This window comes from Rhincodon typus, chromosome 14, assembly GCF_021869965.1.
Source record: "Rhincodon typus isolate 14 chromosome 14, sRhiTyp1.1, whole genome shotgun sequence".
Taxonomy (NCBI): Eukaryota; Metazoa; Chordata; class Chondrichthyes; order Orectolobiformes; family Rhincodontidae; genus Rhincodon; species Rhincodon typus.
The window spans coordinates 15,827,075-15,888,377 of record NC_063345.1 but is presented as its reverse complement, the minus strand read 5'-3'; the positions used below and the strand labels follow the sequence as shown (position 1 = coordinate 15,888,377).

General features: G+C 42.3%; 1 protein-coding gene across 1 annotated transcript; it reads right to left on the bottom strand.

Moving 5' to 3' along the window:
• Nucleotides 1-2,107: 2,107 nt before the first annotated feature.
• Nucleotides 2,108-29,983, bottom strand: LOC109920938 (tumor necrosis factor receptor superfamily member 19-like). The gene is made up of 9 exons (XM_048605279.1): nucleotides 29,873-29,983; nucleotides 24,806-24,892; nucleotides 22,701-22,811; nucleotides 20,486-20,664; nucleotides 19,702-19,787; nucleotides 17,801-17,965; nucleotides 17,134-17,274; nucleotides 15,543-15,642; nucleotides 2,108-2,630 (listed from the first exon to the last, which is right to left on the bottom strand). The coding sequence occupies exons 2-9, from the start codon at nucleotides 24,842-24,844 to the stop codon at nucleotides 2,108-2,110; spliced, it is 1,344 nt and encodes a 447-aa protein (XP_048461236.1). The 5' UTR covers nucleotides 24,845-24,892; nucleotides 29,873-29,983.
• Between the last annotated feature and the right edge of the window lie 31,320 nt (nucleotides 29,984-61,303).

The following is a 61,303-nucleotide window of genomic DNA, read 5'->3' as shown; positions in this document are numbered from 1 at the left end:
AAACCAATCTGAAGCCCATCTAACCTAAACTATTCCATTATCCTCCAAATGTTTATCCAATGACCATTTAAATGCCCTCAAAGTTGGCGAGTCTACTACTGTTGCAGACAGGGCATTCCACGCCCTTACTACTCTCTGAGTAAAGAACCTACCTCTGACATCTGTCTTATATCTATCACTCCTCAATTTAAAGCTATGTCCCCTCGTGCTAGCCATCACCATCCGAGGAAAAAGGCCCTCACTGTCCACCCTATCTAATCCTCTGATCATCTTGTATGTCTCTATTAAGTCACCTCTTAACCTTCTTCTCTCTAAACGTGCAATCTGCTCTGTGCGCTCTTAAACTCACACCCGTCCACTTGGCAACATATTCCATGCCTGGATGATCCAGACCTGTAAGGTGAGCTAAAACATGAAATTTGGAGGTGAAAATATATTGAAGCTGGCTTCTAATGCAAGAATGGCATATCTTAGCAGGAAAGTGGAATGGGGGATGGCAGTTTCAAAGCCGACCGTAAGCTTAAATACGCATTTTTGGCACAGAGGTAATGGAATTGTCTTAAAATTCCACATCAACTTATACACAATGATTTAATTCCATATACAGGGAAGATAAAGAAAACCTTATCATAGCAGTGGCCAGAGGTCCTGCCCTTCATGCATAAGACAGAAAATTGGACCTCAGTCACTTTAGAGTTGGAGAGGTCAAGAGAAGCCTTAATCTAACCCTCTGGCCACAGAATTTGGAAATTTCAACAGGTGGAGCCAAGAAGGAAGAAAGAGAAAGCAGAGAAAAATATGATGGTAGCGTCATCAATAAAACTGAGATAATACAAAGAATAAAACTGAGATAATTAGGCTACAGCTAGAAAAGGAAAGAGACTGCTGGCCAGAGACGAGAAAACACAGTTGACAAGATTTTAATTGTCTTTTTTATCATTGGGCAAAATTTTAAGAAGTCTAGACGTTTGGCGCCCATTACAGCATGCCCCAAACAAATATGCCAAGGGCCCATCACAAAGAGATTTTGTCTTATTTTTGCTTTAAAAACATAGCTCACTGTTAATAACAACTGCAGCTCCATACACTTAGAAGTGGGTTTGCAATGGGTGTCACTCTTACTGATCATAAATTTCAGTGCCAACAGTTCTCTAATGTAACAAGTTCAGGCAGTTGACCAAGTTCCATTGATAGCATGAGTCAGAGAGTTACAATGTCAAATAGTGTGTGAAAATGGATACATCACACTGGTGCAATTATAAGAACAAAGAAAATAAGGAACAAGAAAGAACATTTTTAGTTTATTGAGCCACCCTTCCCAGTGAATAAGAAGGAACCTACATGGTCGTGGACGCTGCACAATTCAGAAAGACAGCTAAAGCCTGGTAATGTTTCCAAAACAAAATTCTGAAAGCTATCCCTGATCTCAAAACCTATAAAGAATAACACTCCAGGATATCAATGTAACATTATTCAATCCTGTTCTGTTGAACTCTACAGATGACATTTGTATGTTCCAAACAGCTTGTGAATGCTTAGAGTTCTATACAGCCTTTTTTTTTCTTATTTTCAAGGTCACTGATTTGCAGTGTTCATAGAAAAATAGATGGATATGCAGAACATAACCTTTAAGCCAGCACTGAAATCCAGGAAAATACTGTAATCTTAAACAGAATCTGATTTACACAGTCACTATTAACCATTGTCCTTAATGGGAAAATTGATGAAATCAGGGAATTTGAATCCCTGAATCCTGGAATCACATACTAGGTAATCACAATTTGCCTTAGGTCACCATAAAATAGTGGCCAATCATAGTTGTCTGTCTAGTCTCATCAGGACAGAGTACAATTTTCTTTTATAGGTAGATATTTGCGGAGTTTACTTTGTGGCTTTTACAGAGATAGAAGAAGGATGTGTAGAAAGAAAAGGCTTCACTGCATCTGTACACACATAGATTATTAATACGTCATTCCTCAGCTGGAGAATAGTGCCTGGTACAAAAAGGGAAGATGAAAAGGCAAACACTACATTAAGAGAAAAACACGAAACAACTCAGCAATTGTTTCCAAATGTGCCTCAAACTTCAAATAAAAAAAAACACATTTTAATTGAAACAATAACTTACCCGGTTATTTCCAGTGGGCAGATTGCAGTGTTGTGAGTTACCACATCTACTGCTAGAGCATTTTTCTGGTCTGCTCTCATCATGATCCCACATGGATGATTCTTTTATACCAGGACAAGATCCAAAGCTACAGGATGCTGTAGTTTGCCCTTTATGTAGGCTTGAGGCCCGGGAGCGTGCTGTAGTTTTCTGTGTGACAGCATTGGTCAGATACTCTTGAAGGTCTAGCTCTGTACATTCCACTGGAGCATGCTCCTGTCTGTAGTGGGAGACTGAAGCACAGTGGGATAAGGGCATCTCACAGCCTGCTTGTCGTGATGAAACACCAGCATCATCAATGTGTCCTAGTAGGAGCTCACCATTCATTTCACAGCTTGAGGTCAATGCAGGTTGACAGACAGCGGAGCAATCAGATGTGTGGACCAGCTGTTGTAATTCAGGTGCGTCAACCTGACAGTAATTTTGTGGAGGCGAACTGGAGAATGCAGGACAAGTAACTGTACTATGAAAAAAGATTTCAAGAGTAATTAATAAATAGTTTCAAACACCAGACATAGCTGCAGAAACTCAGCAGGTCTGGCAACATCTGCAGAGACAGAAACAGAGTTAACATTTCAAGTCCGGTATAATCCTGCTTCATTTTGAGGAACTGCCAGACTGGGAATGTCAACTCTGTTTCTCTCTCCGTAGACGGTGCTGAGTTTCTCCAGCCCTTTCTATGTTTGTTTCAGATTTCCATCATCCACATTACCATAGAATGTACAGTGTATAAGTTGACCTTTGAAGACATCAAAAACGTGAACTGATGGTATGGGTGCATGTGATGCCATTTTGAAATGTCAAAAAACACAACACTGGCAATTCATGTGACAAAGCTTATTGAAGGAATGAGGTGTATAGCGATATGTTTAACTATAATCGAGGAGATTTAAAACAATTAAATTATCTTCAGCATCCAAAATAAAAAGTTCATCAAATTCATTCTGTGACACTTTGGCAATGACCCCATCATAAGGAATCAGATGTGACATTCTCAGATTCATCCTTCCACAACATGTCATCTTAGTCTTCAGCCTTTGCACCAGACACTCTTCATTGTTTGAATGATCTGATGACACTTTGTGTGCAAATAGCAGCCTACATTAACAAAACCGTGCAAAGCATCAAGCGGGCCAGCACACATATTTCCACAATCTGTGAAGGCTTTACTTCTACTAATCATCCAATATTGCATTTGGTGGATCATGATCCTTAAAGGACTCATAAAGGCACACATTTGAGCTTGAACTACAAGCATTAGACTCTCAACCCCATCTGTAATGAGGGTATATTTTCAGCTCAGACATTCATTAGTTATATAGGAGGGGAACATTTCCCACGCTAATAAGTTGCATCCAGTACTTGGCCATTGGGATGCCTACTCAACCCATTGAGAACTGACAATTTCTTGACCATTTACCTTCAGATGGCTTCTACACAGGGACTCATGGACAGACGCCTCTTGCTTTGACACTCTTATCTGGCAACAGATCATCGAAATAACCAAGCTTTGAGTGCAGCAGTCAGAAGTTTTAAGTACCAGCAGGCACTTTGAAAGCTATGGTGAAAGAGTAAGCACATAAGGTGAAAGGGAGGGGTGTCAGATGAGTGGGGACAGGAATGTGTGCATAAAGTGTCAAGTAAGGTGGGAGTGTGCTAAGGGGCCAGGTGGAGAAGATGGAGGATAAGGGAAGGGTGGGGTACCAGGTAAGCAACGCTGCGAGTATATGAGTGTGTGTGTGTGTGTGTGTTGGGGGGTTGTGGGGAAAGAAGGGTCAAAGTACTGGGTAAGCAAGGTGGGAGGTAGTAGGAGAAGGAAAGGGTGGATGGTTATGGTGCTAGATGAGGAGTATGGTGCAAGGTGAGGGACTAAGCTATCAGACGACTGAGATGGAGGTCGATAGAGTGACAGGTACTGAGAAGGTAATGCATTTGATTGGGTCTACATGGACTTCAACAAGACTTTTGAAAAAATCCTGCATGGCTCATTGGTCAAAAAACGAACAGCCCATGGGATCCAAATAGAAGTGGCATGTTGGATCCAAAATTGGATGAGAGGCAGGAAGCAGAGGATGATGGTAGAAAGTTGTTTCTGTCAATGGAAATCTGGGCTTGGCGTTGGAGCCCTTGCTGTTTGGTATACTTCAATGGTATACAAATAAGATTAAGATGTTTGTGGATGACAAAAAGAATGTAGGGTGGTAAATAATGAGGAGAATAGTTGTAATTTGCAATGGGATATCAATGCAACAAACACAGAAAATGCTGGAGAAACTCAGCAGGTCTGGCAGCATCTGCAGGGGAGGAAAACAGTTAACAGTATTAATATTTTGAGTCTAATATGACTCTTCCTAGAACCAGTTCTGAAAAGTGTGAGGAATTGGACTTTGGGAAGGATAACAAGGCATGGGATTACATTATGAATGAAGCATAAAAAAGACCAGAGGAGCCTCGGTATGCTTCAAGGTAGCTGGGCAGGTACATAAACTGGTTTGGAAGACATATGGGATACTTGATTATTAGTCAAGGCATAGAATACAGCAGCAAGCACAAGGGCAGCATGGTGGTTCGGTAGTTAGCACTGCTGCCTCACAGTGCCAGAGACCTGGGTTCAATTCCACTCTCAGGCGGCTATCTGTATGGAAGTTGACATTCTCCCCATGTTTGCATGGGTTTCCTCCAGGTGCTCCTAATGTCCAAAGATGTGCAGGTCAGCTGGATTGGCCATAGGAAATGCAGGGTTATAGGGATAGGGTAGAAGGGTGAGTCTGGGTGGGCTGCTCTTCACAGGGTCGGTGTAGATTCAATGGGCCAAATGGCCTGCTTCCACACTATATGCTGATTAGGGCAAAGCTGAAGTACTATGTACAGTTCTAGTCACCACATTATAGGAAGAATGTGTTTACACTTGAGGGGGTGCAGAGGAGGTTTACCAGGATGCTGCCCAGTTGGAATGCCTAAGTTATGAAAAAAGATTGGACAGGCTGGGCTTTTTTCATTGGAGCAGTAAAGATTGAGAGGGAACCTGACAGTGATGTATGAGGCTGAAGATCATGGATAGGAAGGCACTTTTCCCTTTAGTAGAGGAGTCAATAACCAAGATGAATAAGATTTAAGGTAGAGATAGAATGCTTAGAGGAGAGTTGAGAAGTCTTTTTTCAGTCAAAGGGTGGTAGGAATCTGGAACTCACTGTGTGAAAGAGTAAGCATCTTTATTTTATTTTATTCACTCATGGGACATTGAGTCAGAAACTCTTGTAACATTTCCTGGGTAGCTATTAAACTTCAGTGAGTCAAAGCTCTCTGAATTCTCCAAATTTAAGGGTTTTATTTTTCCAAAGGTTCCAGAAGCAGAGGAATTGACCATCAGAATTATCAATTTCCCAGGCAATTCTTTGGGACTCGGCTGCTCCAGGATTTCCACATGGTCCCAAAGTCCAACAGCACTTTACACGGTTACAACAACTACACAGCCATCGGAATGTCTAAGACAGTACAGATCCAAAACTATATGCATCTAACCATTGTCATGGAGCTGCACAAGAAAGCTCTTGTAGGGAACAAGATTTTTGCCTTTGGTTCTGGGTTGGGAAAATCCCATTGGTTTTAATTTTGCTCCATTAGCCCTGTGGGCTAGTCCTGCCATGAAGAGGGTCTTCCCATATATTCATGTTTTCAGCTAAACTGTTTTCAAACATTTGCACTCCAGTTTGGTTGCTGGTCATAGTCAAAATGTTGCTGATTTGAAGTAATGGTCCTTGTGTTTCAGCTGATGTCTCATCAGAAATCTCTGAGAAGCAGTCGGGTTGTAGCCTCTGATCAATCTAGACCTTCAATACCAGACTCTTTCATTCCATAAAATAGCTACAATAACCAGTTGATGCCATGAATTCTTTGTTGGACTCGGTGTTTGATTTAGTCCACAAAGCCTACAAACACATTGCATTACTGGAGACAAATAACCATTCTGATGATTTTCAAGCACTCATTCCAATATATGCTTCTCAAGATCAGGCCAACAATCAGTCCCTGTCTTGATGGTGCATTTGTTTTTTTTGGCATTCCCTTAAGGGCACATTCCTTCTTCTTCTATACCCACTCCAGTTCTACACACACACCAAATTCCCTCTCTGCAGCATAGCTGTTTGATGAGTTAGCAAATGTTACAATTATTAGCTGTAACACAGCTTTGTACTTCACCAAGTTCTCTGAATTCTGAAGAAAGGTCACCGGACCCGAAACGTTAACTCTGATTTCTCTTCACAGATGCTGCCAGACCTGCTGAGCTATTCCAGCAACTTCTGTTTTTGTTTTGTATTTCAATCATTTTGCTGGAGAGTCCATTTCTATTCTTCTTGCCATGCCTTGCAAAGTCTGTTTGTGGGTATACCTTCAACTCCTGCACATCCTCTTGTTTTGCCTGCTAGGTTCCCTGCACTTGTACCATAAGGTAAGTAAAACATACATTTCCGTACTGAAAAATTTACTGATAGAAGTACAGCAATTTGTAGTTGAGAAAGGAGGGTACAGGAGAAAAGGTCAGCTTATATAGTGAATGTAGTCAAAACATGATTTTAAGCTGCAAATAAAATATAAGTCACCTTATATGCTGGATCAATTCTGACACAGTGATCCATGGTAATACCAACTACATTTGACATCCAACAGTACTTTACTCAAAAACGTACATTAATAAAGAATAATTGTGTCTTCAAATCAGAAATAGGGATGTCTTTATGCAGCTATGCAGGGTCATGGTTGAACAGTTTTGGTCTCCCTACCCAAGATATACTTGAGATAGAGGGAGTACAACCAAGGTTCACTAAGCTGATACTGGGAGGTGGCAGAACAATTGTATGAGGAGAGATTTGTACAAGTCAGCCTGTATTCATCATGATTTCGAAGAATGAGAGGGGATCTTTGAAATGTATAACATTCTAATAGCGGCTGGAAAGACTAAATGCAGGGAGAATGTTCCCTTTGGAGAGGGAGTCTAGAACCAGGGGACACAGTCTCGGGATTCGCGGTAGGCCATTTTGGACAGAGAGGAGGAACATATTCACTCAGAGGGTAGTGAATCTGATGAATTCACTGCCACAAAAGAGGCTGGGTCACTGACTATATTCAAGAAAGAGATTGATCACTTCTTAGATTTTAAGGGCATGAAGGGGTATGGGAAGAAAGTGGCAGTGTCATAGCGAGATTGAGAATCAGCCACGATCAAATGGAATGGCAGAATAGTCTTGAAGGGCCTACTCTAGCTCCTATTTCCTATGATTCTATGTTTCAATAGGGAGTGCTTCATTGTCACAAGTGTGCCTTTTGCATACGGTAGCAAATTGTGACCCTGTTCAATCTCTGAGGTGGAAGTTAAAATCTCATGGCATTACTCGTAATGAGAGCTGGAGAGTTTTCTTAAGTCTCCTGATCAATAACAATCCCTCAACCAGAGCTAAAAATCTGAAGATCGAGTCATTATCATTTGGTTGTTTATAGGAACCTGCCCTTTCACATTTCCTACACTGTGTTGAGCATTACAGTGTAAAAATAAGTAATGATCTGCAGAGCACTTTACAGATAATGAACATCACTACATCAAATCCAAGTTGTCTCCTTCAAAAACATTCAGATATTAGCACCGGTAAGGAGTCCAAGAGATATGAAGGAGCAGGGGAATGAGAGATATGCAATGAGCCTTTCTGAAATAGCAGAGTATTTAATTTGAACAATAAAAAGAACAAGGTAAATTTCAAGAGGTCTCTACATGGAATAGAAAGAGGAATCATTGTTTCTGCTAAGACTAACCACTATCTTTGTCCCAACTAACCTTAAACCAGGGAACAGATGAAACTCTTTATTTCACTGCTAACAGATTCCAAGCAACAGGACTAGTGGCCAAGATGCTGGATGTTCTGACAGCCCTATGAAAGACTTCACATGGAATCTGTATAGAGTATCTTAAAGGTTGTCCAGGAAATCAGCATTCTAGTAACCATAAGCTTAGATCAGTTGATCTGATACTGAGTGGAATTTAAAAGCGGGGCAACTGAAGGCCGGTAACTAAATTCATTCTTTCTGATGAAGTAACTTGAATAATTACTTCCACTTTTTGTTTCATTGAAGTCATTCAAATGAAAAGTAAAAAAAACACCCACTTATTCATGGATTGTAGGAACTGCAGATGCTGGAGAATCTGAGATGACAAGGTATAGAGCTGGATGAACACAGCAGGCCAAGCAGCATCAGAGGAGCAGCTCGCAGTGGGGTTAAAATTGTTTCAGAGATAGTAGGAATTGCAGATGCTGGAGAATCTGAGATAACAAGGTGTAGAGCTGGATGAACACAGCAGGCCAAGCAGCATCAGAGGAGCTGACGAAGGGTCTAGGCCCGAAACGTCAGCCTTCGTGCTCCTCTGATGCTGCTCTACACCTTGTTAACCCACTTATTCATTATGGCTTTTGTGAGTTTGTTAAAAACAATTCCAAAAAGTGTGTCAATTTCATTTCTTTCCCCAAAGAAAATGGGAAAAGCTATTTTTACTGCCTGGTGCGGTATGGAGGTATAACACAGAGAGACCTCTCGGCACTCCTCTCTGCTGAGGTGATTCATCTCAGTTGTACAATAGGCTGTCATTACTCTGTATGGCCTTTACCCACTGAGGAGAAAATGCGAATGATACAAACTCGCGACCAGTTTTATCAGTTTCCTGCTGAAAAATACTTGTGCGGGTATCAGCTGAGGGCAGCGTCATACTCAGCTGGGCCACCCCTTATCTCATGAAGCCCAGATTCACGGCTGATATTTGAGGTATGGAGCTTACTAACGCCTACAGAACCCAAGCCTGAGGCAGCGTCTTCAGGAAAATTCCACATCGAAATCAGAAATTGGTAGTGAAGCTTGAATGACAGGCACCTGAGCCAGAATTGGTTGCAACATTATAATAATTATTCTTCAGGGATCCTGCACTCTGGTGCGCACCAGTGAAAATCACATCAAAAATGTGGAGTCAGCAGGAGGTCATCAAATGTGCACAAGGCAGGCCTGTCCTGCAGGCACTATTCAGATGCTTATGTAAAAAGACCCTGTAAAAAGTATTTCCTGTGTCAATAGGGAAAAGAGTGTTTCTTAGGACTTCCCCAGCCCATCTTTCTCAGCCGAAGTGAAGCACTGACCTGCAATTCGTTAAAAAGATATTGGATTATTTCAGGGACTCCCAGTTCGTTCCTTGGCAAGAACACTACTGATGGATCAAGATGGATCTATTTGGGAATCAGTGCATGTCACCTCACTGCAAGTAAAGGCCGCCAAAGTTATACATGAGTCTGACCAACTTCAGAAGTGCTGTCTCTGTCCTTGGCTACAGCCCCCTTAAGGTGCAGGTGGCAGTGTTGGACTGGAGTGGACAAAGTCAGACGTCACACGACACCAGGTTGTACTCCAACAGGTTTATTTGGAATCACACAAGCTTTTGGAGCGCAGCCCTTTTGTCAGGTGCAGTGAGAGAGCAGAACAGTCGTCATCATCCAATACTTCCCCAGAGCGAAGAAATTATGCCATGTACTTTGCAACCTTCAACATGTCATCGGTGTCAATGAGCACCTTACCAAGACCTTCCCCACGCCTCCACTTCTTGCCTTCAAACAACTGCCAAATCTTAAACAGACCATTGTTCGTAGCAAACTACCCAGCCTTCAGGACAACATTGACCACAACACCACACAACTCTGCCATGGGAACCTCTGCAAGACATGTCAGACCATTGACATGGACACTACCATCACACTCCCACCCACCACATATACAGCAGATATTCATGTGGCTCAGCCAACGTTGTCTATCTCATATGCTGCAGGTAAGGATGCCCTGAGGCATGGTATATTGGCGAGACCATGCAGATGCTACCACAACAGATGAATGGACACTGCACAACAATCGCCAGACAGGAATATTCCCTCCCAGTGAGGGAAGACTTCAGCGGTCAAGGGCATTCAGCCTCTGATCTTCAGGTAAGCGTCCTCCAAGGTGGACTTTGAGATACACAACAATGCAGAATCGCCAAGCAGAGACTGATAACCAAGTTCCGTATCCATGAAGACAGCCTCAACTGTGATCTCGGCTTCATGTCGCACTATAGATGACGCCATCATATGTTGTGTATCTGTAAATTCTTCCTTACTGTCCTGTTTTGACAGCATCACCTTGATAACTTGTTACAATCTCTCCACGTTAGTTAGTTGGTACAGTTTTGAATTTGGCATGCGATTCCAGTCATTTAGTTTGTCTCCAGCACCAACTTATTTTTATTTCTTTGGAATTATCTCTCTGCCTCTCTTAATCGGATTATAGGTCATCCTTTCACTGGCTGTTCAGCTGTTGACACTTCACACACCATCTAACACTCTTGGTCACTTGCAGAGACTTATCATCTAACACTTCACTCACAACAGTTGTATGATCTTTTGATCTCTCTGCCTTTGATCTCTCTGCCTGTAAACTCTGGGTCTGCGTGTTCTCCTCCCTCACTGATCCTAAAGGAGCTGCACTCTGAAAGCTTGTCTGATTTCAAATAAACCTGTTGGACTATAACCTGATGTTGTGTGACTTCTGATCTTGTCCACCCCAATCCAACACCAGCACCTCCACATCATGGCTACCATCAACACCACAAACTGCCGGCTCAAAGTGGAGAGGATTTCCAAGAAGACCGCACGTATCGACACATATCAAGTTTCTGCAGAAATGCAAGAAACCAGGGAAGATCCCAAAAGGACTACAGAGCATGAATGCACTCAAGCTGACCTACAACACACACTATGCTGAGAGTCTCTGCTATTGCACCTCTCGCACACTTAATCATCTTGACAGCCAACTCAACAGTAGACGCCGCAACTTTGAAATTGAGATAGAGTCCATATTCCCAGCTTGTGCTCAAGATACAGCAGAACAGTCACGACTCACTGCCAAGCAGACAAGGCAACAGAACTACATCACCTACATGCACACCAAAAACAACAAACTGGAGAAACTTGGCATCACCGCCAGTAGCCAAGCCTCCCCTGGTACCACAGTTGAAAGCGGTATCACCACAGGGAAAATCCATCATCGTGTTTGACCACATCCTTCAACCAGACGGAATCAAAGTTCTCAGCCAAGGGCTCAATTTCTGCCCCACCACCAAACTGGACCCCATTGGTCTTGCAGCAGACAGAGAGGAATTCATCAAGCGAATGAGGCTCCAGGAATTCTTCCACAAACCCCAAGGTGTCAGCAGTGAGCTCAATGAGACAACCAATGAACCAGAACAGTCCATTGAGAGATCGTGGTGCAGCGACCAAAGAAGAAATGTCGAATTGTACCCCTCCAGAAAGCTGCTACCCCAGGCTCGACATGTATGCTCAGGCCATCAGGAGATGCGTTAACAGCAGATTCATCAGCCACATTCACAAGGTAGTGCAGATCGTCATGCAAGCACAACGCAACGCCATCCATGCTCTCAAGACCAATCGCAACATTATCATCAAACCAGTAGACAAAGGAGCAGCGATTGTCATACAGAATAGAACCGACTATTGCAAAGAAATGTACAGACAACTGAACAATCAGAAACACTACAGACAACTACCTGTCAATCCAACCAAAGGACACACCCATCAACTCAACAGACTGATCAAGAATTTTGATCCAGACTATCCTATGCTCTCTCATCCAGTGTACTTCTCACGTAGGGGACCTCTACTGCCTTCCAAAGATACAAAAAGCCAACATGCCTGGGCATCCCATCATATCAGGCAATGGGACCCTGTGCGAGAATCTTTCTGGCTATGTCGAGGGCATCTTGAAACCCATTGTACAAGAACCCCCAGCTTCTGTCACGAAACTACAGATTTCTCACAAAAACTTAGTACCCACAGACCAGTCGAACCAGAAACTCTCCACGTCAGAATGGACTGTACACAAGCATACCCCATGGCAAAGGCATTGCTGCAACAGCCTCAACACTCAATATCAACAACTGCCAATTTCCAGACGCCATCCTCCGACTCATCTGCTTCATCCTCAAGCACAGTGTCTTCACCTTCAAGAAGAACCAGTTCTTCATCCAGACATATGGATCAGCTATGGGGATGAAATGTGCACCCCAATATGCCAACATTTTCATGTGCAAGTTCGAGCAAGATTTCTTTGCAGCACAGAACCTCCAAGCAACGCTATACACCAGATACATTGACGACATTTTCTTCCTTTGGTCTCATGGGGAGGAATCACTGAAACAACTACATAGCGATATCAACAAGTTTCATCCCACTAGCAGACTTACCATGGACTACACTTTAGAATCAATCTCATTCTTGGACACATGCATCTCCATGAAGGACAGACACCTCAGTACCTCACTCTACCACAAGCCCAAGGATAACCTCACAATGCCGCACTTCTCTTGCTTCCACCCTAAACATATTAAAGAAGATATCCCCTACAGGCAAGTCCGGCGCATACACAGGGCCTGCTCAGATGAGGAGGAATGTGACGGACACTGATGGTTTTGGAGGACGCCCTCATAAGAACAGGATACAATATTCAACTCATCGATCGCCAGTTCTGACATGCCTCAGCAATAAACTGCAATGACCTCCTCGGAACACAGACACAGGATATGACCAATAGAGTACTCTTCGTCACCCAGTACTTCCCCAGAGCGAAGCAACTATGCCATTCTTCACAACATTCAACGTGTCATCAATGATGAAAAGCATCTCGCCAAGATCTTCCCTACACCTCCACTTCTTGCCTTCAAACAACCGCCAAATCTTAAACAGACCATTGTTCACAACAAACTACCCAGCCATCAGAACAACATTGACCGCAACACCACACAACCCTGTCATGACAGCCTCTGTAAGACATGTCAGATCATCGACATGGATACCACCATCACACGTGGGAACACCACCCACCACGTGCACGGCAGATACTCATGTGACTCGGTCAATGTTGTCTATTTCATACGCTGCAGGTAAGGATGCCCTGAGGCATGGTATATTGGCGAGACCATGCAGATGCTACCACAACAGATGAATGGACACTGCACAACAATCGCCAGACAGGAATATTCCCTCCCAGTGGGGGAAGACTTCAGCGGTCAAGGGCATTCAGCCTCTGATCTTCAGGTAAGCGTCCTCCAAGGTGGACTTTGAGATACACAACAATGCAGAATCGCCGAGCAGAGACTGATAGCCAAGTTCCGTATCCATGAAGACAGCCTCAACTGTGATCTCGGCTTCATGTCGCACTATAGATGACGCCATCATACTGTTGTGTATCTGTAAAATCTTCCTTACTGTCCTGTTTTGACAGCATCACCTTGATAACTTGTTACAATCTCTCCACGTTAGTTAGTTGGTACAGTTTTGAATTTGGCATGTGATTCCAGTCATTTAGTTTGTCTCTAGCACCACCTTATTTTTATTTCTTTTTGTAATTATCTCTCTGCCTCTCTTAATAAGATTATAGGTCATCCCTTCGCTGGTTATTCAGGTGTTGACACTACTCACCGTCTAACACTCTTGGTCACCTGCAGAGACTTATCATCTGACACTCCACTCACACCAGTTCTTTTGATCTCTCTGCCTATGAACTCTGAGTCTGTGTGCTGTGCTCTCTCCTTGAACCTGACCAAGGGGCTGAACTCCAAAAGCCTGTGTGATTTCAAATAAACCTGTGAGATGATAACCTGGTACAGGTCTCCTTAAAACATGAGGGATCTGCCATAGTTCTGTTGTTATTAAGGCAAATCGGAAACTTCCCGAAATGATAGAGGCCTGATACCAAGTCATTAGGCTCCTGGACTGGTGGCCTGTTTCCCTTGCTCCATCCCATCACCTTAGGCCACCTCCCTGGAGGCAGATGAAGCCAGGGGGAGGTGGGAGCAAGACTACCCATCTTTCCATCGGATGGTAGACAAGTCAGCCATAAATTCCATCAAATACCCATTATTTTAGACTAATTAGGATTTTGCAGTTCTAAGTTCTTGTAAGTGTTGGAAAACACTGCGGTTGCACGGTAATGGGCCTCCCAGTAGCCGTGTGTGTGTGTGTGTGTGTGTGTGTGGGTGTATGTGTGTGTGTGGTGTGTGTATGTGCGTGTGTGTTTGTGTGTGGTATGTGTATGTGTGTGTGGTGTGTGTTGTGTGTGTGTGTATGTGTGTGTGTTTGTGTGTGGTGTGTGTTGTGTGTGTGTGGTGTGTGTTGTGTGTGTGTGTTTATGTGCGTGTGGTGTGTGTGTGTATGTGTGTGTTGTGTGTGTGTGTATGTGTGTTTGTGTGTGTTGTATGTGTTCATGTGTGTGTGTGTTGTGTGTGTATGTGTGTGTGTATGTATGTGTTTGCAGTGTGTGTGGTGTGTGTTGTGTGTGTATGTATGTGTGTGTGCGTGGTGTGTGTATGTATGTGTGTGTGTATGTGTGTGTGTGGTGTGTGTGTGTGTATTTATGTGTGTCTGTGTCTGTGTTTATGTGTGTGTGTGTTTATGTGTGTGTGGTGCTGGGGGGGTGGTAGAAGTGGAACTACAGGCAAGTCCATATCTGTCAGGCTTGAACGGCAGCTATGCTAAAGGATTTTTCTTTTATTTTGTGCTTTTATAAATGTTGGAGAGAGGGCACCTTCATTCTGGAGCTCCATCTCATTTTCTTACCATGAAAAGCCAACTTCAATGCCAATGTTGGAAGGCCCACTATTGGCCTTCCAGCTTCGAGAGTCCACCCATCATGATTCACTGGACAGTGAGTCTGTCCTCTGGCCAGTAATGGATCTATCTAGGGAGCATCACTGTGAATGACTGTTTCCCACACACAGTGCAGGATTCTGATCCCCAATTCAACCTCATAGTGGGGCCCTGAACTCTGCAGACAAACGTCTGCCCCAGATCTTTTCAACTGGGACTTGGTGGTCTTTCACACACATTCTGCTGGATGGCCAATAGGAACCTGAAGGAATGTCAGTCCCATGTGCTACATAGTCATTTTCTCAGTTACATCATCTGCAGTTGTGCCTTTTTGCAATGAGATGCATTTGTACTTCAATCAGGTTATTACTATAACAGGTACATATTAATAGGCTTTATTACAGCATAACACACTGGGAGTTCAGCATTCCAGTAACATTAAGACCTTTAAGAATTTTGATGGAAAATTAATTCTACTCTTGGCGCAATTCTATGCAAACTAGCTTTTTAAAGACCCATTTGAACATTGCCTACACCCCCTCAGTGGATACAAGTAAAATAAATAACCAGTGCTCTGGTTCACAGATTTAATTCACCCCAACCAGGTGATGTCATCCTACAGTAATCTCTGACAGAATAGGAATTTTGCAATTTACCTCCGGCCTTTGTCTTGAGATCCTGATGGAGAGAAATAGGCCACAATACATGATCTTAAGGTCGATGGTGCATCTTCAGACTGAACCACATCTGCTGGTCCTGAGTATAAAAGTAGAACACAAGGAATTACGATACTTGAATGACATTCTGCAGTTACACTAGCTTCTCTTGGTCAGAAATGCTAATTCAGTTAGACTTCAACTGCACCTTGGGGTGTCAGGACACCCACAGTGACGTTACGACGGAAGTTTCAGGAATTTGAGCCAGCTACAATGAAGGAACTGTGATATAGTTCCAAGTCAGGAAGGTCTTCCCATGTATTGGCCTTTGTCTTACCAAGTAGTAGAGGTGGAAGGTTTGGAAGCGTCTGTCAGAGGAGACTGTGAGTTACTGCAGTACGTCTTGCAATTGTTACACTGCCACCAGTGCTCTGGTGGTGAAGACAGTGAACATTAGAGGCAGTGGAAAAGGTACTAATTACTCTTGTTGGAGGTGGCTATTGCCTGGAACACATGTGGCACGAATGTTACTTGCCACTTGTTAGCTGAACCTGGATGTTGTCCAGGTCTTCTGCATTTAGATACAGACTGCTTCAGCATCTGAGGAGCTGGGAATGGTGCTGAATATTACACAGTCATCAGCAAACATCTGACCTTATGCTGGAGGTTATTGATAAAGCAGCTGAAGATGAATCTCCAGTTGCCACAACCATCTTCTTTGTGCCATGTTTAACTCCAACCAATGGACAACTCTCTTGCCCAATTCCCACTGACTCCAGTTTTGCTAAGGCTCCATGATGCTAAACTCAATGAAATGCCACCTTCATGTCAAGGGCAATCACTCTGAGCTCAAGATCAGTTCTTTTGTCCATGGTTGGACGAAAGCTTTAATGTGGTTAGGAGCCAGGTGATCTAACAGTAACTAAACTGAGCGTCAGTGTTCAGGTTATTCCCTTGAAATTTGATAACATTGTCGATGACTCCCTTTCCATCACTTTGTTGACAATGACATTACCATTTGTGAAATTCATTCACATATTATGTTAAATACATGAACACCTTCACTAAACTGGCAGAGTCAGAAGTTCCACATAAACATGCCCAGTGCCCATATATTGGCATCCACAACATAAAGTGGGAATCTGTTATATAGAAACATTACTTAACGCATAACCGAGTATGATTTTCTACATAATATTCCACAATAAGACAACACAATTAACACTTTTGATATATTACTGAACGGTCTCATTGAAACATATACAATTCTGAGCTGGTTTCTGGAAGGAAATCTACCCTGCTTCAAAATAAAGGTCTCGTCCATTTATGATTGAGATGATAAGAAATTTCTTTACTCAAAGTACTGTGAATCTTTCAAATCCTTTTCTCCAGAGACAGTGGGGATGCTCAGTCCTTTGTTGTATGCAAGGCTGAGATCTTTAAGTTTCTGAACATTACAATGAAGAAGCAGCGGATGTGGCATAAAAGTGGGCCTGAAGTCAATCAGCCATGATCTTGTTAAATGGCAGACCCAGCTCAAATTAGTGTATGGCTAACCGCTGCTTCTGATGCTCAAGTGGACTTCTCTTACCTGCAGGATGTGCTATATTGTGGCCAGAAGTGATCTTCTGACAGCGTATGATCAAACTCTCAGTGCTCGCGTCATCCACTTGTCCCTCAGAACATGAAGATTCTATTCTGGCTCTCTCAGTCACGGGGGGTCTTGGGTGTCCTGAAAAGTGAAGCATTTACAGAATCAGCCAACATACCATGATGCAGCAGTGTGTTACATTCAATATGTTGGACCCAGATGGGAAGTTCTTTCAGCATTAACAAGAGAAGTTTGGGTAACGGAAAGTGACTCAGTGCAGAAAGAAAAAAATAGGATTCGCAAATGCCTTTTATAATCCCTGCACACCCCAATGTTTTACAAGCAAATAAATAGTTTTGAAGTGTAGTCATTGCTGTGCACTAAGGAACAGAAGAGAAATCGAGATGAAACAAGAAATATCATGAGGAGGCAAAGCCAAGCTTGAGGTTTAATACACAAAAGATTGTAAAGAATGGTTCCCGGGAACAAATGCAGAAGAAAATAAGAGAATATATCATTAAATATTGACTTTAACAGAATGAAAATCTAAGGATAAGGGAAAGCATTGAAGACAGGCAATTCCTCACGAGCTCCAAATGCACTCAGTGGTGAGAGAGTTACAGCTCATACCAGTTCAAACCAACGCAGAGTGACGAACCTCCATTACCATTGTTCTGCTTTTCTGCAATCAGCTTTCTGCAGTAGAAGAGACAGAGCAGCAGGGTGGTCAGCAGCACCGTTGTCAGGACGCTACAGATCACAGCTACAAGGGCAGTGTTGTATGGACCAGTGTCAGAGCTCAAGACCCTCGCCACATCTAATCTGGAGACGCCTGTGAAGCAGATAGAGGGGAAATTGTGGGAAATCCAAATGCAGAGTTCTTACCTCTTCAATCGTCTTAATGTCTCTACTGAGCCGGTGATGCAAATTACCATAGTTAATTCACCCTTTTACGGTTGTCCACATCCAATAACTTTCTTGCTACATTTTATAAGGGATTTCTTTTGCCTTTTGGAACATAAAATGGAAGTTGGATGGCTATATACCAAAGTACTAGCAGAGTTTTGCAACTTTAAGATCAAGTGGAATTGTGTGGTGTGCATTTTAGCTGCACAAGATGCTATTACGTTTTGGAGCAATGAGGTGAACACTTTATGATACAGAGTGCCACCAGGAGCCTTTGAGTTAAAGAAAAACTGCCTAATGAGTTTTAAAATCAGCATGAGCAAACTACACAGTGAAGTTGGTAAACAGTCATAAATTCAGTGGGACTGGAGCTTGCTCAATTGGTTTATGGATCAGGGCTGACCCAGTGGCACATGCCCCCATTGACTGAAGCTAAATGTGTCATAACCCGTGATTACTTGGAAACATACTGGGAGGAGGGGTTAACCCAATTCCAAATATATCTCTACAATAACCTTACTTGTAGGGTTTTTGCAATGCTTTAAAGATGGGTTATTTAAGATGTATAACAGAGACTGCAGTCAATGCACAGCAGACCTCTCACCTTGCAAACTATTTCATACTGGAATAATCATGTTCACACATTAAATGCCCTGTGAATATTACTTCCTGCATTTTCAGCCACAAACCTCAGTATCTGTGTGCTGCTGTGAGCAGCAGAAAGGAGAAACATGATGCCTGACTGTGAAATAAACTACCCTTTAATCTCATTTGATCATTATTTGTGGATTGGAACGACAGAAAGATTGGGAAAGATCCTGGTTAACTGCTAATAGACAGTAGTGGTCTCATTCATCACTGGCACTGTTTTCTATGCTTAAAGAACACTTGAGAAGTATTGTAATGTTAAATTCTCATTTCAGCCAAAAAATTGTTTCAGTGAGAATACTGTACTAGAAATTTTTTCAGTCTTTATTAATGTTATCTGTTTAACACAGATTTTTTTAAAAAAAATTCTCTGTCCCACATATTATTCCTGCAGTCAGAATGGATGTACAACCTGTTCCAAGGTCTCTGCCAGTACCTCTCTATTAATAGTATTGCAAAACATATGGTTGGGGTTTTCACTTGCTCCTATGACCTGACCTTTGTATGACACTGTCCTTTATTTGGAAGGAGAAATCAGAAGACTATTAAATGGAGGAATTGTAGACATGGATCTTGTGCTCCAGTGTTCTACAGCACTCCAATTTCAACAGCCCACACTCAGGTTGTCAAACCATGAAGAATAAGCTGGAGGTCCCAGGATTTGAAAATTTATCTCTAGGACACTGGTTCAAGTGACCCAGGATAAGAAAAATCAGAAGGAGATCGAAAGTTATTTGAATGTTTAACAGCTTATGAAAAATATCGCAGATGAGATGTAAAGTTATCTATTTTCCAAGTGGGAATTAAAGGCTTTTTGCTGTCATGGAAAAGTAACATGTCACGAGAACTCAGAATGAGAGATGGGAGTTGGAAGCACAAACCTCCAGAGTGGGTAACTCAACTCCCAAACATCCCATCAGACAACTGTCCCTTGTACAACTTCCCATGAAAATGAGGACTATGAATGTCCTCAAGCCACAGGAAAAGACAGCACAAGGTGAAGTGATCACTTACACTGAGGTTCACTGGGAGGAGCTGAATCCGTGCAGGGAATGCACTCTGTATCTGGCAATCCTCCAAGCCGGGTCTTCCTATAGAATCTACAAGGAAGCAAAAGACTTAGTGAGAAACCCCAGTAGATGTGCACCATCTATATCATGCAGAATCAAAACGAGACGGTAATGAATATAAGAAAATATTAATGGAGAACTAGCAATTAGGCAACACTGGTCTAGACCTTTACAGGGCTGGAGACTGGATGACATTTTGAGCAATTTCAGGAAAAAAACTACATTTGCGATTCAACTGAAGATAACAAACAGAGAATGTTTTCATGGACACATTTATGTAACAACCTGAACACTCCTCCACTCCTTGCACTATTACTAAGACAGTGCACAGGAACCTTACACTGCAGCTGGCTATGTGAAATCTGACCTGGGTGTCCTTGAAACTGAGATTGTGTACCCTAATTGGAAGGGAGTTCTGTTCTGCAGAATTGGCACCCCTCATTTCATTAACTACAATTCAAATATTAACAATATGCATTCTCTCAATCCTATAAAATAATTGCCCTCCATGTTGCATGAGAAAAACCAGCCCATTTGATTCACAATTTACTTACCACTTACTAGTACAGGCTTGTCACGAGGTCACAAAATGTAGTTTTCCGTGTTTCGTGTCAGCCAAGACATTGACAAGTATAAAATGGAATATGCCAACCCTTTTGTTAAAATTACTGAATATAGGGAAAATGAATCTCGAAGAACAGAAGGAGAATCACTGCGTTTCCACTCACCCTGGCAAGCATTTCCCACACACAGCATTACGAGACACTGTGCAGTTCCTGACTTGAATCCGATTCACGAGCGCACAAGAAAGGCACAGCTTGCATTTCTGCCGGCCCCAGCTGTCTTTGTACCTGTTGGATCCACAGATCACACACTCTGTACCGAACCCAACTCCAAACCCACAGTCCTGTAAGAATGATGTTAACAGTCATCAACTCAGTAAGCTTCCAAATAAGGACCACTGCAACATTAATGATGATTTTATGCTTCCAAGGCCAGCACTGTCAAAGGGAATGCACGTCAGGAGAGTCCTCTGGTAGGTACGGACCTTGTGTTCCAATGTTCTCAGCATTCCAGTATTGCCATCCTACAAATAAGGACCACTGCAACATTAATGATGATACCTAATGCAGACATCAGGCTAGGTGGGAAAGTATGCTGTGAAGAAGACAAAAGGATGTTACAGACAGGTTGAGTGAATGGGCAAACATCTGGTGATGGAGTTTAATGTGGAAAACTGCGAAGTTGTTCACTTTAGTAGGAAAATTAAAAAAAAAGAAAAGCATTACATAAATGGAGAATGACTGCACAACTCTGAAAAGCAGAGGGATTTGCCTATGGGTCACAAAACATCGATGTACCAGTACAGCACATGATCAAGAAGGCTAACAGGATACTTTCCTTTATTATGAAAGGAATTGAACATAAAAAGTAAGGATGGTATGCGTCAGTTATACACGGCACTGGTAAGAACACATTTTGGATACTGTGTATTGTTTTGGTCTCCTTGTTTATAGATTGTAAACGCATTGGAGACATTTCAGAGGAGGGTTACTAGTTTGATACCTGGAATGAGTGGGTTGTCTTGTGAGAATAGGGCATATTTCCACTTGAGACTGGAAGACTGAGGGATGGCTTGATTCAACTGTGTAATATTCTGATCGATCTTGGTAAGTAGAAAGTAGAAAGAATGCTATTTCTTGTGGGTCAGTCCAGAACTAGAGAGCACTGTTTTAAAGTTAGGAGCCACTCTTTCAGGGCAGAGGTAAGGAGAATATCTCTCTCTCAGAAGATTGTTCGACTTTGGAACTTGCTGCCTCAGGACGCAGTGGACATGGCATGATTGACTATTTCTAAGACAGAAGTGAATAGATTCTTGTTAGACAAGGGAATCAGGGGTTATAGGTGGAGAAAGATGTCAATGTGGAATTTTAAACATAAACACATTAACCATGTTCTTAATGAGTGACAGAGTAGGCTTTAGGGGCTGAATAGTCTACTTCTGCTCCTATTTCACATGTTTACATGCCTGTATGTTCATATTGCCACCTATTTTCTGTTTTTCACCACCTACAGACAAAAACACACAGCAACAGCTTTCACAGAAGATGGCCATGATGTGTGTGGTCCTCTGTCAGAAGGGAGGTGCCTTAAAACAATAGTTCTATCCTGTCCTCCTTCCATTCATAATTCCTATTTGCAAGTGTTTTTACATTGTCCAGGAGGTTAAAAAGCTGAAGGGGAAGCTCATTAAATACATGAAGGAGAAAGGAATAGAGAATACATTGACAGATGAGATGAAGTAGGGTGGGAGCTAGAGCATAATTGGCTGAATATCATTTCTCTGATTTAAATTCCATGCCATTCTGTGCAGTTTCACTGTTAGCACAGCTCTAGATATTGAGTATGTGACAGAAGCAAGATATGAAAGGTGGAAGTTTTCTCATGTTAATGACTTGCCACCAGTCACCAGGGTTATGTTTGTATTCCTTCAGCATATTTCGGCAACCTATACATTATGCAATAAACACAATGATTAGGAACATGACCTTTAATAAATTATTTTATTTCCCTTTTTAAATGCTTTAGGATTGATTACTTCAAGCACCATAACAAAGGTCCACAGCACACTCTCTGATGTGATCTCTCACCACCCTTTCTATTCTAGCAGGCAAATCAAATCAGCAAAGGTTGAAATCTGAGATTGCATTAATCATATTAAAATTGATATTGAGCTTAATCAAGAGTGAATCTACATTGTTAACAGTTGAAGAGGAAGATGATTGTAGTGAATCTGCTCTTCATTTGAGGCAACTCTCTTAAAGCAAACTCACTAAGCTATCATGTCTGCCCCTGTGCGAAGTCATCAGATATTCTCTTAGTAACTAAGAAGTATCTCTGTATTGATTGGACTTATTGCTGGCTCACTGTGCAATTTCATACCTTTGACAGTTCCATTCCAGGTCCACATTCTTTACAAACTTTGCAGGTTCCATCAACATCCCAAAACTCGTTCTCCTGGCAATCCCTCACGCTGGTTAAAACACCGAGAGGCTAAAGAAGGAGTCAGAAAGGATAAATAATTGATGTTATGCTGCTCTGCAGGTATGTCTTCATCTCAAAGCCAGCATCCAGTTGAATGAGATGTCTGATCACTGCTTTTTTTTTTGTAAATGTTGTTTTAAGATTTTACTCTTATTTGCTTTGTCTCCGTGTAAAGCAATTCTTTGACAGCGATGACAGCTCCAACTACAAAAACATCTCACAGTGGCATCTGACATGAGATGTGAAATATGAGCACTATTCATAAGATCCCATGGATTAATAGATGTTCAACAGAGCACTGCACAAATAGACTGGACGGACCAACACATACCAGCTGCTCCTGGGATCAAAATAGAAAGTCTCACAAGTCAGAGCAGCAAAAGACATTACTTGTGTTTTATTCACAGCCACAGTGGTACATTTTGGAAAAGATTCAAAGTTTCCTAATCAATGAAACCTTTGCCACAATTTTAATCCTGCCAGTGAGGATTTCCATTATGTAACACCCAGCATTCCACCACCAGGGTCTTCACGGTCACTGGTCCTACACACCACTGACAGGCCTTCTAAACATTTAAATATCATTGTCTAATTTGGACTTTAGTGCTGCACGTTGCATGAACTGTGCGAGTCGATGAAGCTGGTGGACAGGTGGTAGCTTCTGGATCACATGCAGGTGCAACTCCAGGACATTCTTAGAATCATAGAATCATAGAATCCGTACCATGTGGAAACAAGCCCTTCGGCCCAACAAGTCCACACTGACCCTCAGAGCATCCCATCCAGACCCATCCCCCTATAACCCACCTAATCTACACATCCCTCAGCACCATGGGCAATTTAGCACGGCCAATCCACCCTACCCTGCACATCTTTGGTCTGTGGGAGGAAACCGGAGTACCCGGAGGAAACCCACACAGACACGGGGAGAATGTGCAAACTCCACATAGACAGTCACCTGAGGGTGGAATTGAACCCGGGTCCCTATCACTGTGAGGCAGCAGTGCTAGTGACTGTGCCACCGTGCTGCCCCTCTTTTGAGCAGAAATGTAATTTCATTAAAATTAGGGCTCATGCTTTTAAGAGGGAGGTGAGAATCCCTTGGAACATAAGTGGAGTGTGTCGCGATTGATACAGGTGGCAATCCACACCCTTATTCCCCACCCATGGTGTGAACTCCATGCTATTTCATCTCCCCTGCTCCAGAAGCCACCACTGACTTCCACCTGGGGATCAAGGATCGATGATTTAGTTCAATTTCAAGCATTTGAAAATCGATAAGACCCTTCCCCCACCCCTGCCTGCAGGCAGTAGGTGGTCTGGTCAAATCCAAAAACCCAACAGGATGGCTCGGAAGCGGTTTTTGACACAGCAGTAGGGTGTGCACCTAGCTGGCTGTTTAATCACCACTGCCCTACAAATAGAACTGAAGCACGTTAAATCAGGGGCAATAGTCTCTGGAAGGTGACAAGGAGGTTCTGAGATCTCTCATCACAGAATAGATAAGGTAACATTGCTGGTACAAATCCTTCTATACAAATATGGAATTTCTGATCTGAAACTGATCAATTGAAGCAACCATCAACAATACTTTGTAAAACACTGGTCTTGGAAATGAAATAAAACAAAGAACTGCTGATGCTGGAGATCCGAAACAAACAAAAACAGAAATTGCTAGAGAAACTCAGCAGGCCTGGCAGTATCAGTAGACAGAAAACAGTATTTACATTGAGTCCAGTGATGCTTCTTGTTCTAAAGAAGGGTCACAAATGTTGCCCAGACCTGCTGAGTTTCTCCAATCTTGGAAATGATTTTGCCTGTTATTGTGGCTAGCAAGGGATGAGAAAAATTAAACGCCAGAGGCTTCCTGCCCACTAAGCTTTTTGCTGGCATACTACCTGGAAAAGTACCTGGTCTTTGCACTTGTTAAGCAACTGAGTGCCTGAGCTGAAAGCTATTATAACCATTCAATCTTTAATATGAACAAGGAGAGTAATACTTACCAGAGAAAAGAAAATGAGAAGCTCCAGTTGTGGTCTCATGTCCAACACTCTCTCTTAATATTTCAAGAACTGATCAGGATTTACAGCCTGCAATTTGAACACAGATTTTCATATACATCTTGTTGAATTAAGACTTTTCATTGCGGCGTCACTGTAGCAGTTCAGATTCCGCCCCTCCATCAATAAGCTTCTGATCTCACTTTTATTGCTAATCAGTCAATGAGTGCCTCCACCAGCTTATCTTGCCTTATCTGGTGACAATAACCAAAGTGAAATTAGGTAAGAAGCAACAACCCAGTTACTACTCTTGTGTGACCTTTAACTTGGCCAATCATTTCCTTCACCGATTCCTGTCTGTTTTTAAACAATAAAAAGGGTATTCATCATTGTGGGATTTGCTTTTGTTTAAAAATTACAAGGAAAAAATATTTTGTAAAGCTCTCAAAGGTGAAAACTCTTTCCATAAAGGCAAAGGGAGAGCTCACACAAATATTCTATGTTGATAGAATACAGGAAAATGTCCAACTCCATTAAACTCAGCAGCAAATAAAAACAGCCATGTCCAGCACAGTCCACAAACAACTGCTAGCTAACTGCTCAATTAAAATTAACCATGTTTCCTCAAACTGCCTATTTGGTTACTCAGTTATTCACGGGTTGCCCCTCAATTTGGTTGTGTTTAAAATATGGTTTCTTCAAAAATAATTTACTTACAGCCAAGTTTCCTAAATTGTGCAGTTTGTGGTTATTAGCTTTAGGATGTCACCGAATTTCAGAAGGCCAGTTACTTCATCGAGTCCAGGCCAGTTCTTTAATCCAAACTAATCTTACATCCTGCTCTCTTCTAAATTTTCTTCATGTTACTCTGTCTCAAATATTTATCTAATTTTGCCTTAGGATTCAGTGGTCTCTGCCTCAGCCACTCACTGTATCGAAGGAGTCACTGTCTCAATAATCTGCTGCTTAAAAAAATTCTGCATAATCCCAACACATGATAACAACACTGAATTTATGATCTCTCATCACTTGACAGTCCATCTTTATTTATCCTAATAAAACATACAGTCATACACCAAGGAAACAGACCCTTTGGTCTGTTTTATATATATATTTCTCATGATCATCTCTCAAGGAAGTTGTCCTAAGATTTCAAGTGCTTGCGATTTAGTTTCGCATTACTGATGTTATTATGGTTACATTTCAAAATTAAGCCAAAATAAAGTCTAAGATAAAAGATATAAGATCTGCACATCTTGTTGGAAGACAATTTGAACTGACATCAAATGATTGGTTTTATTGTACGACTCTTACAGCAAGGTGTAATATTTATTTAATGCATCATGTTTTTCTTGGCTTTGTCCACTTCACGAACATGGTCAGATTGTCATTTCAGAACAGTCATGATCCTCCTCTGTTTAAGTTGTTTTTCGTTGCTGTGCAGTGCAGTCACATTTGCTCAATTTCATTCCTACCTACTGGGTCAGGAAGAGTGTCAGGCTAGGGGTGACATGCACAGACATGATGGGCTGAAAGGTCGCCTTCTGTGCCATAAACTATGATACTATGTTATACCAACAGCAACAGGCCTTGTTCTAGTAATGCTCCTGTCTTTGGAGATTAAACCACGTATTTTCAGAGGCAGGTGAGGGAACTGGCACAGGCAGGGATGCAAATTCAATTTATATATTTACATCAGGTTCCAAATTTACAATTCTGACTTTGGCAATATTCTTTATTAAAAATCACACCTTGTGTTTAATCATTTGGTGAGCTGATCTGGAGGCAAGAAAGACAGAGAAAATAAATACATTTTCAATGTTTAATCCATGACTGTTGAACAGATCACCATTTAAAATAGTAACAGCTCTCCCTCTCTCTCAGATGCAGTCAGGTCTGTTTAGAATTTGCGCATTTTCTACTTTGGATTTGGTTCAAAGTGCTCGTGTTTTCTCCAAGAAGCAGGGAGACATCACCCATGGCTCTGTTGATTGCACCCTCAGCAGAGACATAAGATTATAATCACACCAGCAAATGACCACAGCGTGGATGAACACCCCAACTGTGATACGGAGGGAGTTATGCTCTTTTGTTTTGGATGAGACATAAAATGAAGGCCCTATCCACTTTCTCAGATAGGTATAATGTATCCTATGACATAAATTCAAAGAGCAAGGGCATTGTCTCTGGCATCCTTGCCCTTTCCCCAATCAGCATCACTCAAACAGATTAACTCAGTCATTTTAACTTCATTATTTGTGAGACCTTACAATAGTGACTACACTTCGAAAGTTCATCATTATTCCAAAGTGTTTTGTGGACATTCAGTGGCCTTGAACTCAATTTCAATAAAAATCTTTTTTTCCACTTAACCTTCAGGTGCCCCTTCCCCTTCACCAACTGCAATGCCCTCATAACTCTTGCCTGATAAACTTTTACAAGTATCAGAGACCATTATTTTTCATTATCATTAAACCCCTACAGTGTGGAAACAGGCCCTTTGGCCCAACAAGTCCACACTGACCTTCACAGCATCCCACCCAGTCCCATCCCGCATAACCCATCTAATCTACACACCCCTGAACACTACAGGCAATTTAGCACGGCCAATCCACTAGCCTGCACATCTTTGGACTGTGGGAGGAAACCAGAACACCCGGAGGAAACCCACACGGACACGGGGAGAATGTGCAAACTCCACACAGACAGTCGTCCGAGGCTGGAATCGAACCCAGGTCCCTGGCGCTGTGAGGCAGCAGTGCTAACCACTGTGATGGTGAGTGCTGTAACCCAGAAAATCTGCTCCCAACTACCAGCCAGCACTTCCCATGGGATTGTGACAGGTTACGAATTTAACAGATATGTCTGGGCATGTACATTGGTCTTGATGTGATGGAGGCTAATATCCATCCACCTGATTTGCACTGAAAATTAATAATCAGGACACTGACAATTTATATTTATATTGCACTTTTAATGTGAAAGCTGGCCATCTAGAAACTGGAAATGTCCAATAACCAACCATTATCATAAGCTGAAATAAACACAGAATGGCAGAGAAACTCAGCAGGTTCACCAGCAGCTGTGGAGACACAGTTAACAGTCAGAGTCTGGAACGACTCTTCTTTAGAACATATTTTTGTTATTATAAACTGACTGGCATGGATTTTAGGTCTTACCAACTTATTCAGTTAACTGCTGCATTGGCAAGGATCAGTTAGCAGCTTGGTCTTTTCCCAACTCCAAGCAACACTGGACTCTGCTTGATCCGATTCTGCGCAATCCACCTGACCCAAAGTCCAGCTTTACAAGACAGGACATCGAGGATATTCCAGAGTTTAGGGTCTAGGCAACCACCAGGCACAGTCCTGACTGATGAAGTCATTAAATTTGGTAATGCTCAAAAAGAGCGTGAGCACAGGTAGCAGGGGTACAGAGGATTAGCCGGATTCAGGTCAGTCTGAAGCAGGAACATGGCAGTGCACTGATCTTGTGTGTTCAATATCTGAGTAAGTACAGTGGGGACACAGTTAACCATCGCAAACATCAGGCCTAAATTTGCCATCTCACCAAGACAAATGGAAATGAATGAGGCAAAAGAGTATAAGGGCGATAATTTAAATGGTTGGGGTGCACTCTAGCCATTGTCTGCTGGCAGAATTGTTAATAACTTCTGAATACAGCACTCACAAGTCTGTCCTGGCTTTTAGATACAGAAGGTGAATGACTCAGGGGACTGGGAGAGAAATGGCAAAAGGGCAAGTCCTCATCACATTCTTCAGTCCCCTGAGAACTACACCAGTTCAGGCCTCCCATCACATCACCCCTGAAGGATGTAAACCCGAAACGTCAACTTTCCTGCTCCTCTGATGCTGCCTGACCTGCTGTGTTCGTCCAGCTCCACACTGTATTGACTCGGACTCCAGCGTCTGCAGTTTTTGCTATCTGTTAGTTGCTTCATTAGCGGCTGTAACTTCGGTTGCTTAGACTCTTTAGCTTCGGACATTTACAGCCCCAAAACCTAAACCTTTCCAAATCTCTCTCCTCGTTTAACAATATATCTTCAAACCTAACTCTGTGACCAAGCTCCTAGTCTCCTCTCCTAATATTTGATTAGATGGTTGAGAATTTTGTCTGATAACACTGCTCTGTAGCTCCTGAGGGAATACGGAAAGTGCTAAATGCAAGTTAAATACAGAAAACCACCCATCATTTTCAATACCACGCTCCACAGGTGGTCTATTGATTCTAAAAAGCAGGGATATGCCATTAAATGCATGTGCAGTATACACTATTAAACGACATAAAGTCTTCCTATAACTTGTCAAGTGTAATGGTGTTCAATCTCATTCATCTATAATCAATCAGCTGCTAGACCTTTATAAACTTTCGAAAGAATTAAAAGCCCCTCCCTCAGTATATTCTTGAATCCTTGACCTCCCTTCAGATTAGTAAAGGGGAGAATTGTGAAAATATTGAGCAGTGAGGTTTTCTCTGCCCCTCTGTCCCAGGCTTCTGTACATGCCCCAACATGTCCATGTGCACATTGCCTTGCACTGCCGAAAAACTAACAGAAGTGAATTAACCAACGCACTCCGTATTTTAAACAGCTATGTGAATGCACAGCGTGGCTTCAGGCAGTAACTTAGATAAATAATGGTGAAATGTTTCCTTAAAATAAATCGGACTGTTTCAGAGGTTAATTACTGCACATTAAGAATATATCACGTCAGTCTGATGTCGCCTTAGCTGTCACGGATTCCAACAGATCGTAGTTTAAAATTCCAGTTTGTTAATCTAGAAACGATTTAAAAACCCAAATATGAAAACTATTTCACAGAATATGTGCACTTATTTGCATGAGCGTTTGTCTACTGGATATCAATGTTTGATTTCTTTACATCCCTCTGCCAGAGAACAAGCGAGGCATTCAACAACAATATATTTATATTGAATCTGAAATCGCTAATCTCTCGAATGATTTTCTACTGCTCAGTAACTGTACGGATGCAAATATTCTTTTATCCAAGACAACGCTGTCAACTGTAACTCCCTTCTCTGTCTCATTACCTTTCTCCAGTTTCCTCACGGACTGTGCTGACATCAAATTTTAAACCTGTATTTCATTCAATCCTGTGCAATATCTGGAGCCAGAAATTCATGTGGATTTTTGTCCATTGCTTTCCAGTTTGTAGCACAGCTCCGCCCCTGCTCCCGGGTAATTGGTGCAAAGCCTTTTTAACCCTTTGCCTGCTGCTCCAGCTTTTTGGACCCTTTCGTTTTCGGGAGGTTTCTTTCTTGGGCTGGAATTCATTCAGGAACTGCAGATTGTGAAAGGGCATTCTCTCCCCGGTCCAGTTCGATTCTAGAACCGAACCAGGGACCTTATAACTGATCTGAGTTGCTTCTGACTGACATTTTAAAAAATAGTTTGCAATCCACACAATGCTTTAATGCGGGTCATTGAGTCTTATGAGGTCTACAGCACAAAAAAAGGCCATTTTCATTTGATTTATTGTTGTCACATGTGCCGAGATACAGTGGAAAATGTTGATTTGTGTGGTCCATCATTTCTGTGATGTAGGAAAATGCATCTCACAAGTTCGCACTGTCCCACAGCACTGTAATAATGACCTTATAATCTCTTCTTGGTGACATTCAGCCAGTGTGCCTATCACCCCACTGAATAATGGGAAAGGTTTAACGACAGAAAGAGCACCCAGCTATAAACACACCCAACAACTCCCATACCAATGGTTCATCTAAATAAAGAATGATGAAGAAAAGTGATCAACTGACATTGTGAGGGCCATGTGTAACATGGAGAACACAGAGAGAGAAAGAATGAAGATACTGAGGGATTAAAATTGCCCAGGTTATTGAGGGGAAACTGCCCATATTATTTTTTAAAAAAGAACCAGTCAAATTTTGTATTTACCTGAGAGAAGCTTCATCCATGTTAGAATGTAATTGGACAAACTTTTAAAATGTCAGTTGAGAAACCCATTCCAGGATTCCCACCCCATTCTTGGTTCTGGCAAATTTTGCTGGAATGGGATGAGGGTGCAGATAAAAAGCACAGACACAGCACATTTTTGGCTCCATTGTGGGGTGAGCATTTCACAAATGCATCATAATTATGAGGTAGAATAGGCCATTCAACCCCTCAAACCTGTCCCACTATTCTGTACAACCATAGCTGGTCTGCACCAAGCCTCAACTCACCGTTCATGCCAGCTCCACATAGCTCTCAATACCTTGTTATTTCAACAATCTATCTGCATCCTCATTAAATACTTACAGTGGTCAAGCCTCCACAGTTCTTTGGGGTAGACAATTCCAGGCAATCACTCCCTTTGAGATATTAAACACCTCCACCTTTCAGTTTTAAATGAGTTTTCCCTTATTCTGTAACTATGTTTCATAGTACAAGATCCCTCCCTTCTCGAGTAACGGTGACACTTCACCAGCTTTTCAGTTTGTTAGAACACTCCTAGAATGCTGAGAGTTCTGGAATTTGTGCCACAGTAGACCCACTAATCTTTGCTTTAGTCTGTTTTCCTGGTCCCCCTTAGAAAACTTTCTTCCTGCCTCTGTAAAAGTCCTTATTTAATTTAAGGACACTGGCTTGTGAACAAAATTGTTCTCCTTCAAATTCAAATTCAAATTCTACCATAGTGTGGAGCTGGAGCAACACAGCAGGCCAGGCAGCATCAGAGGAGCAGGAAATCTGACCTGAAACATCAGCTTTCCTGCTCCTCTGATGCTGCCTGGTCTGCTGTGTTCCTTCAGATCCACACTGTGCTATCTCTGACTCCAGCATTGGCAGTTCTTACTATCTCAAATTCTACCATGTTGTAGTTGCTACCCTGAGAGGATCCTTCACTACTAATCCTAACTCATCACACATTACCAGATTTAAATTTCGGTACAGTGTGGAGCAGGTCAGGCAACATCAGAGGAGCCGTAAAGTCGACTCTGACTCCAGCATCTGGAATTCTTGCTATCATCAGATTTAAATTTGTTTGTTCCTGTGTAGGTTCTACAAAGTACTGTTCTAAGAAACAGTTCCTGATGCACTCTACCAATGTGTCTTCCATGGATGAGACATTACCACCATGCCACAAAAGCCATCCAACTAGATTTGTCCAGATAATAAGCAGATTAAAGTCACCAATGACAATTGCTGTGCCCTTCTCTTCTCTTGATTATTTTAAAGTTCTGTTTGCAATACTAGTTATAAGAAGGCAACATAAGAACCAAAAGCAGAAGTAAGCAATCCAGCCCCTCAAGCCTGCTCCACCATTTGATATGATCATATCTGATTTCATTTCAGCCTTGACTGCACTTTCTTGTCCACTCTCCAGAACTCTTCAACCCATTACTAATTAAAAATCTGTCCATCTCTTCCTTAAATTTACTCAATGTCCCAGCATCCCCTATGCTATGGGAAGTGAACTCCATCGATTCACAATCCTTTTAAGAGAAATCATTTTTCCTCATCTCTCTTTTAGCTCTACCAACTTTATCCTAAAACCTCTTGTTCTACATTGCCCACGTTTCTACATTCACTTGGTCAACTTCTTTTAGCATTGAATATACTTCAATTTGATCTTGTCTTGTTCTTTTAATTTTTAGAGAGTATAGACCTAAACTGCTCAATCTCTCATCATAAGACAAACCCCTTATCATTGTAAGCAATCTAGTGAACCTCCTCTGAACTGCCTCCAGTACAACAATAAATAAGTTGTCCCTTCAAATAAGGGAACATAAATTATTTGCAATACTCCAGGTGCATATGATTCAACAGGTCACTGATCCCAGCATTGTTCAAATGAAATTTGTCCCAACAGAAGAGTTCTCTCTTTCCCTGGTACCAGTGCCAGTGACCCATGAATCAGAACCCATTTAGAGTCATAGAGCTCTACAGTGTGGAAACAGACCCTTTGGTCCAACTCGTCCATGCTGACCAGATATCCTAAATTAATCTAGTCTCATTTGCCAGCATTTGGCCCATAACCCTCTAAACCCTTCCTATTCATATACCCATCCAGATACCTTTTAAATGTTGCAATGTACCAGCCTTCACTACTTCCTTGGCAGCTCATTCCATGCACGGACCACTCTCTGTGTGAAAAAGTTGCCCTGTAGGCCCTGTTTAAATCTTTCCCCTCTCACTTTAAACTAATGCCCTCTAGTTTTGAAGACCCTCATCCTGGGGAAAACACCTTGGCCATTCACCCTATCCATGCCCCTCATGATTTTATAAACCTCTATAAGGTCACCCCTCAGCCTCTGACACTCCAGGGAAAAAAACCCCAGCCTGTTCAGCGTCTCCCTATAATTCAAACCCTCTAACCCCAGCTACATCCTTATCAATCTTTTTGAACCATCTCAAGTTTCATAACATTTTTCCCACAGTAGGCAGACCAGAATTAAACGCCGTATTCCAAAAGTGGCCTAACCAATGTCATGTACTGCTGCAACATGAATTCTCAACTCCTATACTCAATGCACTGACCAAAAAAGGCAAGCATACCAAATGCTTTCTTCACCATCTTGCCTACCTGCGACTCTACTGTCAAGGAACTATGAACCTGCACTCCAAGGTCTCTTTGTTCAGAAACACTCTCCAGGATCTTACCATTGAGTGTATAAGTCCTGCCCTGATTTGCCTTACCAATATGCAATCCCTTCTCCCATACCAATCTTTGAACCATGCATTTACCTCGCTAATCTTATTTAGCTTATGCCAATTTGCGTGTGGCTGAGGTAGGAATCCTAAGATTTGTGGGTTTTTTTTTTAAATTTAGAACTGAACTGCTCATATCCCTCAGCAACACCTCTTTCCTGGTGCTACTTATGTTGTTGGCACATAAATGGACCATGGCAACTGAATCCTTCCCCTCCCACTCCAATTTCCACTCCAGCCCAGAAGAGATATCCTTAACCTTGGCCTCCAGGAAATTAATGTGACCCTCTGGATTCTCTGTCTTTGCTGCACAGAACAGTATCAATTCCTGTAACAATGCTGTTCTTTATTACCGTGGTATTTCCTTTCTTCCCCTTCCCAACTTAAATGGCACTCTGTACCATGGTGCTGTGGTCAGTTCACTGATCCTCCCTGCAGTCTGTGGCCCTGTCCACATCAAGAGAACCTTGGACCTATTGGACAAAATTCTTTATCCCAAATCCTGCCTCACTTGCAGTCATATCTCCTGTCCCAGACCATGAACCAAATTAATGTTATTAATCTAAGGGGTATGACTGCCTCCTGAAATGTAGCATCCAGGTAACTCTCCCCCCTCCCTGATGTGTAGCAATGTCCATAGCTCAGACTCCAGCTCATCAACTCTGAACCAAAGCTCCTTGAGAAACTAACACATGCAGAGAAAATGTGGTCACACTGGTACTCACTAGCTCTCAATTCAGAGGGGAAGGTTGAGAATGAGAGTAGTTTGCTGGGAACATACAAACTGGTTGTAACATAATTCTGCCCTAGCTTCTTATAAGACTGTCAATCCAACACAGTGAGATCCGACCATCCGAGACTGAGTATTATGTAGCGAGAAGTGAATAATTGGCGATCTAGCTGTGCAAAACCCCTTAAGGAACAGTAATCACAGTATGATAGAATTTGTCATTAATGTAGAGAGTGATGTAGTTAATTGTAACATGAGGGTCCTGAATCTAAATAAAAGAAACTACAATGGTATAGACATGTGTTGGCCATGATAAATTGACAAATATTTATTAAAGGAATTATGGTGGATAGGCAATGGCAAACATTTAAAGAGTGCATGGAGGAAGTGAAATAGTTGTTCATTCCTGTCAGGCAGAAAAATAAAATGGGAAAAGTGGTCTGACCATGTCTAACTAAGGATTTGATCCAAGGAAAGGAATACAAATCCAAAAACAAACAACAGTGTTGAGGATTGGGAGCAGTTTAGATTTCAACACAAATGAGAGCAAGTAGATTAATTAAGAGGGGAAAAGTAGAATACGAGAGTAACCTGTGGGGAACATACAAACCAGTTATAAAAGCTTCTTTAGGTATATGAAGAGAAAACGATGAGCGAAGGCAAACCTAAGTCCTTTACAGTAAGAAACATTGACTAATGGGGTACTGCAGGAATCAGTGCTTAGATCCCAGCTATTCATAATGATGTAGATCAAGAAACAAAATGTAATATCTCAAAGTTTGCAGATGACACAAAGTTGACTGGGAGGGTGAGCTGTGAGGTGGATGCAGAGACGTTTCAGTATGATTTGGATAAGCTGAGTAAGTGGACACATGAAGTACAATGTGGATAGATATGAAGTTATCCACTTTGGCAGCAAAAATAAGAAGTCAAATTATTATCTGAATATGATATATTGGGGAAGGGGCAAGTGCCAAGAGTGGGTGTCCTAGTATACTAGTCATTGATAGTATATATGCTGGTTAGAATTAGAATTAGCTTTATTGTCACATGTACCTACATGAGTACAGTGAAAAGTTTACAAGTCATCGCTTACAGCGCCATCTTAGGGACTAAGGTACCTAGGTACAGATTCTTAAGTACAAATTCTTAGGAGAAAAAATATAGAAGAATAAAGAAATGAAAACCCCAGTAATAAATTAGAAAAATAAAGAAATAAGAGTTAAGAATAACAGTCCTTCCAACCCAGAGCGCACCTCAACTTGAGGCCAGGAATCAAGTCCACGCTGAGGCCAGGAATCAAGTCCACGCTGAGGCCGGGAATCAAGTCCACGCTGAGGCCAGGAATCAAGTCCACGCTGAAGCCGGGAATCAAGTCCACGCTGAAGCCGGGAATCAAATTCACGCTGAGGCCAGGAATCAAGTCCACGCTGAGGCCGGGAATCAACTCCACGCTGAGGCCGGGAATCAAGTCCACGCTGAGGCCGGGATGCCTTGCTGCAGTTGAATAGGGCTTTGATGAGGCCACACCTGGAGTATTGTTTGCAGTTTTTATCTTCTTATCTGAGGAGGGACAGTTTGGTTATGGATGGAGTGCAATGAAGGAATACCAGATGGAAACTTGGGATGGCAGGACTGAAGTATGAAGAGAGACTGGATCAGTTAGTTAAGAAGAATGAGGGGGATTTCATAGAAATCTATAAAATCCTAACAGGATTAGACAGGATAAACAAAGGAAGAATGCTCCTGACGTCGAGGGTTTCTAGAACCAGAGGTCACAGACTAAGGATATGGGTTAAGCCATTTAGGACTGAGATGAGGAGAGATTTCTTTACCCAGACAGTGGTAAGCCCGTGGAACTCCCAGCTAAGAAAGCAGTTGGGGCCAAACTATTGAATATATTCAAAAAGGGTTTAGGGCTAAAGGAGGTCAAAGGGTATGGGGAAAAGATGGGAACAGGGCACTGAGTTGGATAATCACCCATGACCACATGGAATGGTGAAGCCGGCTCAAAGGATAAAATAGCCGCCTCCTGTTCCTATTTTCTACATTGCCATGTTTCTATGGAAATGCAATTGATCAAAATAAGCACACAGGTATTGAAAAATAGCTTCAAAGAAAATTAGAGTTAGTGTAACCAAGGCAACTGTCAACCAAATAAAGCTAGCAGTTCTATTTAAGCAGTGAAAACATCTTGCAAACGCACCTCAAACCAAAAAGTTGATTTTATTAATCATTTTGGCAATTCAGTCTAGCGTTCATAATCAGGCCATCTGGTAACTGTATCAGTAGAAACAAGCTAAAAAAATGGCCATGGAAACTGCGTATGTGGAGATTTAACACCAACACAGATGAGCCAAATGACTTGTATATGGTCAAGAAAGAGACAGGCCCGGTGTCCTGTGAATGATCATAATCCAATGATCACAACGAGAAAGTGTAGAGCTTTGGAAGGATATTGGGGATTGGCACGTGTTATTATGGTTCACTGATAAGTACAAGTAGGCCTCTGGCCTCAGGACAGAAGAGGATAGGAACAAATGCAGTTGTTGTGTGGAGTAGCATTTAGCACATTGTTTGCTATTGGACACAGGGTGGCTGCTGGGAAAGAAAGGAGGGAGAGGATCTGGGGGCTATCATGGGTTATAGAAAAATGACACAGTGCTGCCCATTTTTATGATTTACATCAATATATTGCGCTTTCATTTAACTCATTTTTGTTTTGAGTAATTTATCACAAAAACTGTTAAAAGGCCTTTTGGTAAAATAAGAACCTTGGCAGAACGGGTCTAATAGAATATTATTTTTAAAGCCTTCCTGACCTAGAGTCCCTAAAGCACCACGTCATTTCCATGCAATTGTTTGCAATATTCGCTATATCTACTTACCTAATTTCCAGACAGTAATAGTATAAGTGAAAACATACACAAATACTTCCTTAGGCTTCATAGCAGTTGATATATTGGAATGGCTTGCTAGGCCATTTCACAGAGCAGTTAAGAATCAATCACATTGCTGTGGGTCTGGATTGACATATAGGTCAGGGCAGGTAAGGACCATAATTTTCTTCCCTAAACGGCATGAGAAAACAATAAATAACAGACAAATACAATGGTTTCATGGTCATCATTACAATTCAAATTCCACCATCTCCAGTGGTAGAATTCAAACCTGAGACCCAGAACATGACCAAGGCATCTGGATTACTAATTAAAAGACAGTACCATGAGGCCTTCATTTCCCCCTTGTCACTGAGCAGATGCCTTTGAGAAGGTGATGGTAAGCTGCCTTCTTGAAACGCTGCAGTCCTTGTGATCCAAGTACACCGACCCACAACAGTGTTTAGTCGGGAGTTCCAGAATTAACCCTTTCGAAGAGAACGGCAATATATTTCCAAGTCAGGTTGTGAGTGGCTTGGAGGGGAGCTTGCAGGTGGTGATGTTCCTGTTTACCTGGTGCGTTTGTCCTTCTAGATGGTAGTGCTCGTAGGTTTGGAAAGTGCTGCCAAAGACACCTTGGTGAATTCCTTCAATGTTTCGTGTGGATGGTACACATTGCTGCTACTGAGCGTCAATGGTGGAGTGACTGAATATTTGTGGATGTGTTGCCAATCAAGCGGGCTGCTTTATCCTGGATGGCATCAAGTTTTATTGAAGCTGTGCTCATCAGGCAAGTGGACTCCATCATGCAACATTTTGTTCACACGAGGTCTTAATGTCAAGAGCAGTGACTTTGTGGAATTTTGCTCTTTTGTCTGATAATTGGTTGTAATGAGGTTAAGATCTGAGAGGCCCTGGCAGAAAACAAACTGAGCTAGAACTGTAACTTTGTAACTGTGCGAGAAGAGCTTGGCTAGGGAAGCAGCAGTTTCTGGAGCATGTCTTCAGCACTATTGCCAGAATGTTATCAGGGCCCAGAGCTTTTGCAATGTCCAACCCTTTCTTGATATCACGTGAAGTGAATCGAATTGGCCAAAGACTGGTCTACTAATCCTGGGGACCACTGGAGGAGACCTCAATGGATTATCTACTTGGCACTTCCAGCTGAAGATTGCTGTGAATACTTCAGCCTTATCTTTTGCACTTGGGTCGGGATCCCACACTACCTGCCACAGATGCAGTCTAGCACCAATATGCTTTAGGACTCAACAAATATTGGTGCTGCTAAACTATTCCGGATGATGGACATTGAAATCCCCAACCCAGAGAATATTCTCTGCCCTTTCCATCCTCAGAGCTTCATCTAAGTCATGTTCAACATCGAAAAGTACTTATCAACTGACAAAGGGCAGGGAAGGGTGGCAGTATTTGGTAATCAGCAAGTAACCAGCATACATGCCAAGTTTGACCTAATATCATGAGAGTTCACAGTGTCTGGATTCAATGTTGAGGACTGCCAGGGCAACTCCCTCCCAACTTTATACCACTGTGTCACCTCCTTTGCTGGATCTGTCCTGATTATGGGGCAGAACATACCCAGGGATGATGATGGTGGCGTCTAGGATATTGTCTGTAAGGTATGATTCCGTAAATATGATTGTGTCAGGCTGTTGCTTGACTAGTCTGTGAGACAGCTCTCCCAAGTTTAGCACTTGCCACCAGCTGTTACTAAGAAGGACTTTGCTGGGTTGACAGTGTTTGCCGTTGTTGTTTCTGATGCCAAGTGGTCCACCCAGTTTCATTGTCTTTTTTGACACTTCATACAACTGAGTAGTTTGCTAAGACATTTCTTCAGAGGGTACTGAAGAGTCAACCACATTGATGTGGATCTGGAGTCTAAAGCAGATGAGGTGAGGAGGCAGTTTTCCTTCCCTAAAGAACATTTGTGAACTTTATTTATTTACAACAATTGACAATGTTTTCAAGGCCATCGTTAGACTTTCAATTCCAGATTTTTACTGGATTCACATTCCACCATCTGCTATGGTGTGATTCAAACTCGGGGTCCCCTGGATATTATCTCATTCTCTGCGTTACTCGTCCAGCAACAATGTCACTACCCTATCACATCCACAAAAATATATCTGCTCTCTCCATCACCATCGCACAGTCGCAGCAGTGCGTAGTACAGCAAACCTTATATTAACAGACCCCTATGAGAAAGCAATGAGCGGTTGATCAAATATTCCTGTTGATCAAGAGGTCTACATAATCCATGTAAATGTAATGCACTAGCATTACTGTTATACTTTGTTTCCAGCTTTAATCACTTAAATAATAATGCAACTTTGCCTTAAATAAGACTTACCCGCAGAGACCTTCTCACTCTCCCATTAACAGCTGACTACTCAGACATCGCAGAGATTACCATGGTACAGAAAACTTTCTGTATATAATTGTTGCCAGTTTATTGAGAATTTCAGTTCATAAGGTGCCAGTTAGAACAATGTTCGCACACAACAAGTGCACAAATGCACCAAGGCTCCTTAGAGAACATCTTCCAATTCTGTGGCCATGACCATCAAGAAGAACAAAAGCAGTAGTTACATGGGACGACCACCATCTGCATGTTCCTTTACAAGTCGTTCACCATCCTGACGATAACATATTGCTGTTCTTTCAGTGTCACTGGATTAAAATCTGGGAATTCCCTCCCCAACAGCATTCTGGGTATATACACATGGACTGCAGCAGCTCAAGAAATGAGCTCATCACCACTTTCTCAACAGCAATTACAGATGGACAAAAAATGCTGGCATCACCAGTGAAGTCCACATTTTCTAAATACATAGAGAAGTTTTAATTCTGGTGTATATTGATTTAGCCAATCTCAGCCAAAGCAGCAGTAAGTTTGACAGTTCTAATTGATTGCAGCTTCACTGGATGAAGGAAGAGAAACCTTTGTCAGTTATTCCACTCTTGATTAATACCAGATTATGCAAAGCCACATGTGAAAGCTACATGAGGAGAAGATCAGTAAAATGTCTTCACTGGCAAATTAGCTTGCTTTTCCTCGCTGGTTAGCATGACGTATGAAGAATGGTGGCTTGAGTATTGGAGATTGATGCCCATGGGACTGTAAGTTTATCTTACAGGTGAAATGTTAGCTCATAACCCAATGTGCTCTCTCAGGTAGATAGAGTCATACAGCACGGAAATTGACTCTTCAGTCCAAAGAGTCCATGCAGCCATAATCTAAAACTAAAATAATCCCAACTCCCTGCTTTGCCTCATATCCTCCAAACATTTCTTATGTATGTACTTATTCAAATGACTTTAAATATTATAACTGCACCCGCATCCACAACTTCCTCTGAAAGTTCATTCCACACACGAACCACTCGTTGTGTAAAAAAACTTGCCCCTTATGTCTTTTTTAAAATCTCTCTCCTCTCACCTTAAAAATGTGTCCACTAGTCTTGAAATCCACAACTCTAGGGAAAAGATACCTGCCATTCATCTTATCTATACCCCTCGTCATTTTATAAACCTTGATAAGGTCACCCTTCAACCTCCTATTCTCCAGTGAAAACAGACCAAGCCCATCCAGCCTTTTGTTGTAACTCAAACCCTACGTTCTTGGCAATATCCTGGTAGATCCCTTCAGAACCCTCTCCAGCTGAATATAATTTCTATAACCTCATGTTGAGGTTGTACAGGGCATTGATGAGGCCAAGTTGAATTCAGCTCTTTTGTCCATGTTTGAACCAAGGCTGCAATGAGGTGAGGAGCTGAGTGGCCTTGGCAGAACCCAAACTGGGAGTCACTGAGCAGGTTATTGCTGAGCGGGTGCATTTTGATAGCACTGTTGATGACACCTTCCATTAGTTTACTGATCATCGAGAGTAGACTGATGGAGTGGTAATTGGCTGGGTTGAATTCTTCCTGCTTTTTTACATACAGGACATACCTAGGCAACTTTCCACATTATCAGGTAGATGCCAGTATTGTCAATGTAGTGGAAGAGGTTGGCTACGGGAGCGGCAAATTCTGGAGCACATGTCTTCGATACTACTGAATAAATGAATGATTTTATTGTTACGTGTATGTTACAGAGAGAAACAGTAAAATACAGTGAAAAAGCTTTTCCACTGTCACCTTCTGGGATTGTACTCTAGAGTGGATGATATTGGTAAACAGGCCGAAAATTTGTTTGGATTCTTCTGCTAAGGCTTTTCTAGTTTTCTTCTGTAAATATTGCTTTTCTTTTGTGAAATATGCGTACATTTTATTTCTTTTTTTCTATTCATTCACAGGATGAGGATGTTGCTAGCTCAACCTGTAATTATCGCCTATCCCTAATTGCCCAGAGGGCAGTTAAGAATCAACCACACTATTGTGGGTCTGGAGTAATGTAGCCCAGAACAGGTAAGGATGGCAACTTCCTTCCCTAAAGGACATTAGTGAACCAGATATGAATTGTTAAGGACACCAGAAGCCACATGTGAATAAGTTACAATGACTAACCATCATGTTAACCAACAGCAAAAATTAAACATGCAATCAATCAAGCCAAGTTTCAATTTGAGATCTGACTTGTCCAGTGATACAATCTACTCAGACCATAACAACAAACGGGATAGATTTGTTGTCTTATGAGGAAAGGTCTTAAGAGGAAAGAATGGAACAGGCTGTGAAGGTGTTCAGAGCAAAAGACAAAGGGGTTGCAAATGGAGTTAAGGAGAGAAAGAGATGTAAAATCAATGTAAATGAAGGAAGAATCATATCAGACTCAACTAACACAACCTTTCCTCAGCAGGCAAGAGATGCAGCCTGGGCCAGTAAAGAATGGCCAGGTAAGATTTTGGATCAACCCTCTCTTTTACAAGATAAAAGAACAATGAAGTTTACTTGTTTACCTTGGTAACATTCTTCCCAATGATGGTGGACAGTTACCAGGTTTCATCACACAGGTCAGACCGGTCCAAGAGTGGCATCTAGCTGCTAGTACCCTGATTTTCTGTTCCCATATTTCCATTGAGATCCTGCGCTGTTTTTCACACTTTGTACTGTCTCGCAAATACTTTAGCTCATACATAAGAGATATCACATCGTGGAGCTGGAGGAACACAGCAGGCCAGGCAGCATCAGAGGAGCAGGAAAGTTGACATTTCGAGTCGGGACCCTTCTTCAGAAGGATCCTAAAGAATGGTCCTAATCCGAAACATCAACTTTCCTGCTCCTCTGATGCTGCCTGGCCTGCTGGGTTCCTCTAGCTCCACACCGTGTTATCTCTGACTCCATCATTTCAGTTTTTACTATCTCTGAGTAGGAGATAGGCCATACATGTGTATTTCAGCTTATACATGTGTATTTGAGCCTAGAGATCAAATGAACATATGTGTTGAAGAAAGCATAATTGATAGAGCCAATAACATGTTTTACTTATTAAAAATTCATCACATTTCTATTTTTCATGCCTTTCTTCCTTTACTTCTGTGTTGATCTCTTACACAGAATCTCGTCTCACTCTCCACCTCAACTTTCCTCACTCTTGTATTTTCATTTTAACTTACTATTGTTTGGACCCCATGAGTTTCTTGCTGGCCTCCCACCACTCTTGTTTCTTGACCACAGCTGGAAAATTCCTGAAAACAATGTCATCATATGAAGGGTTAAAGCATTCATATTAAATTCCTCTACCCATCATTTTAGCAAATTTATAAACCTATTTTTACTAAAATAATCACGAGCATCATTTCAATCAACTGCATATTGTAACATCAGCGACAGAAATGTTCAGCTCTAAATTGCTTCCACTCTGGCAATTTCTTTAATGCATTCTAAGTTTCTTCCTATTTCCTTTCACTTACTCTCATCCCTTTGGCTTTCTTGTTTTCTCTTTCACCCTGTTTCTCAATAGTTATTCTACTGAATAAAAGCAAAACAGATGTGGATGCTGGAAATCTGAAATAAAAGTAGAAAGTGCTGGGGAAACTCAACAGATCCGGCAGCAGCTGTGGAGAGAGAAACTGAGTCAGTTTTGAATCTGATGTGACTCCTCTTCAGAACTTAAAGGGTTTGGAAAATGGTGGTTTTCAGGCTATTGATAAAGGGGAAGAGGAAAGAATGGAACAGACTGTGAGGTGCCCAGAGCAAAAGACAAAGGTGTTGCAAATGGAGTTAAGGAGAGAAAGAGATGTAAAATCAATGTAAATGAAGGGAGAATCATATCAGACTCAACTAACACTGTTTCTCTACAGGTTCAGTTTGACCTAATGTATTTCTCCAGCATTTTCTGATTTTATTTTAGTTATTTCAATGAATTGGCAATGGACAAACTGAACCTTTATCCAACTAAAGAAGCAGAAGTAACCATGAGCTAAATCTTACCAGAAATTAGCTGTCAATTTGCTGTGCTTCATAGATTATTTCTCTCTATGTAGCCTAATGATTTTTTTCACATAATGCCATACCTCTATAGTGCCCTACTCATCCAATGGTACCTCAATTCTCCCACTTGCCATAGCTAAGAGATCCTGGGATTGCTGGCACCAGAGCCATTTTTGAATGACGTCTGTGCAATTGGTCAAGTATTCTGGTATACATGGCATCAGTAACAGCCTTGACATTTTGAGGATTGTGAAATCCCCACAGGTCCCAGTGGATCTTTGGAAGCAGAGAGTTGTGTAATAACTTAGTGAGTCTGTCACCTTGATAGCCACCAGGATAGAATGGTCATCTAGCCCTTCATGCCACAGAACCATTCCAGCAGTTGTTGTGGTTCTGTGACAGTCTCCCAGAACATTCTCAGTCTGAGCTGACACTGTACCTCCCTCATCTGGAGGAAGTGACACCGTGAACAAAATACTCTGGGCCCCCTGCAAATCGTGAGCGTTTGGAGGGAACTTTCAGCTGCAGCCTCTTTGCATGTTGGGTATCACTGGTCCTGGGCTTGCTGACCCATCTGTTCCTCTGCTTTTCCTCTACACCTTCATTGCACTGCAGCAACAGCAATAATAATAATTGCTTCTGAGGTTGGATCCATTGGTCACTCTTCCAAAGTTCCTGTGTGAAGACGCAAAGAAAATTAAGAGGTGTTTAGTAATGTGAGCAGTCAACATTCGCACTATTCACAAATAGCGACTATAAAGACCTTATTCTGATGAATGCAGCACCAGTCATGTCACAAAGAGATAGTCAGAGATTGCAAATGTTGTATGAGGAGTGAGACCTTATGTGCCCAGCCCCATGTCACCCAAGGAAAAGCATCATTGCATTTACAAGCGTATTGTGTCACACTTACAGTTCAAGGTAATAAGACCTCAGCTTCATATCCCAGTACAATTTAAGAGATCTTGCTTTATCTTTAAACTCTCTGGCCCACAGATAACACCTTCAGAAAGTGGCGAAGTTGGTATAGAAGAAAGAGCACAACTCTGCCCACTCTGGATGTGGTGACAGCTGTTTTCTATTCGGAGAATACAGAAAACAGTGAAGCACAATTTTGGCACATAAATCACAGGCTCAGCCCTTTGCTGGACCACTCCCTCTGATTTTCACAACATTTTTTGACAATGCCCATGTTGTTCATGAGCCTTGTCTTCTTCTCAAAATACAATGATGTTGTGATGGTTGGATTTCTCATTTAACGTAAGGGTGTGTAGCCCTGGCAATAACTGATATGCACTTTAGAAGTTGATATCAAATCCTGTCGGGTAAAATTACTGGCCCTTTTAATAATGGGTACCCTACTGTGTTAATTGCTGGAATATCATTTTACAATTCAACGTCATCTTTAATACAAACTGCTGAATTTTTGCAGGCTCGGATCTCAGGAGATCCTAGACTGAGATTTGTAAGTAAATTCTGAAATCTTTTTGTGTACACAAAAGTCACACATCCAACCTATTTGACATTCACTATGCATCTGTGCAAACTGTACGGAAATTAAGAATTTACAGAATTCTCAAGACTTCGAATTCTCAGATTTGACACAGCAATCAGCGTCAGTCTCTCTGGCACTCAATGTTTACATGAAAGTCACACACTAAATTATATTGCTGAATTTCACCTTTGTGTGCGTATTTGATATATAGATCTTCAACTTTTTTAAAAAATAAAGTGGAACTTTCCCTCCTTGTGAGCTCCTACATCATTCTTCATCGTTCTGTTTGCTTTTTCTCGTTAGCAGACTGTCACATAATTTTTTTGAAGTTCTATGGCATGTTGATTCATCTCATTGTAAGAAACAGGTGGGATCTGGGTCTCAATCCAGCCCACAGACTTAATGCAATGAAAGATTTTCTCTCTCCTGGATGGAAGGATCTGATTTCTAAGGACTTGGGTTCAGTCTCTACCCAGTTCACTGGTGATTTTATTTGTTCTTGTCGAGATGAGAGATGTCGGAGCTGGAAACAAAAAGAAGGCTTTCATTTTTCTCACAGTTCTTACTATCAATCATTCTCATTTCAGATGCTAAAAGAAATACATCCACCACATTTCCTGATCAAACACACTCAAGTCACATTGTAGCACAGGTTATAGCCAGGGTTTGGCCATCTCAGCTTACTCCAACAAAAGCCTTGATATCTCAGTACAGCCATAAATTAGACTTAATTTGCCAATGCCAGGTTTTAGCCAAAGTCACTTTTCTGAGGCTCTTTTCTATATGAAATAAAATAAGGTCCATTATATTCAGTGTTATCTTTTCAATCTAATTCTCTTTAAATTTAAATTATCATTGCTTCAAAATCTGCTACTACAGCAATTCATTCCATGATAGAAATTGTCTTGGGCAAAAGTGCAAAGTCAGTAGTTGGGTTTGGTCACCTGTTATAAACTCCATCAAACTTTTGGCTTCATTCAAGTCAAGGAACAGAGGAAATGACAGGTGTCAGAAATGTGCACTTATAATATGAGGTAGATTTTGTAATAAACTAGGACATTCCTTTAAAAATGGACACAAAGATGCTTTTAAACATGGCTCCCAAAGCCCCACCTGAGTTCTCTTGTGAATTCAATTGCAATTGAACTGCACTGTACTCATCATGAGACCAATCACAAGAAATGTTGATTGTGCATTAAATATTTAAACAAGGGTAAACAGAAACTCAATGATAATGATTTCCTTGGAGGTGTAAATAGGTTTTCCTATTTCACCAAAGCTGGAAGAATGGAAGCTCTCCAAATTACAGCTGAGACAAAGATGAAGATAGTTGACTCAGCTAAATTGCAATGGATGGGGCTATGTTCCAGATCTGAGCTAACCGAATACCTACTGCAGAAAGTTGATACAGTTTGGAATAGCAGCCAGATTGAATTTTGATCGCACAAAGATATAGTTGGGAACAGCCATTTTGTGCAAAGAGATCTAAGGAGAACCTGTTAAGACAATTCCAGGCATTATTCTCAGCTGAACTAACTGTGAACAGTGTACGGGGTTTGAGTTTTCTCTCTGCATCCAGGAGTTACAAAAAGTTCCCAGAAATTATTCCTGATCTGCTGGAAGAAATCAAGATAAAATGACATGCTGGCTGACTCAATAAAGTTGTTCTATCTACTAATCTATCTACTGAGGAAATCTCTGACTATTCACCTTCAAAAGCCATTACAGTTGCTGAACACAAGTCCTCAACTTCAACACTTTACTCCAGATAACTAACATTTTGACTACAAACTACAAGCCCGCAATGATATCCTAAAGAACTTAACTGAATTCCATTTTATTGATATCCTTTATACTTAACTCCTTTGAATGGGATAAATTAGTACTTTTTACTTGAAGTCATTGAGTTGTACTGCATGGAAACAAATCGTTCGGTCCAACTTGTCCGTGTTGACCACATATCCTAAATTAATCTAGTCCCATTTGAAAGCATTTGGCCAATATCCCTCTAAACCCTTTCTATTCATGTATCCATCTAGATGTCTTTTAAATGTTGTAATTGTACTAGCCTCCAATACTTCCTCTGGCAGCTCATTCCATACATGCACTACCCTCTGTGTGAAAAAGTTGACCCTTAGGTCCCTTTTAAATCTTTCTCCTCTCACCTTAAAACTATACATTCTAATTTTGGACTCCCCTACCCTAGGAAAAATATCTTGACTATTCACCCTATCCATGCCCCTCATGATTTTATAAACCTCTATAAAGTCACCCCTCAGCCTCTGATGCTCCAGGGAAAAAAATCCCCACCCTGTTCAGGGTTTCCCTATAATTCAAACCCTCTAACCCCAGCTACATCCTTGTCAATCTTTTCTGAAATCTCTCAAGTTTAACAACACCCTTCATATAACAGGGAGACCAGAATTGAATGCAGAATTCTGAAGGTGACCTAACCAATGTCATGCATAGCCACAACATGACCTCTCAACCCCTATACTCAATGCACTGACCAATAAAGGCAAACATACCAAACACCTTCTTCACTATCCTGTCTACCTGTGACTCCACCTTCAAGGAATTATGAACCTGTGCCCTAAGGTCTCTTTGTTTGGCAAAACTCCCCAGGACCCTACATTAAACATATTTATTGAGTATATTTAAGACAGAGATAGAAACGTTCTTGATTGTCAAGGGGATCAATAGCTATGGGGAGAAAGCAGGAGAATGGGGTTGAGAAACTGACCATGCATGATTGAATGGCAGAGCAGACTTGATGGGCTGAATGGCCTAACTTTTGCTCCCATGTCTTATGGTCTTATTAAGTGTATAAGTCATGCCCTGATTTGCCTTACCAAAATGCAACACCTCACATTTATCAAGATTAAATTCCATCTGCCACTCGTCAGCCCATTGGCCCATCTGAACAAGGTCCCATTGTACTCTGAAATAGCTTCTTTACTGTCCGTCACAGTACCAATTTTGGTTTCTTAATAAGTAACGTGCAGCAGTGTTTTATTTTTATTAAACTAACCTTTATCTTCTTTAAAACTAATGGCTTTGCTGCTGAAAATTAAGTTGAATCTCATGCACATGATAAACTCACAGGCACTGAGGAAATGCCTCATATGTGGTCATGATACCCAGCCAAGGTGATATCTGTGGTATCTCCTGGCACCTCATGCTATCTGCCATTTTGGCCAGTAGGTGGCAGGGGGTAAGGGTTGTCTGAGGCCGTTTTCTGCCATCAATGCCCCCTAGTTTTGAACTCCTCCACCCTAGGGAAAGAAGCCTTTGTCTTAGTTAATAAAATGCTTTATTGGAATATGTCTGATGACAATGTCTATCAATGGTGGCCCCACTGCCATGGGAGAGAAGCCAGAGAATACAATTGATTTTGATTTGATTTATTGTAGTCATATGTACATAAGTACAGTGAAAAGCTTTGTTTTGTGAGCAGTACAGCAGATCACAGTAAACAAGGACATACAGGTCACAAGGTGCTTAGACAGAGCAAGGCATACAAAGTTACAGCTGTGCAGGAGGTGCACAAAGCAAGAACAACATTATCAAGATCGACATTGAAGTTAGAGAGGTCCATTCAACAATCTAATAATAGCAGGGAAGAAGATGTTCTTGAACCTGTTGGTGTGGGTGTTCAAATTTCAGTGTCTTCTGCCTGACAGAAGAGATTGGAAGAGAGCATTACTGGAGTGGGAGGGGTCTTTGATGGTGTTGGCAGCCCTCCTGCAGCAATGAGAAGTGTAAATGGAGTCCATGGATGGGAAGTTGACTTCCATGATGGTCTGGGCTATGCACATAACCTTCTATAGTTTCTTACTGCTCTGCTGGACAGAGCAGTTGCCATACCAGGCCATTATGCACCCAGAGAGTAAGCTTTCTACGTTGCATCTATAAAAGTTGGGGGGGACCTTGTAGACATGCCGAATTTCCTAAGGCGCCTGAGGTAGAAGAGGTGTTGTTGTGCATTCTTGACCATCACATCTACATGGGTGGTTCCAGGACAGACTGTCAGTTATCATCAATCCTAGGAACTTGACGATGTCAATCCTCTCCACCTCAGCTCTGCTATAATTGGGGGAGATTGGAGGCAGCATGCTGGCAGTCAGGGGGCATAAAATTGTGCAAGGGAGAAATTCAATGTATAAGAGTGGGGGAAGATACAGCATCGATGGGAAATAGGGAATGTAAGACATGGTTTTATCGACAGTCAGCAACACCCTGGCTTTAAGGTGTTGACAGTGGACTACTATATCTGGCATGTTAGGGCTGAGGGAGTAAGGTGGGAAATGAAGATTTAGATCGACTGATAGGATGGGAATGTAGGGAAGGTCAAAACTAATTGCGTTGATAGGGAGGAGGAAAGGAATGTGTACATTTGGGGGTTCACCAGTTAAGATGCTGAGCCTGAGACTCATCAATACTTTCCATCATGCTGTAAATGACAGTTGGGCAATGGAGCTGAGAACAGATGTAACGACACTCGGAGTGGGCGAGTGTTTCATTCTGTGAGGGAGAGTGATTTATTTTCAAGCAACGCAAGACTCTTGAAAGGGCAACAGCATTCGACAGACTCCCACACAGTACAGCTAAAAGATACCAGTGAGCATCTGTGAACCTCGGGCATTAACCCACCACATGGACAACAAACGCTAGGCCAAAGCCACATCCTGCAGCATCAGGATTTACTCCCATTAATCTCTAGGACACGCAAGCCATGTATTGCAGCCTTGAAAGATTCAGCTGAGTTGCCAAGTAGCAAGCACCTTCTGAGCTCCCATAACCTGCACATGGTGCAAGAGCTGCCCACCTCACACCTTAGAATAGAACCTCATGTAGCACTAAGGAGGACTAGGATCTGTACCTTCAAACAGCCAGAATGGCTCACACAGCTGATGATAAAAAGTGAACATATATTTACAAATGTGAAAATGATTTTACAGGGAAATGTCACGCATGTCGTCTACACACCCACAAAAGGTCTTCTTCCTTTCGTTCACACTGCAGCTCAGTACAGTGTTGGAGTGCACAGCTGGGGCTGAGGCAGCTCGCACCATGGTGAAGCCCAGTGCCTCGGAGCTTTGGACTGGTGACTCTGGGGACAACTGTGTCCTGAGACATAGCTTCTGAGGGAGACCAAGGATGCTATTGGTATATGTACAAGGAAAACCTGGAATTTAATCAAGGTCCCTTTATCCCCCTGCATCCTTGGCTTTGTGTTAAGTACCAAAGGCTGGAATGATGGAGTGAGTGTCGTGCTTTGTTCCAGCAGACACTGAGAGTGCTGGACCTGGCTCTCCATGGCAGCCAGGAGTACCCACTGGTGAGCACAACGGTGCCACGTCTCTGCAGCTGACCAAGGAGGAAACAGCCCCAGGGTTGTCGGCATCGAGGCAGCCAGACACTCACATGTCAGAGACAGCAGGGTATAAATGATGTTGGTGCAGTCTGCAGCCTTTATGGTTTGCCAATGCCTGCTGTACCTGTGTCAGTTTGTGCATTTAAATGAAGTTATTTAAAGGCAAACTTCATGAGATCCTCTCCTGCCTGAGGCTGAGCAGGTGCCTGGTCCCTGGCAGTTCCCCGAATGCCAGCAACCCTGTGGCTGTTCATTCCTTGGTCAGCTGCAGAGACGTTGCACTGATGTGCTCACTAGCTGGCATTCCTGACTCTAATCTACAAAATGTACCCAGCAAGGTGTTGGCATCTGAGCTGGTGGAGGTTGCAGGAGGCAATCATAGTCATAATGTTCATAGAGTCATACAGCATGGAAACAGACCCTTTGGTCCAACTAGTCCACGCTGAGCATGTTCCAAAACTAAACTAGTCCAAATTGCCTGTGTTTGGTCCATATCCTTCCAAACCTTTCATATTCATGTAGTTATCCAAATGTCTTTTAAATGTTGTAATTGTATCCGTATCTACCACTTCTTCTAGAAGTTCATTCCACATACAAACCACTCTCTGTGTAAAAAAGTTGTCCCCTCATGTCTTTTTTAAAACTTTCTCCTTTCACCTTAAAAATACGCCCCCTAGTTTTGAACTTCCCCACTCTAGCGAAAAGACCCTTGTCATTGACCTTATCCACACCCCTCATGATTTTATAAATCTCTGTAAGGTCACCCCTCACCCTCCTACACTCCAGTGAAAAAAGTCCCAGTCTATGCAGTCTATTTTTATAACCCAAAGCCTCCAGCCCTGGCAACATCCTGGTAAATCGTTTCTGAACCTTCTCCAGTTTAGTCATATCTCTCCGATACCAGGGCAACCAGGACTACACACAGTACTCCAGAAGAGGCCTCACTGACATCCTATACAACCTCAACATGACATCCCAACTCCTATACTCAAAGGTCTGAGCAATGAAGGCAAGCATGCTAAACACCTTCTTAATCAATCATGGCGTCTTCCTCAGAAGTGGAGGGGGGGACATCTTGCACCTCTTGGGCACTGTGATCATATTGATACCACTCATACCTGAAAGGGACAAAAGAGAGAATACATTGCAAACAGCATATAGAGATTTGGACATGTTACAGAACATTCAGAGCGGGTGTAATGGGAGATTAGTACAGCAATGGACAATGCTTGTTGCTTGGTTGCTGGGACATAGAAGTTTCCTCAGCACATGAGCAGTCTCGGTCCTCATTGGCCAGGATGAAGATCCTATTCTTGTAGGAGATGAGAGAAACGTCAGGCACCTCATCACCTGTTTTGTCTCTCTCCGCGCAATTATGGGCTGTTTGCTTCTGGAATAAGATAACAGGAGGGATTGAGTGGGATGAAAATGTCAGGTGCCGCTGTTAGTGCTGGTGCAGGTAGGGAAAAGGTGGCAAGTGTCTGAAATGAGTGAGAAGACATTGTTAATTCCTCACAGGGTTAGTAGTGGTGTGGTTTGGGATGGGCAAGAGTGAGTTAGGGAAGAAGTTGTATGCAATGAGAGCAGTACACCATGAACCTTGGTAGGAGAGCAAAGATGGCAGTTACCTTGGCACAGAAGGTCATTGACCTTCTATTGGCATTGCTGGACATTTCTCTGGACAGTGAACACCTGACTGACCTGGGTGACCATCTCAGACCAGGTTGCAAGATTCTGGTGTCATGGTCTCCTGAGGTGGTCACATGGAAAAACGACAACCCCTCTCTGCACCACACCATCCACCAGGACCTCCAGGCCCCTGTTGGCAAAGTGGGATGCCAATTTCCACTTGACTACCGTGACTGGGGCAAAAAGGATGAACTATGTAGGGCACCTCCAGAGCCACAACTCTTGACCTGGTGCACAAATGCCTTTTAAAGATGGTCCTGGCACCAGTGATACCAAAATATCCGGCAGTGACAAGTACTTACAGCTATGGTGAGTGGAAGAATACAACAAATAGGGTACCATGGGGGCACGTTGCACAGGGAATGAGGTGAGATTAGAAAGATAGCATAAGGGAACTCACTAGAGCTCATGGAGAGAAATCCTTCATAAAAGTTGTCAAAATTAACTTAACGATTTCTAGTAAGATTCAGCCATTGGGTGAAATGAAAGTCTTCAAGCTCATTCCCATCTCGCCCTGTTCTTGTGGTGCTGGCCGTGGGTTTATTCGCAACGCACCCTAACTTGGTTCAAATTTGCCATCTAGCAAAAAGACAAGCATGAAATTTCCTCAATGCTGAATTTTTGCTGTGAGTATGATGAACATTTAATTAAATAGGGTGACTGTGATTTTTGCCACACTTCAGGCCATCACAGCAGAGAATCAGGAGCTGGGCCATGAAACTTATAACCTGCTGGCGACTGCCTACATTCTGAAAAAGTGGAAACCTTTTGTACACTGCGACACCCCCAGGTCTGAAACGTTGAGGAGTTGAAATGTTTGAAGTATGAACTGCCCACCCAGACACCCTGCTGTGCTCCCCATTTTATAAGACAGCATTGAGCTTAAAGGGGGGCTCATGTACCTTCAGGCCTATTGAGGAACTTTTTAAGGACCATTTGTGACTGATCCAACACCACCACTTTGTACCCATGGCAGAGAGAACCAAGTCAGTAATCCAACTCCTTTAGTTAAGTGGGCTGGAAGCAGCAAAGAAAGGCACATACTTTCTGGATTCCCTGTGCCAAATCAAAGAACACTGCCCGAAGTTATACATACCATCAATCCTCCAGCAAAAGCTCTTCCTGCTCCCCTAAAGCCCTCACCCTGGTACCTGTGCTGAGACCTGATAGACAGGCACTACCAATAACCCAGACTTAGCCTCAATTTGGTGTCTTTCAGCAGTTCTTCTCTGGTACTGCATGTAGTCCCAGCAGTAGTCACCATTTAAACCTGGCCCTGCTGTGACTGCAAAACTGCTATAATAGACTGACAGCTCTTCAGGCTGCCCTCCGTCCCTACAAGGGAGCAGAAGTCTGGCCTCCAGAAAATGAATGCCTCAACAAAAGTTAAATGGTAGAGAGAAACCCTGCCATCAGAAAATTCCAATCTAATATTTGGTCCTTATCATACTTCTTCTGTAATAAAAATAGCAGATTGTGGGTAAATTAAGGTTTTAATAAAATCCTCAGGTTACAGTGTAATACTTCATTCATTCCTCACACCTGCACTGCCAACTCGTTTAAAGAGTAATCCAGTCGATTGCACACCACTGCCTTCTTCCAATTTCCCTGCCATTTTTCTTCCCTCCTTCAAATATTTATCGAATTACTTTTCAAAGGCAATTTTGAATCTGTACCACCACCCATGCCAATTCCTCACCACATGTTGCCAGTTGGAACTCCTCTACTCGCCTTTTCCCCTTCTTTATTTTTCTCCAATTTGCAGATTTTCTTCTCCCCCAACCAGGACCAACACCCCCACCCCCACCCACCCCACAACCTGACAACTTTTGACTGGCCTGCCCTATCTGGAGAGTGGAGACGAGGGAGAGGGATCGCAGGCGGAGTCCGAGCGGGAGCTGAGCGCAGCGGCTGAGTGAGTGGGCCGATTCACGGCTGAGTCCCACAGCAGTGACAGAGCGAGCACAGTCTGAGTCCCACAGCAGTGACAGAGCGAGCACAGTCTGAGTCCCACAGCAGTGACAGAGCGAGCACAGTCTGAGTCCCACAGCAGTGACAGAGCGAGCACAGGCTGAGTCCCACAGCAGTGACAGAGCGAGCACAGTCTGCGTCCTACAGCAGTGACAGAACGAGTACAGTCTGAGTCCCACAGCAGTGACAGAGCGAGCACAGTCTGCGTCCTACAGCGTTGACAGAGCGAGTACAGTCTGAGTCCCACAGCAGTGACAGAGCGAGCACAGTCTGAGTCCCACAGCAGTGACAGAGTGAGCACAGTCTGAGTCCTACAGCAGTGACAGAGTGAGCACAGGCTAGTCCTACAGCAGTGACAGAGCAAGCACAGTCTGAGTCCTACAGCAGTGACAGAGGAGCACAGTCTAGTCCTGTGGCAACGGAGCAGGCCAGAGCCAGAATGGTGGCCGAGCGAGTCCTGGACAGAGGCTGGCACGTTGGAGGAATCGTGGCCTTGTGGGGCCAATGGGCACGGACTCATGTTGGAGAGGGACTGGAAATTAAGTACATATGGTGATTTTTACTGTCATTCTGGACTTTTTTCAACTCTGTTCCCATGCTAACCTTTTTAGAGTTAACAACACTTAAAGTATCTGTACGTACTCTGTACATAAGATGGCGCCAAGAGGCGACATTACAAACTCTTCACTGCACTCATTTGAGCGCATGTGACAATAAAGGCTATTATGATTCAGAATCATTGATTAGAGATCATTGAAAAAAAACTGATAATTTAGGAGATAGATGAATAAAAACCCCCTCGATTTTGACATTAGGAAGCTATTCCTCAATTCTTCCCAAAGGTGATTAAATAAATAGGGTAGAGATCACTCTAAACAAGATTGCTACCTTGCTAACATTGCCATTTTCAGCCTGCTGCAGTATTCCAATGAAGTTCAATGCAAACTATAGGAACAGCACCCTATTTTTCACTTTGACTCTTTCCAGCCTCTAATCCTCAGTGTTGTGTTCCACCACTTCAGTGTATGGCATTTATGTTCATTTTCCTTGCATCTCCCACACTTCCACAACTTTTATGCCTAGTTTGCTTTGAGTTCAGCACACCCATTTTCTCCTCTCATTTATTCCATTTTATGTCTCTATCACTCCTTTACCATCATTATCACTGCCTTCGCCTCGTGTACACTGATCATCTGATCCACTCTCTCCTCTTCCCCCTCTGTCATAAGAATAAAAAACATAATTTTCCAGCCCCTTTCCGCTCCAAAGAAGAACCTTATTAGACTCAAAACAATAACCCTGTTTCCCTCTCCATAGATGCTGCCAGATCTTCTGAGTTCTTCCAGCACGACCTGTTTCTATTTGAGATTTCCAACGTCTGCAGTATTTTGCTTTTATTAAAGAGGTTTGCTTTTGTTAAAAAGAGAAACAGATAGTAAAGGTCTGATTTTCCATCAGATTCTCTTCAGCTCGTCCATCAGAACATTGACAAGAAGGACAGTGAAGCCTTGGAAAACTGGTAATAAGTCTTTTTGCCACATCTTTGTTGGCTATCCAATATTTGTTCACTGAACTAACGTGGATTATCAATGGATTCGGTGGGAAGGGAAACAAACATGGAATTTCAGCCTCTAAGTATCTTTAGAAAAAAAAAAGTCCAGTCCAGGGCCTAAAATTTATGTGATACTCTAAGTTCAATTTCCAAAGTTTAACACTTCACATTCAAAAACTCAAGGTTCTTTTGTCAATTTTTTTTTCATTTGTGGCCTTGTTTTGATTATGAACTAATCATTTCTGAAAGTTTTGGTCGTGCAGAGTTGAAGGACAGGCATGGTGATGGGCAATAAATGACACCAGTCTGCCTGTTTGTTTTAACATAGTCTGTAGTCATTGCTTATTAAGAATATTGGAAACGTATCACCTCCCTGCTCTCAAGCTGAAATGAAATATTATAGCATAATTCATATTATGGTTGATGGACTACCTAATTGATCCTGCATTCCAAATTTTTGTTTTAAATTAAACATTGATTAATCTGCACACACCAATCAGTCTCCAAGCACCAGAACAATTTAAGTACAAGTTTCAGGCTCTTCACTTCTTTCCCCCTCAGTCTGCTTCATTACTGTCCTGAAGGTGCTGAATTCTTTCTTTCTGGGCTGCAAATGCTTTTCTCTGTGGCTCGATAATTGTGCTCTGTACTTTTCAGATTATGTAACCTGAGTATCAGATCTGCAGTGGTACCCACAATGCAGTCCAATCAGAGGTGATGTCTTTTGGGTATTAAACCACGAGGCCTCGTTTGCCTCTCAGTTGGATATAGATGATCCTATTCAAATATTTAAAGTGCAACATGTATTCCACATCTAAAATGCCTATGAAGTAACTTACATGGTTGTTGTCATATTGCCCATCCCTCATTGTCTACAAAGCAGCTAAGAGTCAATCCCATTGCTGTGGGTTTGGAATTGTATATAGGCCAAAGCCGATTTCCTTCCCGAAAGGACATTAGTGAACCAGACTGGTATTTACAAAAAATCAACATGGTCACCGTTAGGCTAACATTCAATTCCAGTTTTTACTGCATTCAAATTTCACAATCTGCCACTGCGTGTCCCCAGGGCATTATCATTGTACTCTAGATTACTCTTCCACTGACGTTACCGTTACAACACCAATTCCACCCTACAACAATAACTTCATTCCCAGTGAGTATTCATAAATCAAAAACAACCAACTTTACCAAACGAGCACCAAATGAAGAAGTTCAGAACAAGATTTCACTTTGTGTAATTTTCACCATGCCATGAATCAGAATCCATGTGAACTGAAGATGCTTTAACAGGCATTTTACAATTGATATTGAATTATAAATTTCACATCAAATAGCATATATAAAAATGTTTATAATGTAGATGTCCTAGGCATTCCAATCTGCCTTTATAGCCACTACTTTAGCCAGACAAGTCTTCAAATTCAAATCATAGTGTCCTTCCTACAAGGTCTTATCTGATTCTCCACCGGCTGCATTTCTAAAGTGCTTTCATTCTACTCCAGGTTTCAGCTCTCCAGCTTGGCTTCCTACTGGCAGTTGTCCTATTTTCTTTGGTTTTGGCCTCATGGTATCAATACTTTAACTTCCTTCTTGTTAGGTCACATAGGCCAGTATTTCTTGTTACCCCAAAATTAAACATGTGAATCAAACTCTTACAAATCCTTTTCAGCTTTTAGAAACAATTGCAGATTCTCCAGATATCTCAGAACAAATGCAACATTTCCTCATTATTAGCGCCTCTGGTTGAAAGACCACAAATGACTACACTTCAAAAGCATTTAATTGGTTGCACAGTCCTTTGTGGTCAGAGGTTGTGTCAGATGTTACAAAAGTGCAAGCCGTTCTTTCTTTCCATCTTGCCTCGATGTAGCATAAAGATTCTGCCGCTGGGAGGATTCCGGAGCAACCTGGTCTGGAGGGAGAGGTCTGAATGAGACGTCATAGAGTCATACAGCGCACAAACAGACCTTCAGTCCAACCACTCCATGCCAACCATAATGCCAAACTAAACTAGTCCCACCTGCCTGTGCTTGGCTCATATCCCTCCAAATATTTCATATTCATGTACTTATCCAAATGTCTTTCAAACATTGTAACTGTACCCACATCCAACACTTCCTCTGGAAGTTCATTCCACACATGAACCACTCTGTGTAAAAAGTTGCCCCTTGTATCTTTTTAACATCTTTCTCCTCTCACTTAAAAATATACCCGCATCTAAAGGAAAAGACACTTGTCGTTCACATTATATATACCCCTCAGGATTTTATACCATCTCTTCCTAATTTTGTTTCCCACTTTTTTTGTTTCCTCCTGGAATGTGGTGAAGCCACTGGAAGAGGAGGGTATGAAAATCAGGAAGGATTTATAAATTAGAGCAATGTTTCACAGCAGATGAAGGTCTGTCCATGTATGCAATCTGTAGAAACGAGCAACCTGCCTGGAAAGGACATGCAGCTTCTGAGCCCTAAGTATTGATAAGTAATGGATTATTATATTAACTTTACCAACTGTCGGTTTTTTGGAGGAGGCATTAGCTTTCACAGGTGCCCTTCGCACTATTCACACAGGGAGCAAGGGATTTCAAAACTCTTTAGCCATATTCATTGGGAAAACTTGACTCAGAGACCAGAATAGGTACTTGGCAGGTTTGGCTCATCATTTGCTCCAAAAGGCTTCCATGTCAAACACGGCACCAACGTCTTCTGCTTGCTCCACGGGCACCAGCCCACTTCCACGGACATTGGCATCCAATACTTGAAAGTCTCCATGAGCCCTCGTGGCACATTCCAATCCATTTACAGAATGAGCCTGCAGTTCAATGATGTACCTCATTATTCAAATGCTGCAATAAGGATCGTGTGCACTCAAGGGCATGCAGCCCTCATGGATTGGATCAGGCTGCAGCTCTGGGCTCTTTGCTTGCTGTCATTGTTTTCTTACTGTGTGTCGATTTGGCTTACAATACCCCTACGTTGCCTTGCATCGCCTTGGGACCGCTTCCCCTTCACCTAGAAACGCAGGTTCATATTACTGCCGTCTTTGTGCCATTTAGCATAGATGTAATGCTAGAAAGATTGCCACGGTTACCTGTAGACAGTGCATTCAATAGGGATAGACTTATCTCAGGTGTTCCCAGTGCAGTAAACCAAGGGTAGCCTCCGAGACCTGTTCAGGACCTGCCCTGAGTGGTCAGATTAGGGACCCCATGTTCACAAGGGTTGAAGAGCCAATGACAGGCAGCCCACCACCTGTTTTGGTTCTTTCTGACCTATTGTGAACTGTTTTGCTCCTGGAATAAGAGATAGGCAAATATTATGGAAGAAAAAGAAAAGTGTGGCACAGATATTATTGTTGATGCTGCTGGGGAGGTCTTCTGAATGAGTGGAGTTGGCAGCACAGAGACCATGCAGGGTTAGTTGAAGTGTTTGAAGTGGGGAGAATGAATGGGGAAAGTGTTGCAATTAGTGAGAGTGGTAGAGCATAAAAACTGTGCAGGGGTGGGAAAGTGGTATGTTCGGTAGCAGAGGTAGAGTGAGTGTAAGGTATTGGAGAGTAGGTGGAGACAGACTATAGTAAAAGGACTGCAGATGCTGGAGCTCTGAAACAAAAATAAAACAGGGATTACTCAGCATGTCTGGCAGCATCTGTGGAGAGAAAAAAAGTTAATGCTACGGGTCCAGTGACTACTCTTCAGAAGACAATGACACTTGTGCAGTACAGAAGTTCATTGATCTTCATCCTGCAGTGATAGGCAATGCTCCAAGACAGCTGAGACTGCTTAACTTGAGTGGCATTCTCAGACCAAGCTGGTATATGCTGATGTTGTAGTCCTGGTCCTTGGGAGATGTAAGTCCTGCCTGAGCACTACCCAATCCAGCAGGATATCAAAGCAAAGCAGCATGAGGATTTCCCCTTGTCTGCTGTGTCAGGGATAAATGTCAGGAATTGTGCTGGGCAGTTCCGCACTTACAAATGGAGCTAGTGCTAGCGATGCCAGTCAATTCCGGGATCTCTGCTAAGTATCAAGTTGCTGCAGGAGCAATGCATGGTAAAATGGGGTGGACACAGGCTGTGATTCTCACTCAAAGTTTGGTAAGATGCAACAAGAATCATAAAACCCTTGCAGTGTGGAAGCAGGCCATTCACCCCATATCAACCCTCCTACCCTATCCCTCTAAATGTGCATTTCCCATCGCTAAGCCACCTAGCCTACATATCCCTGGACACTAGGGACAATCCAGCTAACCTGCACGTTTTTACCAGAACACCCAGAGAAACCCACGCAGACATGGAGAGAATGTGCAAACTCCACACAGACAGCCACCCAAGGCTAGAATTGAACCCAGGTCCCTGGTGCTGAGAGGCAGCAGTGCTAACCACTGAGCCACTGTGCCACTCTCAGCACAAAACATCAGAATGAAAAGTCATCCACCCTCACTCCATCAACCTGCACTTGGTCAGTAAATGGTAAGATTCCACCCTCCGTTCCCTTGACTTTGGCCTCCTCCCTTTTACCTTGCGGTGGGTACCTTCAGGTACATGCTCCCTAGTTTAAGCCAGAGTGGAAAGAGTGAAAGAAAACCTGCCCCTTCCAGGCTGCAGTTTAGTGCCATTAATGTTGAATTATGAGTACTTTCTCCCTTGGATTCAATCCGATGAAGGCCAAAGCTGACATGGCTCACATCATGTGGGATTTTTGTAGCTGTCAGAAAAGGGTTTTTTCATCCAATCAGCCTCAACCTCCTTGAACTCATTTCCTGAAGGTAAAAGATATTGTCTCATTTCACCCAATGTTCCCATTAGTGAATTTAAATTGGTTACTGTCTTGGAACAACTGTGTACGTGATTTCAAAATCACACACAGCTTCAAAACTCTGAAAGGACACTGATTACTAATTAATTAAGGTGCCTTTATTTACTGAGTGAGCTACTATCAGTGTGAGCTGAATGTTTCTTTGGACCTTATCATTTGCAGAATATTGAATGTCCAGAAAAGTTAGTGAGATTAAAATGGCAAATTCTTCTGCAAAACAGCAAACTCGGAAAACAACCATTGAGTAACAGGGAGCTTTCTTCACATTGAAAGCACTGTTGCTTGTTACGTTAATGCCCTCCTGCAAACATGAGTTTCTACATTTTGTTCCAACATCCTGACCTGAAAATGTACCTCTGTTTCTACACTATCACTGGATCAAAATCCTGGAACTTCCTATCAGCATTTTGAGTTTAGCTACACTGCAGGAACTGCAGTCCTTCATGAAGGCAGCTCACCAGCAGCTCCTCAATGTCTTTAGGGATGGGCATTAAATGCTGGCTTTCACTGGTGTCCACATCCTGTGAGTGAAAATGTAAATAAACAGCACTTTATTGAGATATGACGAGCTATCAACCAAAGAGCCAGAATTTGTTTGCAGTTTACATTGCAAACATTTTCCACTTTAAAAAGATTTGATCCAAGAAAACAGAACAGATTCTCTCTAACTGTGGAACCTAGCTTGGAAAAACAGCTTAATTACTTTCCACACTATCTAGCCAGATTCTGAGTAGCACGTTGCAGTTTTCTGAGGCCCACAATGAACTGACTAGAAAGTTTATTGTATGCCATGGTTGGGAGGCAGCAATGTGAGGCTCTGGGGTTCAATGTTAACCTTGCTCACTCATCAGGTTGAGGGCAAGGGGAGCTGATCTTAAAACTAGTCACACATTTACCACTTTGT

Excerpts from the sequence above, each read along its gene's own strand:
- LOC109920938 (XM_048605279.1), bottom strand. The coding sequence starts at position 24,844 with ATGAGACCACAACTGGAGCTTCTCATTTTCTTTTCTCTG. Across the intron at positions 15,643-17,133 it reads CAATATAGCACATCCTGCAG|GACCAGCAGATGTGGTTCAG; the intron begins GTAAGAGAAGTC and ends TTTTATACTCAG. Across the intron at positions 2,631-15,542 it reads TCTCAAGACAAAGGCCGGAG|TACAGTTACTTGTCCTGCAT; the intron begins GTAAATTGCAAA and ends CTTTTTTCATAG.